Source organism: Eriocheir sinensis, chromosome 63 (genome assembly GCF_024679095.1).
Source record: "Eriocheir sinensis breed Jianghai 21 chromosome 63, ASM2467909v1, whole genome shotgun sequence".
In the NCBI taxonomy this organism is placed as follows: Eukaryota; Metazoa; Arthropoda; class Malacostraca; order Decapoda; family Varunidae; genus Eriocheir; species Eriocheir sinensis.
The window spans coordinates 5,245,783-5,303,282 of record NC_066571.1 but is presented as its reverse complement, the minus strand read 5'-3'; the positions used below and the strand labels follow the sequence as shown (position 1 = coordinate 5,303,282).

Below are 57,500 nucleotides of genomic sequence, written 5' to 3'. Positions count from 1 at the left end.
ACTACTAAAGCTCCCCCTCCTGTTCTTCCACCTCCTCCTCTTCCTCCAGCGCCTCCTCTTGCTTCTATTATAGTTATGGTTCTAATCCTCCTCCTCCTCCTCCTCCATTTCCTCCTCCTCCTCCTACTCCTCCTCCTCCCAGCGCTCCCTTCTCTTTCTAATCCTTATCCTCCTTCCAGCGTCTTCTCCTTCTCCTCCATTTCTGCCTCCTCCTCCTCCTCCTCCTCTTCTTCTTCTTCCTTCTATTTGTCTTTTAGCTTTTCTTCTTTATTCGTTAACAATTCGTCCTCACAGTTGTCTTTTTTCTTCCTCCTCCTCCTCCTCCTCCTCCTCCTCCTCCTCTTCCTCCTCTTCCTCCCCCTCCTCCTGCTCCTCTTACTCACTCATCTTCCTCCCTCACTTTTGCTCCATCTCTTCAGCTTTATTACTTGGAGAGAGAGAGAGAGAGAGAGAGAGAGAGAGAGAGAGAGAGAGAGAGAGACACACACACACACACACACACACACACACACACACACACACACACACACACACACACACACACACACACACACACACACACACACACACACACACACACACACACACACACACACACACACAGGTAGAATTGGGGTTAATTAGCGACAGGTAGATAAGAATGCTTTTGCTCCGTCCGCCAACCATCATTTCTTTTTTGTGCTTGTATTTTTAACTTGTGTTTAATCTTTTTTTTTGTGGACTGGATGAGTTTCTTTTTTCCTAATTATGGGAACGAGAAGTTTTTTTATCCTCCGTGTTTGTTGTTGATGCAGTTTTTTTCTTCATTTTATCATTATTACTTTTTATTGTTAGTTTTCAGCATTATTTTCATTTACTACAACTACTACTACTACTACTACTACTACTACTACTACTACTACTATTACTACTACTACTACTACTACTACTACTACTACTACTATTATTACTACTACTACTACTACTACTACTACTACTACTACTACTACTACTACTACTACTACTACTACTACTACTACTACTACTACTACTACTACTACTAATAATAATAATAATGATAATGATAATGATAATGATAATAATAATAATACCACCACCACAATCACCACTATTAAGCTAATGTTACTATTACTAATTTGGCTACAATTATGACCACTTCACGAGGAGGCGGTGGCTGAGTGGTTAGCGTGCGGGCGCGTAGTCCAGGAGGACCCGGGTTCGCGTCCCGACAGCCTTCACAAGCTGTGATTTTTCAGCCACCGTCGAGTGGCCTAAGACTACCCAAGTGCTCTCCTGTAGACCACCTATCAACCCGAACTCTAGATTCTCTCTCTAAAAAGAGGCCCAAAGATGAGCTCCGGGGGACAGCATGACCCAAGCAGGATGGCGCCATTATAAACACTTGCCTGCGCCACATCGGTCTGGGGCTGACCATCAGACTCCACTAAGAAAGGCTTTTGGCGTCATAGGAGGAACGTAAAAAAAAAGTTATAATAATTATAATAATAACATAAACAATAATAATAATGATAAAAATAAAGGTTATGATAATTGATATGCAAATTTGTTACATGAATGAGAGAGGGAGAGGGAGAGAAAGGAGTGTGTGCTGGCGTCCATTACCTGGATTAAATCTATTAGGAGCTGTGCCTCACCTGGGCGGCGAGGGGCGGAGGTGTTGCGTCCCGCCCACGAGGTGCATCACTTACACACACACACACACACACACACACACACACACACACACACACACACACACACACACACAACGCTGATGCTCCTTCCCACCCCCATTTTTTCCTCCTTCCTTTTATTCTTTCCTTTTCTTTTTTGGTTTCTCCTCCTTTAAACTTTTGATCTGTTTTTCATACCTACCCAGATCCTTTTCCTCCGCTATCCCATTCTACCTTCGTACTTTCATATCTCTAACACTCCCTTTCTTCCTCCCTTCTTTCTTCCCTATCTTTCTTCGTCCTCCCGCTATGCTCCCGTCCCTCCTTTCAGTCTGTCCCTCCCTCCCGCCTCTCCTTCTTCCCTTCCATCCTTTTTTCCTTTCTCTCCTTCCCGTCCCTTCCTTCCTCTCTCCCTTCCTTCCTCCTTCCCTTGCTTCCTTTTCCATCCTCCCCGTTTCTTACTCTCATCCGTCATTTCCTTTCTTCTTCATTCCTTTTCCTTCCTCCCTACCTCCCTGCTTTCCTACCTTCTTCCCTTCCTTTCTTCTTCCTTGCTTCCTTGCTCGTTCCCGCTCCTCCATGCCTTCTTTCTTTCTTGTCCCTCTCTTCCCTTCTTTCCCATCCTCATCCTTAACCTGCTGATGTTACCTCCCTTCCTCCCGTCCTTCCCTTTCTTTTTTCTACCCTTTCAGCCTTTTTCTCGTTATGTAACCGTCTGTTCTTTCTTTCATTCCATTCCTCACCCAGTTTCATCTACTTTATTCCTCTATTTTCCACTTATTCATTCCTCCTTTTTGTCTTCCTTCACTCGCTTTCTCCTTTTCCATCCTTCCCTTTCTTCTTTCTAACCTTTCAGCCCCTTTCTCCTTTCGTAACCGTCTGTTCTTTCTTTCATTCCTTTCCTCGCAAAGTTCCATCTACCTCTCTATTTCCCACCTATTAATTCCTCCTTCTTGCCTTTCTTCACTCGCTTCCTCCTTTTCCATCCTTCCATCTTCCATTCTCTTACCTTATACTTCTTTTCGTTCTTCATTCATCATTCCCTTCTCTGCTTTTTTTTTCTTCCACCTCCTGTTTGTTATTCATTGTCTCCTCTCTCCTTTCGTTCCATTTTAGATACTTGCTCCTTATTTTTTTCTCCTGCCTTGCCTTTCATTGTTTGCTTCTTGGTTCCTTCTCTCCAACAACTCCTTTCTTCTACTAATGCATCCAAATCCCTTCCTTTCTGCGTGTCTTTTCTTTCTCTTCTTTTCTCCTAGCCTTCCCTTCTTCTTCTTCTCCTTTCTTCCTAGCTCTTCCTACGTCTGTCTCTTCTTCAGTTATTGCTATTCCTACGTTTTTTTTTCCCTCCATCGTTCAATCCTTCCCTCCTTCCCATCCTTGCTCCATTTTCTGCTATCATTACATTCCTCACTCCCGTCCTTTCCTTCCTTCCTCCCAGCTCTTATGTCATTCCTTAACCACCGCCTCGCCATTACTACGAGGTATTCCCTTCATCCTTCATTCCTTCTCTCCTTTTTTTTCTCATTCTTTCTCCATTCTTTGTCCTGCTCCCTCCCTCCCTCCCTCCCTTGCTCGCTCCCTACCCTCTTCCCTCCCTCCCTCCCTCCCAGGCTAACCAATACCTGCCCTGGTGAAGCGGTGAGGGATGAAAAATGTGCGCATAACCACCACGAAGTTTAGCACGGTGGAGGTATAATAACATTGATGCATTGGTGCTGCTGTGCCGCCACTACTTTTAATGCTTTTGCTGCTGCTGCTGGTGCTACTACTACTACTACTACTACTACTTCTACTACTTCTACTACTACTACTACTACTACTACTACTACTACTACTACTACTCCATTACTACATTTACTGCTCTGTTACTATTTCTATTACTATTACTACCACTACTATTGCTCTTATTACTACTGGTCTTACTACTACTACTACTACTACTACTACTACTACTTTTACATTCACCCTCACCACCGCCACCACCACCTCAACCAAAATTACCACAATCGAGATAATCTTCTGTATTCCAAGCGATTATCGGAGAGAGAGAGAGAGAGAGAGAGAGAGATTTCTCACTCCGCCGAAATGTTGTTGGTTTCCATGACAACATGAGTAAACAAAATCTGGCTCACTTTTCTCCCTCTCCCTCTCCCTCCCTCTCCCTCTTACTCTCCTTTCTCCCTCTCTCTCTCTCTCTCTCTCTCTCTCTCTCTCTCTCTCTCTCTCTCTCTCTCTCTCTCTCTCTCTCTCTCTCTCTCTCGTCCTTCATTTCCTTCTTTTCCTAGATTTTTCATTTTTTCCCTCCCTTTTTCTTTTCTTTCTTCTCCCTCTTTTATATTTCTCCAGTCTTCCTCTCCTCAGTTTAATTATTTTGCATTCTTTATTTTCTTCCAATCTTAAATTAGGTTCGGATCCTTTAAGTCTTTTTTCTGCCTCTCCCTTTTCTTTTTCTTTCATTCCCTTAGTCTTATTTCATATCCCTGATCTTTTTCTTTATTCCTTGCCTCTCCTTTTCCTTTCTTTTCTTTCCTTAAACTCTTGCAAACTATATTTTTCTTCCTTTTATCACTCGTTATCATTTACCTCTTACTCTGCTTTTATTTTCTCAATCCCCTCATTTCCTCAGTCCTTCTCCAACTCCCATTCTTCAACTCTTATATCTCTCTTTTCCTCTCCTATCCTCCATCAATCCCTTCTTCCTTATACATTTGACCCTTGTACTCAACTTTCATCCGTATCCTCCCTCCCTCCCTCCCTTCCTTCCCCTCGCCTCCCCTTCTCATTCCCGTCCTTATTCTCGCAGTCAAATAAATCTGTATTTTTTCACGCTCTTCCAATTGGATTTCATTTTTTCCCTCCAGACTGATGCTGAGAATCGAGTTTTCAATTTTCTATTCTTTCTTGTTTTCTTTTATTCCTTTGTTTGGTTATCAGGCGTCTGGCGGTCACGGGCGAATGAATCTGTCTTAATGTTATTGTAAGGTTATTTGTTTTTGTTAGATTTGTTGTTATTAAAAGACTTGTTCCATCCGTGTGTGTGTGTGTGTGTGTGTGTGTGTGTGTGTGTGTGTGTGTGTGTGTGTGTCTGGTGGGATAGATAGCTTTGTTTAAAAAATTGAATGTAAATGAAAAAAAAGGTGGAAATATAAATATATATAAAGGAATAAATAACTCGTTTCCTTTTAACAGTTTCAATTATTTCATGTCCTATTTCATTCCTTTTTTTTTGGTTCGTTCGTTTGTTCCATGTATTTGCGAACGATTTATACGGTTTGTTTTATTGTCCTGATTAATGTGTGTTATTTATAATTTATTTGTTCTATTTGTGACGAAAGGTAATTTGAGGAAGGGGAGGGGAGTTACGGGGACGATGTGTGTGTGTGTGTGTGTGTGTGTGTGTGTGTGTGTGTGTGTTTATATGTATGTATGTGTGTGTAGTCTCCTTCCTTCCTTCTCCTTCCTTTTCTTTCTTTTCTTTCCTGTCCTTTACCCTGCCTATCATATCTACCATAGCCCACCTTCCCAGTGATGTACAATTAAGGAGGGAGGAGGGAGGGGCCAATTCGCCTAACTTACGTGAACGTTGGATTGTTAGTTTTACAATATTTAAAGATAGAGACATTTAATGCTTCCTCTTCTTCGGTGATACAATAATGACGGAAAATACAATCAGTTAATGTCTTATATCGAGTGGACAATATTTTTTAATTTTTTTTATTCGGTTAATGTTTTTTTTTGTTTTTTTTTTTATTTATTTATTTTTTATTTTTTTATTTTTTTTCGGATAAGGACATTCAGTTAGGTAGTCTTGATAATTGCTTTCTGCTACGTGTCAGTATTGCAAACGCTATTAGATTTTTCATTTACCTCATGCTTTCGTTATTTGTATCCCTTTTTTTCTGTTTATTACAATTAGATTTTTTGTTTACTTAAACGTAATGCTTTTGTTACATCACTTTTTCTTCTATTTATTACAATTTTATTTTTATTTACTTGATGTTTTTGTCATTTGCATCACTTCTTTAATAACACAACTAGATATTTCATTCACTTTTTTTCTGTTTATTACAATTAGATATATTATTTACTTTTTGGGACACATCACTTTTTCTTCTATTTATTACAATTTTATTTTTATTTACTTGATGTTTTTGTTATTTGCATCACTTCTTTAATAACACAACTAGATTTTTCATTTACAACAGTTTTTTTTATCTTAAGTAAACAACACTAATGACTTTCTGCTACACGTACTGAGCACCCGCAGAGTAAACCTATGATTGTGTTTTAAGTTTAGTTTTATTATTTACCACAGATTTTCCGGACTGTTCTATTTAATCTCACATTTAATTGCAACGACTTCCTTCCTTCTCACGTGTTTTTTTGTGTGTGTGTAATATCCACATCGGAGTGTTTGGTTTGTATAATTATGATCAAGAGGAAGCTGTTGCGTTGTATTTGTAACTGTCTTTTATCTTGCTTATCAGTATCTCTATTTCTATTCTTATATATGTTTTCAATGACCTCGTTCCTTTCATCTCCACTGGTTTGGTTTTTTCCTAATATCCGCTGAATAGTGTTTTGGCGTGATTATAATGAAGAGAAAGATGTAACGTTTTATGTGTATCTTGTTTTTATCTTGTTTATTTTTATAGCAGTGACTTTGTGTTCCTATTTTTTGACTAATTATAATTATTCACTAAAGGGAGACTGTACTGTTATGATTATTTTTTTTCTTTTTCATCTTCCTTTTTTTTTCTTTCCTTCGTTTAACGCAAGGGACATAAAAGCTCTCGTATCAACCAGCTTTTTTTTTCGTCTTGTTAAGGTTTAGTTTAATTATATGAATGATAATGACTCTCTCTCTCTCTCTCTCTCTCTCTCTCTCTCTCTCTCTCTCTCTCTCAATACAATAAAAGAGAGAGAGAGAGAGAGAGAGAGAGAGTCCTGCTCCTCCACTCTCCCATAATAAAAAAAAAAAAAAGAGGACGATGAAAGGGCGGTTGGTTCCTCCTAATTTTTACATATGTCGCCAATATGAATATTTATGTTGTTGATGCTCGTTAACTTGCTAGTTCAACTTTGGGGGCGTGTTTGTTTGTTTGTTTGTTTGTTTGTTTGTTTGTTGTCCGCGCGTGGCTGAGATTCGCTGCGTGTGTCCTCATTGTCTTGTGACGCAATGAGGAGATGGCTGGGCTGTTGTTGTTGTTGTTGTTGTTGTTGTTGTTGTTGTTGTTGTTGTTGTTGTTGTTGTTGTTCCTAATGCTACTACTGCTACTACTATTACTATTTTTTTTATAATACTTATCCAACAACTTCAACTACTATGTTTAAATATTACTACTACTACTATTACTACTACTACTTCTATATTACTATTATCACTAAAAGAATACCATCACTACCACTACTACTACTACTACTACTACTACTCCTACTACTACTACTTCTACTACCACTACTACTACTACTTCTTCCCCTCCTATTACTGGCATCATTATCTTGTTTGCCTCACACTGTTCATTAATTTACTCACGCGGATGAAGGATGGGTTTATATAAGTTGTTTTATATTCATGTTGCACTATGTTATGCAAATGGTCTTCTTGAGGAGCATAAAAATAACAGCAGCGTCTCTTTTAATTAATATTTATCTGGCGGGAAGATTTTTTAATGGTGTTCTAAAATATTCATGTTTGAGGACATATAAATTTTACAGCGGTTTAGAAATATGAGTTTTATGTGTATTTATCATGTCTATATCTGGTGGTGTTTTTTTGTGTGTAGTGTACAATCTCTATGCCTTGTGTTGTGTTAATTTAAGCGTGCTGTATAAAACACGAATATTTATCCTTAATCTAATATAGCTACATAGCCTTCAAGGGAGGAGTGAAGGGGGAAGAGGGGATTTTGATAGTTTTTTCCATGGGGGTTTAAATCTATTCCTCAATCTAATATACCGTACACAGCTTTCACGGGGGGAGGTGACGTTGTTATGCCTACTCTTCTCTCATGGGGTTTAAATCTGCTTCTCAATCTACCATACCATGCCTATCTGTTTTGAGGGAAGGGAGGGAGAACCTTCTACAGGAATATGTATACGATTCTTTTATTACCTACCTCTTCTTACCCTACTTTCATTCCTACTTCACTCTAATTTTATTTTTTATCTTCCCAAATTTCAAACCTCATACTAATTATGTGAAAAGTGATGAAAAACAGATGATTATTATTTTTTTTTTTACATGAAGAGGAAGAACAAGATGCAAAATAATAATAATAATAATAATAATAATAATAATAATAATAATAATAATAATAATAATAATAATAATAATAACCTATCCAGTATCACACGCCAAGTTGTCGCAGAGGAATAGATTTCGCATGAACGTGTGTGTGTGTGTGTGTGTGTGTGTGTGTGTGTGTGTGTGTGTGTGCGCATTTCCGCTTTTGTATCTTTTTGTTTGTTTGTGTGTTTGTCTCCGCTGACATTATTTGGCTGCGTTTTTTTTTTCCTTGCGAACAAAAATATTGCACTGACGTTTATGTTTTATTTTTTCTTCAAGACAAAAATTATTTCACTATTATATCTTTTTTTTTTTAGGTTCGTATCAGTTTTTCATAACTTGGTGGTTGCATTGACTTTTTTTTATACTTTTATTTAGGCACAAAAATATTTCACTTATTTCATTATTTTTTTTTTTAGGTTTTGTCCACATTTTGTCTCTTAAATTAGCGGCAATGGTAATGGTGGTGGTGGCGGTGGAGGTGGTGGTGGTGGAGGTGGTGGTAGAGGTGGTGGTGGTGATGGTGGTAGAAGATGTAGTATTGATGGTGATGGTGTTTTTTTTTGTGTGGTAATGGTGATGTTGGTGATGATAACTAAGCCGATGGTGATGATTATGATTGTGTTGGTGGTGGTGATGATTGTGATAATGATGGTAATGCTTAGATGGTGACTAAAGGGTGGTGATGGTGTTGGTGATAGTGGTGATGATAGTGAAGGTGATTATGGTAATATAGGCGGTGATGGAGCTGATGATAATGAGAGAGAGAGAGAGAGAGAGAGAGAGAGAGAGAGAGAGCAAACCAGCAGACTGTATAAATTAAAGTTTGCTCTAATTGGCAGGCGAACAGCACCCCCTCCCCCCTGCGTGTGTGTGTGTGTGTGTGTGTGTGTGTGTGTGTGTGTGTGTGTGTGTGTGTGTGTGTGTGTGACATGACTCCACGTCCTGGTATTTAGCTACGAACAATTACAGTGGTATGCTTCGCCCTTCCTCCTCCTCCTCCTCCTCCTCCTCCTCCTCCTCTCTCTGCTCTCGCTTTCTCGAATTATATTAAGGCAAATGTGCGATAAATTAAACTGGTGTATATGGAGGTGAGGTGCGAGAGGAGGAAGGGGGCGAGTGCGTGTGTGTGTGTGGGGTGGGGTGTGGGGTTGGGTGGGGGGCAGGGCAAGAGGTAATGAGGACACAGGGAGGGAGGGAGGTAGGAAGGACGTTCTCTGTATGTGCTCAGTGTTGCATCCCTTCCTTCCTTCCGTCCTTCCTTCCTTCATGCCTTCCTTCCTTGAGCTCGCTATCTCCATCCTGTGTTCCGCCCTCTCCTCCTCAGTTTCCCTCCACCCTTCCTTACATGTATTATTTTTTCCTTCCCTTTCCTCCCCTTACCTCCATTTCCCTTCTCTTTCCTCCCCTTACCTCCATATCCCTTCTCTTTCATCCCCTTACCTCCATTTCCCTTCCCTTTCCTCCCCTTACCTCCATTTCCCTTCCCGTTCCTTCCCTTTCATTTTTCCTCCCTCCTCCTTTCCTTCCTCCATTCCTCCCTCTCTCCTTACCTTCTTTCCTCCATATTAGCTTTGGGATAGATACTTTCCCTCCCTTCTCTTTCCTCTCTTCCTTCTTTATTTCTCCTTCTCTCCTTCAATTCTTCCTTCTTCTTCCTACCTTCTCTTTCCTCTCTTCCTTCTTTATTTCTCCTTCTCTCCTTCAATCCTTCCTTCTTCACTTCCTTTTCTTTCCTTCTTTGTTCCCTATCGAGCTTAAAAATAAATACATTCAAGAAAAGGTTGGATAAATTCATGGATAGTGACGTTAGGTGGGGTTAGGTTTACAGGAGCTGCCCGGGGATAGGCCTACCGGGCTCCTGCAGACTCCTGACGTTCTTTCCTTTCTTATTTCTCCTCTTTCCATCATTTTCTCAATATATATCATCGTATTATTCCTTCCGTATTTGTTTTCTTCTTTCCTTCCTTTCCACACCCCCTTGAATCCCTCTTTCCTTCCCTCCCTCTTTCCCTCCCCCCTCGTAAGATGTTTGATGAGATAGATAGGCAGATAAATATAGATAGATAGAAGGAGAATGCAAAAGATTATGAAGGGGAAGAAAAGAGATTAAAGAGATAGATAGGCAGATAGAGATAGATAGAGGGAGAATCCAAGAAAGAGATTATGGTAGGGGAAGAAAAAAGATTAAAGAATGGGAAGAGTGGGTAGATAATTAATAGAAGGGAAAGAATGGGAAGATAATTAAACGTGAAAATAATGTAAGATATTAAAAAAAGAGGAAAAACAAGAACAAGGGAAGATAAAGCAGATAAGATTAGGCAAAGGAAAAGAGTTACCAGGTTGAAGAAAGGTAAGAAAAAGGGCACATACTAATTAAAGGGTAAAGGTAATGACAAAATTGGTGAGAGAGGGAGGCAAATAGATAAGCTTAGATAACGATAGATAGGGATAGAGATAAAGAAGAATAGGGAAGCAAGATGAAGATTATAATGGGAGATATATATATTTAAGAAGGTGAGAAAGGGAAAGAAAACACAAATGAGAGGAGAAAAGTGATAAATGATGGAAGGAGAGAGAGAAAGAGAGTGAGATCCAGAGAGGAAAGGAAACTTGAGAGAGAAGAAGTGAGTTTGAAGAAGGGAAAGAAGAGGAAGAGAACGCAAATGAGAGGAGAGAAGAATTATAAATGATGGAAGGAGAGAGAGATAGAGAGTGAGATAGAGAGAGGAAAGGAAACTTGAGAGAGAAGAAGTGAGTTTGAAGAAGGGAAGGAAGACAAAGAGAACACCAATAAAAGGAGAAAAAAGTGATAAAATGATGGAAGGAGAGAGAAAGAGAGTGAGAAAGAGAGAGGAGAGGAAACTGGAGAGAGTAGAAGTGAGTTTGTAGAAGGGAAGGTAGAAGTGAGTTTGTAGAAGGGAAGGAAGAGAAAGAGAACGCAATTAAAAGGAGAGAAGTGATAAAATGATGGAAGGAGAGAGAAAGGGAGTGAGATAGAGAGAGGAAAGGAAACTGAAGAGAAAAGAAGTGAGTTTGTAGAAGATAAGGAAGAGAAAGATAACATAATTAAAAGGAGAGAAGGATGGTAATTGATGGAAGAAGCGAGATAGAGAGTGAGATAGAGAGAGGAAAGGAAACTTGAGAGACTAGAAGTGAGTTTGAAGAAGAGAATAAAGAGAAAGCAGGCAAAATTAAAAGGAGAAGAGTAATAAATGATAAAGAAGGGATAGGAGGAGAGAGGGAGAAAGGCAAGTAAATTGGTCAGAGAAGATCAAGGAGATTAAGGTAGATAGGTAAGAGGGATAAGGGATTAAGGAAGGGTGAGGGAGGGGCCTAATGTGGGTTAGAACGATGATATATTAAGGAAGGAAGGAAGGAAGGAAGGGAGGATGGAAAAGAGGGTGGAAAGATTAGTTAGGACAGAAAGAGAGAGGTTAACTAAGAATAAGGAAGGGGAAGAAAGGGAGGAAGGGAGGGTGGAGATTAGTTAGGGCAGACAGAGGGAGGTCAAGTAAGAATAAGGAAGGGAAAGAAAGGGAGGATAGAGAGTAAAGAAAAGGAAAAGAAGAATGGAAAGGAGATTGGATAGACGAAACAAAGATGGCTTGGGTAGGGAGTTTAATGGGGATGAAACCTTACGATTAAAAAAAATGAAAAAAAGGAATAAAAAGAAGATTGGATAGGGAAAATAACGATGGCTTAGATGGGGAATTTAATGGGGGATGAAACCTTAAGAAAAAAAAACAAGAAAAAGAGCAAGAAAAAGGGATAATAAGTGTAAGGGAAGGGGAGAGGAAGAAAAGGAGATTGAATAGGTTTGATAAAGAGAGTTTGGGGAGGGAGGTTAAGGGAGACGAATGCTTAAGGAAAGGTAAGCAAAGGAGCGAGATAAAAAAAAATAAAGAAAGGAGGGAGAGGGATAATAAGTATAGGGGAAGAAGAGAGGAAAAAAAAGTAGATTTGATAGGTTTGATAAAGAAAGTCTGGGTAAGGAGGTTAAAAGGGAAGTAAATGCTTAAGGAAAAGTAAGAAAAAGAGCGATATAAAAATAAATGAAGGAGGGAGAGGGATAACACATGTAGGGGAAGAACAGATGAAGTAAAAGAGATAAATAAAGAAAGCTTGGGTAGGGAGGTTTAGATGAAAGTTTAAGGTAAGGAAAGGTAAGCAAAAGAACGAGAGTGATAAGGCAGATAAAGAACAGGGAAAGGAAAAGGAGGGAGAGGAATAATTTGTAGGGGAAGGAGAGATGCAGGTAATAAAGTAAGGTTGGGTAAGGTTGTTAAGGGAGATGAAAATTAAGGAAAGGAAAAAAAAAGGAGGAAAATACACAGCTGAAAATAATGTCAATTCTAAAACTGAGTGAAGGAAAAGTTAGGTAAAGTTGAGTATGTTAATGTAGGGAATTTAAGGTAACTGAAAAGGTGATATCAAGGCAGAGAGAGAGAGAGAGAGCAATAATAATAACATGAAAAATGGTGGTAGACAGAAGTGATGGTGGTGGTGATGGTGGAGGTGATGAAAGTAATAGTGGTGATTGTATAAAACTAATATAAAAAAATAGAGAATCATTGTGGAGGAAAAATGGAGGTGTTGGAGTGGAAGATCATGAAAGTGGAGGTGGTGGAGTAGGTGGAGGTGATGGTGATGAAAGCAATGGTGGTGGTGGTGATGGTGGAGGAGATGGAGGAGTAGGAGGAGGAGGTGATGGTGATGATAGTAATGGTGGTGGTGGTGGTGGAGGAGGAGGAGGTGGAGGTGACGATGGTGATGAAAGTAATGGAGGTGGTGGAGGTGGAGGTGGGGGTGGAGGTGGAGGTGGAGGTGGAGTATTAATAATAGCAACTCCACTGACGTACAACATTCTCTAAGCGTATTATTAAGCAGAATAACCTTATTTCACAAAACTCTGTCACCCTCACCACCCTCACCACCACCACCACCACCACCACCAGTATTATTACCATCTAAAACAATATTAGTCTCTCTCTCTCTCTCTCTCTCTCTCTCTCTCTCTCTCTCTCTCTCTCTCTCTCTCTCTTTCTTCTTCTCTCCCTCTTCCTTCTCTTTCTCTTCCTCATCTTCTCTTTCCTTCCCCTCACCTCATTTCGTTCTCCCTCTCTGACACTAAACTCTCCCTCTCTCCCTCTTCTCTCCCTCTCTTCCTCTTCTCTCCCTCTCCTTTCCCCTCTCCCTCTTCCACTTCCTTATTATCTGTCTCCCTTCCCACACATAATTTCCTCATTTTCTCCCACTCTTTAATCTCCTCTTACTTGCGCTCCCTTCCCCTCTCCCTTCTATCTCCCTTTTCGTTCTTCTCTTCTCAGCTTTACTCTCCCTTCCCTCACCTCAGTTCTCCCTCTCATTCTGACACTGTATATCCTCTTTTTACTATTTACTCTTTTTCTCCTCTTCCTCTTCCTCCCTTCTTCTTCTTTATCCTTTTATTTTTTATTCCGGCCGTTTCCTTCCGTCCTTCCCCCTCGGCCCTTTCCTTCCGTCCTTCCCCCTCGGCCCTTTCCTTCCTTAACCCTTTTCTTTATATATCTCCCTTTCTTCCTCAACTCCCTGGTCCCTTATCCTTATCCTTATCATCCCACACTTATCCCTCCCTGTTCCTCCTCCTCCTTCCTTATCCATTTCTCTTTCTTCTCCTTCACGTCCTTCTCATTTTTGGCCCTTTTTACACACACTGAACACAACCTCCTCCTCCCGCTCCGCTTCCCCCTCCTCCTCCTCCTCCTCCTCCTCCTCCTCCGCATAGAATTAAACACTCACTCAGCCCGGAGTAGAGGAGGACGTAGGAGTTATTACACGCCGCCCCAGAAATAATAGTAAACCCTCTGAAAGCTCTCCCTATTCCTCTTCTTCCTCTTCTTCTTCTTCTTCTTCTTTTTCCTCTTCCTCTTCCTCCTATTTTCTGTTGTTTTTCCTGCTCCATCTCCTCTTGATTTTGTTCTTCCCGCTTCTTTTTTTCTTGTCGTTTTTTTCTTTTTAATTGTCGTTATCAAAATTGTTCTTACTATTATCGTTATTTTTTTTGCTTCATCTTTCGTCCTAATCTTCCTCTCTTTTTCTTTGTTTTTTTCTCTTATCCCGTTTTTTCTTCCATTTTTCTTCCTCCTCCTCCTCCTCCTCCTCCTCCTCCTCCTCACACAAGTAAACATGGCAAGGGATTCCACGCATGAAGAAAAGTCATCAAAATGGAGGAGGAGGAGGAGGAGGAAGAGGAAGAGGAAGAGGAAGAGGAAGAGGAAGAGGAAGAGGAAGAAGAGGAGGACGCCACATACACTATAACCTCAACATAACTACTGACTGCAACCTCTTGACCCGTGAAGGAGGAGGAGGAGGAGGAGGAGGAGAAGAAGGAGAAGGAGAAGGAGGAGGAGGAGGAAAATCAATAGGATGTGAAAGGGAAAGTTAAAATGAAAAAAAATAGGATGGGGGGATGGAGGTAAATATGGAAAGAAAAGGAAAAGGAAAAAATAACGAAAAGAATGGAAGAAAAAAGGAAGAGAAATGAACTGTGAAAGCGAAGGACGAATTGAAGAAGAAAGGACAAAGGAGGAGGAGGAGGAAGAGGAGGAGGAGGAGGAGAATGATGATGATGATAGTGATAAAAAAAAGAGGAGGAGGAGAAGAAGTAAGAAAAATGAGAAGACAAAGTGAAGGCGACAGAAAGAGAGGAATAGAAGCAAGACAGGAGATAAGAAGATCCAGGAGGAGGAGGAGGAAGAGGAAGAGGAAGAGGAGGAGGAGGAGGAGGAGGAGGAGGAGGAGGTGCAGAAAGCCAAGGAAAACAAAAGAATATATCACGTAAAAGGGAGACATTGACTAAAAGGAAAAGAAAAATATATCACAAAAGAAACTGAGAAATACGAAAAAGAAGGAATAGGAAAAATATGAAAACACTAACAGAAGAAAAAAACATTAAGAACAAAAAATAATAAAAACAAAGAAGTAGTGAAGAAACGTAGATAGAAATAAAGATAGAGAGAAATAGAAAATAAAGAGACTAAGGAAGAAGGGACGAAGCAGAAACAGCAGATAGGCAGAAAAGACGAGAGAGAGAGAGAGAGAGAGATGAATATTAAAAGCAGGAAAAGGAAATAAAGATAAAAAAAGCAATAATATTTCTTAACCACCAAATCCAGAGTTACAAGGAGAGAAAAAAAAGAGGAGGGGAGGGGAGGAGAAGGGAGAAGGAAGGAGGAAGGAAAAGGAGGAGGGAGAAAGAGAAAGGAAATAGGAAAGATTCTGAATTTACAAGTATTTGTTCAAGACCGGAAGGAAGAAGGAAAGAAGGAGAGGAGAGGATGAAGGAGAATAATGGAGAGAGGAAGGATATGCGAGAAAGGAGGGAGGAGAAGAGAAAGTCGAGGAAAGAGGGAATTAGCAAGGATGAAGGAGAATAGAAGGAAAATGGAGCAGGAAGGAAAGAGAACCAAATTATTAAATATGAGAAAAGATAAGCAAGAAAGGAGGAAAAAGAAGTAGGTTAGAAATTGTTGAAAGTCTCCATAATTTTCCTCTTATATTTATTTCTTCACTTCCTTTATAATAATTTTCATCTATCATCCACTTCTGTTCTAATTATCCCTTTGTCTTCTGTTTCTCTTCCTCTTACGCTTTTTCTCCTCCCAATTCAACCTCCTCCTCCTCCTCCTCCTCCTCCTCCTCCCCATTTTTATCCACCATCCTTTCTTCTCTTCCTCTGTTTCCACATCTGTAATGATCCTCCTCTTGTCTTCCATATCTCATCCTCCATTCTTTTCCCACCTTTTCCTCCTCCTCCTCCTCCTCCGCCTCCTCCTCGCACCTTTGTCTTTCAGTTTGTCTTATGCATAAACGGAGAAGCGCTTGCCTGAGTTCTTGATGAGGAAACGTACATATTTTAACTCTCTCTCTCTCTCTCTCTCTCTCTCTCTGCATGGTTTAATTTTTGAGAGAGAGAGAGAGTAATGCTCTTACGAATACCAGAATCTACTTTTTTTCGGAATCTAATACTGAAAAAAGTTACCCAGAAATTTGACTTTTGTATTACTTTCCTTTTTTTCCTTTTTTTTTTCCTTTATTCCCCTCAAGCGGCCGACCAATTCACGTCCACCTTGTCATCCTCTTTCCCATCATATATATTTTTCTTCCCTCGTCTCTCTCCCTCTCTATTTCTCTCTTTCCCTACTTCTTTTAATCCTCTCCATTCTTCCACAAGGCCTCTTGCTCATCCCTACCTCTCTCCTTTCCTCCCTCCCTCTCTCTCTGTCCCTCTCCCTCCTCCTCTCTCTTGTATTACCATTATCCCTCTCTTCTCCCATCTCCCTCCCTACCTCTTCGCCCTATTTCCATCCTCCCTTCTCTCTCTCTCTCTCTCTCTCTCTCTCTCTCTCTCTCTCTCTCTCTCTCTCTCTCTCAACACACACACACACACACACACACTACTTAATGTCTCAGTCGCGGGGTCTCATTTCCCTCGTCTTCTTCTCCCGTTATCTCCTCCCTTTCATCTCCTTCACCTCCTCCCTGTCTCTCCCTGTCTCTCTCTCCGTCTCATCACCGCTGCTTCGTCGGTAAACACGGGAAGGAAAATATTGTCCTGGTGTCACTCCTCCTTTTCCTCTTTTTTTTTTTTGTAGCTGTCTTCTTTGCATTTTTTTGTTTTGTTTTTACATTACTCCGTTCATTTTTTTCCTTCCATCAATATTCCTTTGTTTGCATTTTTCTTTCTCTCCTTATTTTTCCTTTGCTTTATTTTTTCTGTTTCCTTTTTTTTCCTTTTTTGCATTCTTTTCGTTTCTCCATTCTACCGTTTATTGTTTCGCTTCAGTCGTTATTCCTTTATTAATTCGCACTTTCCTTGCCACGCCTTGACCCAGTTCAAAACCTTACCCTCTACTCCGTGAGCCTGTTGTTTAAACAACAGTCGTTGGTGAGGAACTTTGTCAAACGCTTTACTAAAATCAAGATAGATTATATCACAATTTTCATCTCTGTCTACCGCCTCAAATACTTTATTGTAGAAGGACAAGAGATTGGTGAGGCATGACCTACCTTTCGTGAACCCATGCTGCGAGTCGTGAATTAAGCTGTGTTTCTCTGTACCTCTCGATACTTCTCCCTCCTCCCCCTTATCCTCACCTACCTTCCTTTTCCCCTTTCTCTCCTTTCTTTTTTTTCTTCGTCACTTTTTTTCGCTCGCCTTTCCGTTTCTCTCTCTTCCCTTTCTCTGTACATTACCCCCACTTTCCCCTTCCGTTTATCCCTTTGTCGCCCCTATCCTATGTTTGACTTCTTGCCTTCCTTCCCTACCCTCTTCTCCCCTCACCCTAAACTTTTCTCCCCTAATTTCCCCTTCCCTCTACACTTCCCTTCACCCCTCACCACCTCTTCCTTCCCATACCTTTCCTTATCTTCTCCCCAGTCCTTCCTCCCCCTTTCCCTTCCTCTTCCTCTCACTTCTCCCTTCCCAGTGGTCGGTGGAGCCAAGGCGGCACGCGACGAGAATATACCATCCCAGAAGAGGACAACGTTGATAACCAGCACGTTCCTGCTAAAGGATGTTCATTTACATTAAAATGACTCAACAAAAAAAGATGAAGAAGGCTAACTGCTGCGGGTGCTTCGACTGGCTCTTCGCCAGGCGGGCGCGCCGCAGCCCTCCCGAGGACCTCGACTCTTTCGTCGAGGAAGTCAAAAACGTGGGTGCCCAGGACGATGCGGGCGATCAGGGACAAGCGTCCCTGAGCCTGGTCTGCCTGCAGAACGCAGCTCAGCCGCTCGCTGTGGTGGCGGAGGAACTCCCCTCCGACACCCAGGATGCTGACGGGGTGGTGGGAAATGGAGGTAAGGAGGGCAATGGCAAGAGGCCTCAAACCCTCATCATTACAATCCACTTGGTCAAGAGAGAAAGGATCAACAAGCCACTGGACGAAACAACAGTCGCAGTAAAGGACTGGATGCCGGAGAGCCGTGGCAAGCGTGTTCAAACTCTGATCATTACTCAGCTCAGGGTCAAGAGAAAAAAGATCAAGGAGCTCCCCTCCGAGCATCAAGGCACTGCTGGGGACGCTCCTTCCAGCAGGGGCAAGGCAGTTACCGAGCCACCAAATAAGCCCCTCAAAAGCAGCCTCAAAAAGCAGGATGCACCTCAAAACACGGTCAAGAAAATTGTCAGGTTCAACTTCCAAAACCTGAACACTTTCGTCAAGGATCGTGAACAGTACTGTGGCTATGACTACTTCAAGTATGGCTTCCCTCTCTCCAGCATTCCTTCTGAGCTGCAAAAGCTAAAGGAGAGAACAGTGAAGCCACAGGAAGAGCCACCAAAGGAAGCTGTAAACAAACTGCCAGAGCTTCAGAAAACAGCAACAGAGAAAGCAACAGATTCACACAACAAAAACACTGAGCCACAACATCTCACAGGGATCCTCAAGAAAGGAAAGACGGCCAGCACCGCTCATAGATGTCTGCGCTTTGACTTCCAAAACTTGAACACTTTCGTCAAGGATCGCGAGCTGTACTGTGGCTACGACTACTTCAAGTATGGCTTCCCTCTCTCCAGCATTCGTTCTGAGCTGGAAAAGGTAAAGGAAAGAAAAACGAAGCCACAGGAAGGGCCAGTAAAGGACGCGCTAAACAAACACAACACATTACAAGAGCAAACAGTTAGAGCAGCTTGCTGTACACCGATGAATACCACTATTGAAGGGAAGTCTCCTAAAGGTATCCTTAAGGGAGAAAAGATGCCACGGTCCACCTGTCCAAAACATGTCCGCTTCAACCTTGGTAACCTTCGCGCCCCCGTCAAGGAACGTGAGCTGTACCGTGGCCACGACTACTGCAGATACGCCGCGCCGCTCGAAGCCACTCAGTCTCCCAACTTTACCTCGAGGCTTCACCACCAGCCCGTTAGATCCGCCTCTAACTCGCTGCGTGGCGCGCCTCGGCACCTCGGGAGGACGACACAGTGGAGCAACGACTCCTTCCAGCAAAACGGTGGCCGGAATGCTGCACACAACTACACCAACAGCCGCCACTCACAGCACCGCCAGCACAACTCAAGCACCTATGTCTCGCCGAGATACGAACCAAGACATTTCTACGGACAGACAAATCCAGGCACCAACTCCCGCACCAGATGTCGTGTCAAGAGAGGCGCCAAGCCGAGTGGTGGTGATTTTCTGTGAGCACCGGGCGAGCACACTCAGTCGTGATCAAACTCAAATATTCAGCGACGTACAGTTGACGTACATTGCGGGTGCATTTCTCAACACCCGCTGAACAGCAACTGTCGTTGATTGGTGATAACAGTGACTGAGGAGTGCCAAGCACCAAACACACTGAGAGGAACGGCTCGCCAGCTGACTACAGTCACCATGCAGAGGAACACATCCCACGGAACGGTGCCACTTCTACGGAACAAATTGTTCAAGAGTGTCGCATCTGTGGGGAGTGATTCGATGCATGTGTGTGGTTACATTTCTTATCTTATATTTCAAATGAAAAAAATAAAAATAAATATTCTTCATTTACCCTCCCCTGTTCTTCCCTGTCTTTTTCCTCCTCTCTCTTGTGTTACCATTATCCCACTCTTCTCCCTTCTGCCCTCCCTACCTCCTCACCCTATTTCCATCCCCTCTCTCTCTCTCTCTCTCTCTCTCTCTCTCTCTCTCTCTCTCTCTCTCTCTCTCTCTCTCTCTCTCTCTCAACACACACACACACACACACACACACACACACACACACACTACTTAATGTCTCTGTCGCGGGGTCTCATTTTCCTCCTCCTCTTATCTCTTTATCTCCTCCCTTTCATCTCCTTCACCTCCTCCCTGTCTCTCCCTGTCTCTCTCTCCGTCTCATCACCGCTGCTTCGTCGGTAAACACGGGAAGGAAAATATTGTCCTGGTGTCACTCCTCCTTTTCCTCTTTTTTTTTTGTAGCTGTCTTCTTTGCTTTTTTTTTTTTTTTTTTACATTACTCCGTTCATTTTTTTTCCTTCCATCAATATTCCTTTGTTAGTTTGCATTTTCTTTCTCTCCTTATTTTTCCTTTGCTTTATTTTTCTGTTTCTTTTTTTTCCTTTTTGCATTCTTTTCGTTTCTCCATTCTACCGTTTATTGTTTCGCTTCAGTCGTTATTCCTTTATTAATTCGCACTTTCCTTGCCACGCCTTGACCCAGTTCAAAACTTTACCCTCTACTCCGTGAGCCTGTTGTTTAAGCAACAGTCGTTGGTGAGGAACTTTCTCAAACGCTTTACTAAAATCAAAATAGATTATATCACAATTTTCATCTCTGTCTACCGCCTCAAATACTTTATTGTAGAAGGACAAGAGATTGGTGAGGCATGACCTACCTTTCGTGAACCCATGCTGCGAGTCGTGAATTAAGCTGTGTTTCTCTATACCTCTCAATACTTCTCCCTCCTACCCCTTATCCTCACCTACCTTCCTTTTTCCCTTTCTCTCCTTTCTTTCGTTTTTTTCTTTTTCCTTCGTCACTTTTTTACGCTCGCCTTTCCGTTTCTCTCTCTTCCCTTTCTCTGTACATTACCCCCACTTTCCCCTTCCGTTTATCCCTTTGTCGCCCCTATCCTATGTTTGACTTCTTGCCTTCCCTTCCCTTCCCCTCTTCTCCCCTCACCCTAAACTTTTCTCCCCTTATTTCCCCTTCCCTCTACACTTCCCTTCACCCCTCACCACCTCTCCCTTCCCATACCTTTCCTTATCTTCTCCCCAGTCCTTCCTCCCCCTTTCCCTTCCTCTTCCTCTCACTTCTCCCTTCCCAGTGGTCGGTGGAGACAAGGCGGCACGCGACGAGAATATACCATCCCAGAAGACGACAACGTTGATAACCAGCACGTTCCTGCTAAAGGATGTTCATTTACATTAAAATGACTCAACAAAAAAAGATGAAGAAGGCTAACTGCTGCGGGTGCTTCGACTGGCTCTTCGCCAGGCGGGCGCGCCGCAGCCCTCCCGAGGACCTCGACTCTTTCGTTGAGGAAGTCAAAAACGTGGGTGCCCAGGACGATGCGGGCGAACAGGGACAAGCGTCCCTGAGCCTGGTCTGCCTGCAGAACGCAGCTCAGCCGCTCGCTGTGGTGGCGGAGGAACTCCCCTCCGACACCCAGGATGCTGACGGGGTGGTGGGAAATGGAGGTAAGGAGGGCAATGGCAAGAGGCCTCAAACCCTCATCATTACAATCCACTTGGTCAAGAGAAAGGAACAACAAGCCACTGGACGAAACAACAGTCGCAGTAAAGGACTGGACGCCGGAGAGCCGTGGCAAGCGTGTTCAAACTCTGATCATTACTCAGCTCAGGGTCAAGAGAAAAAAGATCAAGGAGCTCCCCTCCGAGCATCAAGGCACTGCTGGGGACGCTCCTTCCAGCAGGGGCAAGGCAGTTACCGAGCCACCAAATAAGCCCCTCAAAAGCAGCCTCAAAAAGCAGGATGCACCTCAAAACACGGTCAAGAAAATTGTCAGGTTCAACTTCCAAAACCTGAACACTTTCGTCAAGGATCGTGAACAGTACTGTGGCTATGACTACTTCAAGTATGGCTTCCCTCTCTCCAGCATTCCTTCTGAGCTGCAAAAGCTAAAGGAGAGAACAGTGAAGCCACAGGAAGAGCCACCAAAGGAAGCTGTAAACAAACTGCCAGAGCTTCAGAAAACAGCAACAGAGAAAGCAACAGATTCACACAACAAAAACACTGAGCCACAACATCTCACAGGGATCCTCAAGAAAGGAAAGACGGCCAGCACCGCTCATAGATGTCTGCGCTTTGACTTCCAAAACTTGAACACTTTCGTCAAGGATCGCGAGCTGTACTGTGGCTACGACTACTTCAAGTATGGCTTCCCTCTCTCCAGCATTCGTTCTGAGCTGGAAAAGGTAAAGGAAAGAAAAACGAAGCCACAGGAAGGGCCAGTAAAGGACGCTCTAAACAAACACAACACATTACAAGAGCAAACAGTTAGGGCAGCTTGCTGTACACCGATGAATACCACTATTGGAGGGAAGTCTCCTAAAGGTATCCTTAAGGGAGAAAAGATGCCACGGTCCACCTGTCCAAAACATGTGCGCTTCAACCTTGGTAACCTTCGCGCCCCCGTCAAGGAACGTGAGCTGTACCGTGGCCACGACTACTGCAGATACGCCGCGCCTCTCGAAGCCACTCAGTCTCCCAACTTTACCTCGAGGCTTCACCACCAGCCCGTTAGATCCGCCTCTAACTCGCTGCGTGGCGCACCTCGGCACCTCGGGAGGACGACACAGTGGAGCAACGACTCCTTCCAGCAAAACGGTGGCCGGAATGCTGCACACAACTACACCAACAGCCGCCACTCACAGCACCGCCAGCACAACTCAAGCACCTATGTCTCGCCGAGATACGAACCAAGGCATTTCTACGGACAGACAAATCCAGGCACCAACTCCCGCACCAGATGTCGTGTCAAGAGAGGCCAAGCCGAGTGGTGGTGATTTTCTGTGAGCACAGGCGAGCACACAGTCGTGATCAAACTCAAATGTTCAGCGACGTACAGTTGACGTACATTGCGGGTGCATTTCTCAACACCCGCTGAACAGCAACTGTCGTTGATTGGTGATAACAGTGACTGAGGAGTGCCAAGAAGCACCACAAACACACTGAGAGGAACGGCTCGCCAGCTGACTACAGTCACCATGCAGAGGAACACATCCCACAGAACGGTGCCACTTCTACGGAACAAATTGTTCAAGAGTGTCGCATCTGTGGGGAGTGATTCGATGCATGTGTGTGGTTACATTTCTTATCTTATATTTCAAATGAAAAAATAAAATAAATATTCTTCATTTACCTCCCTGTTCTTCCCTGTCTTTTCCTCCTCTCTCTTGTATTACCATTATCCTCTTCTCCTTCTTCCTCCCTACCTCCTCACCCTATTTCCCCCCCTCTCTCTCTCTCTCTCTCTCTCTCTCTCTCTCGACATTAAAGCTCAATCATCAGTGACTGAAAATATAGTAAAGGTGCCCAATTTCAAAAGAGCTAACTTCGTAGAAATCCGACAAAAACTAACAGAAATACAACTATCAGATGACGGCAACGTAGAGGAAGCCTGGCTAAGCCTTAAAAATCACTTCCTCACTCAGCAGAACACATTCGTCCCCTTGTGCGAGAAGCGAATTAACACTAATAAAAGCCCACCGTGGTTTAATAGCGAAATTAAACAATCAGTCAATGAGAGAAAATTGTTTTACAGGTTAAAGAAAGAACAAAGCACGCCTGAGAACATTAGACTTTATAATGATGCCAGGCGACGAGTAGTAAAAAGACTAGTAGGTCAGGCAAAGCGTAGATACGAAGAAAATACTGCAGCCAACTGTAAAAATAACCCGAAATCTTTATTCATTTACATAAACAACAGAAAGGCGATCAAAAGTGGTATTGGACCTTTAACAAACAGCGACGGTGCACTAGTGACTGACAGCCAACACATTGCAAACCTCTTAAACAATTACTTTTCCTCGGTGTTTAATAATAACAGTCTTCCTCTCGCTACCACCAACACCAGTACTATTGTAAATCTCGAGCATGCATTGCCTAATTTTGAAATAACAACCGATAAAGTCCTTAAAGCTCTCCATTCACTTAAAACAAATAAAAGTCCTGGACCTGACAAGGTATATCCAACTCTGCTGAAAGAAACGAAGAGCGAAATACTCTCCTCCCTCACAACCGTATTCAATATGTCCTTGCGACAAGGCATCGTCCCTTCAGATTGGAAAAAGGCTAACGTGACACCGATTTTCAAGAAAGGAGACAAAAAAGTACCAGGTAATTACAGGCCCATTAGTCTAACTTCGGTTGTAGGTAAGCTACTTGAGGGCATAATTGGAGACAAATTGTGAGTTACCTTGAAAGCCACTCATTGATTGGGGACTCACAACATGGCTTCCGAAACAAAAGATCCTGCCTATCAAACCTATTAACCTTTTATAACGACCTCTTCACTGTTTATGACGTAATCAAATCACTGGACGTAGTCTATCTTGATTTCCAGAAAGCGTTTGATAAAGTCCGCATCATAAATTACTTTACAAATTAAAGCAAATAGGTATTGACGGTCAAGTAAACCAATGGATCGCGAATTGGTTGAGCAACAGACAACAAAGAGTAGTGATTGACGGATTTAACTCAGAATGGGCGCCTGTCACTAGTGGCGTCCCTCAGGGCTCGGTCCTTGGCCCAGTGCTCTTCATTATTTACATCAACGACGTGGATGTTGGACTCAATAACCGCATTAGTAAATTTGCAGACGACACAAAGATTGGTAACTCGGTTCTCACTGACGAAGACAGGCAAAGCCTCCAAGAGGATTTGCACAAAATTTCAGCTTGGTCGGATAGATGGGAGATGCCCTTTAACGTAGACAAGTGCCAGGTCCTTCAAGTTGGAACGAGGAATAGGAAGTTCGAATACGAAATGCGCGGCGTTAAACTCAAAAGCGTTCAATGCGTCAAAGACTTGGGGGTCAAAATCGCGTCAAACCTCAAATTCTCACAGCAATGCATCGATGCAGCAAATAAAGCGAACAGAATGTTGGGCTTCATTAAAAGAAACTTTGTATTCAAGAATAAAGATGTAATACTCCCGCTCTACAACAGTTTAGTCAGACCCCACTTGGAAAATGCGGTACAGTTTTGGTCCCCCCACCATGCAAAGGATATTGCTAAATTAGAAGGTGTTCAGCGTCGGGCAACGAAAATGATCCCTTCCTTGGCAACAAATCCTACGAAGAAAGGTTTTCTACCCTTAACATGTTCTCTCTTGAGAAACGTCGCCTCCGAGGAAAACTGATCGAATGTTTTAAAATACTTAATGGTTTCACGAATGTAGACAGATCAACATTGTTTATGATCGATGACAGTCTGCGCACGAGGAACAATGGCGTAAAACTCAGATGTAGACAAGTAAATTCAGACTGCACCAAATTTTTCTTCACCAACGTTGTAGTGCGAGAATGGAATAAGCTTCCACCATCAGTGGTCCAGTGTAACACGATTGACTCCTTCAAAAATAAGCTCGACCGTCACTTCCTTCAACTTAATATCAACTAGAGTAGAAGTGCAACGTTTTGGAGTCTTCTGATTAATGTAAAATCACTTAGGTTTAAGGACAGACCACCAAGTCTGGACCATGGGGTCTGTGTGGTCTGATTTTCTATGTAAATCTATGTAAATCTCTCTCTCTCTCTCTCTCTCACACACACACACACACACACACACACACACACACACACACACACACACACACACTACTTAATGTCTCTGTCGCGGGGTCTCATTTTCCTCCTCCTCTTATCTCTTTATCTCCTCCCTTTCATCTCCTTCACCTCCTCCCTGTCTCTCCCTGTCTCTCTCTCCGTCTCATCACCGCTGCTTCGTCGGTAAACACGGGGAGGAAAATATTGTCCTGGTGTCACTCCTCCTTTTCCTCTTTTTTTTTGTAGCTGTCTTCTTTTTTACATTTTTTTTTGTTTTTACATTACTCCGTTCATTTTTTTCCTTCCATCAATATTACTTTGTTAGTTTGCATTTTTCTTTCTCTCCTTATTTTTCCTTTGCTTTATTTTTTCTGTTTCCTTTTTTTTCCTTTTTGCATTCTTTTCGTTTCTCCATTCTACCGTTTATTGTTTCGCTTCAGTCATTATTCCTTTATTAATTCGCACTTTCCTTGCCACGCCTTGACCCAGTTCAAAACTTTACCCTCTACTCCGTGAGCCTGTTGTTTAAGCAACAGTCGTTGGTGAGGAACTTTGTCAAACGCTTTACTAAAATCAAGATAGATTATATCACAATTTTCATCTCTGTCTACCGCCTCAAATACTTTATTGTAGAAGGACAAGAGATTGGTGAGGCATGACCTACCTTTCGTGAACCCATGCTGCGAGTCGTGAATTAAGCTGTGTTTCTCTGTACCTCTCGATACTTCTCCCTCCTCCCCATTATCCTCACCTACCTTCCTTTTCCCCTTTCTCTCCTTTCTTTTTTTTCCTTCGTCACTTTTTTTCGCTCGCCTTTCCGTTTCTCTCTCTTCCCTTTCTCTGTACATTACCCCCACTTTCCCCTTCCGTTTATCCCTTTGTCGCCCCTATCCTATGTTTGACTTCTTGCCTTCCCTTCCCTACCCCTCTTCTCCCCTCACCCTAAACTTTTCTCCCCTAATTTCCCCTTCCCTCTACACTTCCCTTCACCCCTCACCACCTTTTCCTTCCCATACCTTTCCTTATATTCTCCCCAGTCCTTCCTCCCCCTTTCCCTTCCTCTTCCTCTCACTTCTCCCTTCCCAGTGGTCGGTGGAGCCAAGGCGGCACGCGACGAGAATATACCATCCCAGAAGAGGACAACGTTGATAACCAGCACGTTCCTGCTAAAGGATGTTCATTTACATTAAAATGACTCAACAAAAAAAGATGAAGAAGGCTAACTGCTGCGGGTGCTTCGACTGGCTCTTCGCCAGGCGGGCGCGCCGCAGCCCTCCCGAGGACCTCGACTCTTTCGTCGAGGAAGTCAAAAACGTGGGTGCCCAGGACGATGCGGGCGAACAGGGACAAGCGTCCCTGAGCCTGGTCTGCCTGCAGAACGCAGCTCAGCCGCTCGCTGTGGTGGCGGAGGAACACCCCTCCGACACCCAGGATGCTGACGGGGTGGTGGGAGATGGAGGTAAGGAGGGCAATGGCAAGAGGCCTCAAACCCTCATCATTACAATCCACTTGGTCAAGAGAGAAAGGATCAACAAGCCACTGGACGAAACAACAGTCGCAGTAAAGGACTGGACGCCGGAGAGCCGTGGCAAGCGTGTTCAAACTCTGATCATTACTCAGCTCAGGGTCAAGAGAAAAAAGATCAAAGAGCTCCCCTCCGAGCATCGAGGCACTGCTGGGGACGCTTCTTCCAGCAGGGGCAAGGCAGTTACCGAGCCACCAAATAAGCCCCTCAAAAGCAGCCTCAAAAAGCAGGATGCGTCTCAAAACACGGTCAAGAAAATTGTTAGGTTCAACTTCCAAAACCTGAACACTTTCGTCAAGGATCGTGAACAGTACTGTGGCTATGACTACTTCAAGTTTGGCTTCCCTCTCTCCAGCATTCCTTCTGAGCTGCAAAAGCTAAAGGAGAGAACAGTGAAGCCACAGGAAGAGCCACCAAAGGAAGCTGTAAACAAACTGCCAGAGCTTCAGAAAACAGCAACAGAGAAAGCAACAGATTCACACAACAAAAACACTGAGCCACAACATCTCACAGGGATCCTCAAGAAAGGAAAGACGGCCAGCACCGCTCATAGATGTCTGCGCTTTGACTTCCAAAACTTGAACACTTTCGTCAAGGATCGCGAGCTGTACTGTGGCTACGACTACTTCAAGTATGGCTTCCCTCTCTCCAGCATTCGTTCTGAGCTGGAAAAGGTAAAGGAAAGAAAAACGAAGCCACAGGAAGGGCCAGTAAAGGACGCTCTAAACAAACACAACACATTACAAGAGCAAACAGTTAGGGCAGCTTGCTGTACACCGATGAATACCACTATTGGAGGGAAGTCTCCTAAAGGTATCCTTAAGGGAGAAAAGATGCCACGGTCCACCTGTCCAAAACATGTGCGCTTCAACCTTGGTAACCTTCGCGCCCCCGTCAAGGAACGTGAGCTGTACCGTGGCCACGACTACTGCAGATACGCCGCGCCGCTCGAAGCCACTCAGTCTCCCAACTTTACCTCGAGGCTTCACCACCAGCCCGTTAGATCCGCCTCTAACTCGCTGCGTGGCGCACCTCGGCACCTCGGGAGGACGACACAGTGGAGCAACGACTCCTTCCAGCAAAACGGTGGCCGGAATGCTGCACACAACTACACCAACAGCCGCCACTCACAGCACCGCCAGCACAACTCAAGCACCTATGTCTCGCCGAGATACGAACCAAGGCATTTCTACGGACAGACAAATCCAGGCACCAACTCCCGCACCAGATGTCGTGTCAAGAGAGGCGCCAAGCCGAGTGGTGGTGATTTTCTGTGAGCACAGGGCGAGCACACACAGTCGTGATCAAACTCAAATGTTCAGCGACGTACAGTTGACGTACATTGCGGGTGCATTTCTCAACACCCGCTGAACAGCAACTGTCGTTGATTGGTGATAACAGTGACTGAGGAGTGCCAAGAAGCACCACCAACACACTGAGAGGAACGGCTCGCCAGCTGACTACAGTCACCATGCAGAGGAACACATCCCACGGAACGGTGCCACTTCTACGGAACAAATTGTTCAAGAGTGTCGCATCTGTGGGGAGTGATTCGATGCATGTGTGTGGTTACATTTCTTATCTTATATTTCAAATGAAAAAATTAAATATAAATATTCTTCTTCATTTACCCTCCCCTGTTCTTCCCTGTCTTTTTCCTCCCTTTCTTAACATTATAACATAAGAATGTAAGGAGTCAGCAAGAGACCGGTTGGCCTATACTAGGCAGCTCCTGTACACTCAACCCCACCTTACCTCACCATCCATGGCTTTATCTAACCTCTTCTTGAATGTATCTACAGTATGGTATTGGCACCCACAACATGGCTCCCAAGCCTGTTCCATTCGTCCACCACTCTATTGGTGAACCAATTCTTGCCTATGTCTTTGTTAAATCTGAATTTGTCTAACTTAAAACCATTTACACACACACACACACACACACACACACACACACACACACACACACGCACGCACGCACGCACGCAAGCACGCACGCACGCACGCACCCACCAACACCCACACCCACACACACACACACTACTTAATGTCTCAGTCGCGGGGTCTCATTTCCCTCGTCTTCTTCTCCCGTTATCTCCTCCCTTTCATCTCCTTCACCTCCTCCCTGTCTCTCCCTGTCTCTCTCTCCGTCTCATCACCGCTGCTTCGTCGGTAAACACGGGGAGGAAAATATTGTCCTGGTGTCACTCCTCCTTTTCCTCTTTTTTTTTGTAGCTGTCTTCTTTTTTACATTTTTTTTTGTTTTTACATTACTCCGTTCATTTTTTTCCTTCCATCAATATTACTTTGTTAGTTTGCATTTTTCTTTCTCTCCTTATTTTTCCTTTGCTTTATTTTTTCTGTTTCCTTTTTTTTCCTTTTTGCATTCTTTTCGTTTCTCCATTCTACCGTTTATTGTTTCGCTTCAGTCATTATTCCTTTATTAATTCGCACTTTCCTTGCCACGCCTTGACCCAGTTCAAAACTTTACCCTCTACTCCGTGAGCCTGTTGTTTAAGCAACAGTCGTTGGTGAGGAACTTTGTCAAACGCTTTACTAAAATCAAGATAGATTATATCACAATTTTCATCTCTGTCTACCGCCTCAAATACTTTATTGTAGAAGGACAAGAGATTGGTGAGGCATGACCTACCTTTCGTGAACCCATGCTGCGAGTCGTGAATTAAGCTGTGTTTCTCTGTACCTCTCGATACTTCTCCCTCCTCCCCATTATCCTCACCTACCTTCCTTTTCCCCTTTCTCTCCTTTCTTTTTTTTCCTTCGTCACTTTTTTTCGCTCGCCTTTCCGTTTCTCTCTCTTCCCTTTCTCTGTACATTACCCCCACTTTCCCCTTCCGTTTATCCCTTTCTCGCCCCTATCCTATGTTTGACTTCTTGCCTTCCCTTCCCTACCCCTCTTCTCCCCTCACCCTAAACTTTTCTCCCCTAATTTCCCCTTCCCTCTACACTTCCCTTCACCCCTCACCACCTTTTCCTTCCCATACCTTTCCTTATATTCTCCCCAGTCCTTCCTCCCCCTTTCCCTTCCTCTTCCTCTCACTTCTCCCTTCCCAGTGGTCGGTGGAGCCAAGGCGGCACGCGACGAGAATATACCATCCCAGAAGAGGACAACGTTGATAACCAGCACGTTCCTGCTAAAGGATGTTCATTTACATTAAAATGACTCAACAAAAAAAGATGAAGAAGGCTAACTGCTGCGGGTGCTTCGACTGGCTCTTCGCCAGGCGGGCGCGCCGCAGCCCTCCCGAGGACCTCGACTCTTTCGTCGAGGAAGTCAAAAACGTGGGTGCCCAGGACGATGCGGGCGAACAGGGACAAGCGTCCCTGAGCCTGGTCTGCCTGCAGAACGCAGCTCAGCCGCTCGCTGTGGTGGCGGAGGAACACCCCTCCGACACCCAGGATGCTGACGGGGTGGTGGGAGATGGAGGTAAGGAGGGCAATGGCAAGAGGCCTCAAACCCTCATCATTACAATCCACTTGGTCAAGAGAGAAAGGATCAACAAGCCACTGGACGAAACAACAGTCGCAGTAAAGGACTGGACGCCGGAGAGCCGTGGCAAGCGTGTTCAAACTCTGATCATTACTCAGCTCAGGGTCAAGAGAAAAAAGATCAAAGAGCTCCCCTCCGAGCATCGAGGCACTGCTGGGGACGCTCCTTCCAGCAGGGGCAAGGCAGTTACCGAGCCACCAAATAAGCCCCTCAAAAGCAGCCTCAAAAAGCAGGATGCGTCTCAAAACACGGTCAAGAAAATTGTTAGGTTCAACTTCCAAAACCTGAACACTTTCGTCAAGGATCGTGAACAGTACTGTGGCTATGACTACTTCAAGTTTGGCTTCCCTCTCTCCAGCATTCCTTCTGAGCTGCAAAAGCTAAAGGAGAGAACAGTGAAGCCACAGGAAGAGCCACCAAAGGAAGCTGTAAACAAACTGCCAGAGCTTCAGAAAACAGCAACAGAGAAAGCAACAGATTCACACAACAAAAACACTGAGCCACAACATCTCACAGGGATCCTCAAGAAAGGAAAGACGGCCAGCACCGCTCATAGATGTCTGCGCTTTGACTTCCAAAACTTGAACACTTTCGTCAAGGATCGCGAGCTGTACTGTGGCTACGACTACTTCAAGTATGGCTTCCCTCTCTCCAGCATTCGTTCTGAGCTGGAAAAGGTAAAGGAAAGAAAAACGAAGCCACAGGAAGGGCCAGTAAAGGACGCGCTAAACAAACACAACACATTACAAGAGCAAACAGTTAGGGCAGCTTGCTGTACACCGATGAATACCACTATTGAAGGGAAGTCTCCTAAAGGTATCCTTAAGGGAGAAAAGATGCCACGGTCCACCTGTCCAAAACATGTGCGCTTCAACCTTGGTAACCTTCGCGCCCCCGTCAAGGAACGTGAGCTGTACCGTGGCCACGACTACTGCAGATACGCCGCGCCGCTCGAAGCCACTCAGTCTCCCAACTTTACCTCGAGGCTTCACCACCAGCCCGTTAGATCCGCCTCTAACTCGCTGCGTGGCGCACCTCGGCACCTCGGGAGGACGACACAGTGGAGCAACGACTCCTTCCAGCAAAACGGTGGCCGGAATGCTGCACACAACTACACCAACAGCCGCCACTCACAGCACCGCCAGCACAACTCAAGCACCTATGTCTCGCCGAGATACGAACCAAGGCATTTCTACGGACAGACAAATCCAGGCACCAACTCCCGCACCAGATGTCGTGTCAAGAGAGGCGCCAAGCCGAGTGGTGGTGATTTTCTGTGAGCACAGGGCGAGCACACACAGTCGTGATCAAACTCAAATGTTCAGCGACGTACAGTTGACGTACATTGCGGGTGCATTTCTCAACACCCGCTGAACAGCAACTGTCGTTGATTGGTGATAACAGTGACTGAGGAGTGCCAAGAAGCACCACCAACACACTGAGAGGAACGGCTCGCCAGCTGACTACAGTCACCATGCAGAGGAACACATCCCACGGAACGGTGCCACTTCTACGGAACAAATTGTTCAAGAGTGTCGCATCTGTGGGGAGTGATTCGATGCATGTGTGTGGTTACATTTCTTATCTTATATTTCAAATGAAAAAATTAAATATAAATATTCTTCTTCATTTACCCCCCCCTGTTCTTCCCTGTCTTTTTCCTCCCTTTCTTAACATTATAATATAAGAACGTAAGGAGTCAGCAAGAGACCGGTTGGCCTATACTAGGCAGCTCCTGTACACTCAACCCCACCTTACCTCACCATCCATGGCTTTATCTAACCTCTTCTTGAATGTATCTACAGTATGGTATTGGCACCCACAACATGGCTCCCAAGCCTGTTCCATTCGTCCACCACTCTATTGGTGAACCAATTCTTGCCTATGTCTTTGTTAAATCTGAATTTGTCTAACTTAAAACCATTTACACACACACACACACACACACACACACACACACACACACACACACACACACACGCACGCACGCACGCACACACCAACACCCACACCCACACACACACACACTACTTAATGTCTCAGTCGCGGGGTCTCATTTCCCTCGTCTTCTTCTCCCGTTATCTCCTCCCTTTCATCTCCTTCACCTCCTCCCTGTCTCTCCCTGTCTCTCTCTCCGTCTCATCACCGCTGCTTCGTCGGTAAACACGGGGAGGAAAATATTGTCCTGGTGTCACTCCTCCTTTTCCTCTTTTTTTTGTTGTTGCTGTCTTCTTTTTTACATTTTTGTTTTGTTTTTACATTACTCCGTTCATTTTTTTCCTTCCATCAGTATTCCTTTGTTAGTTTGCATTTTTCTTTCTCTCCTTATTTTTCCTTTGCTTTATTTTTTCTGTTTCTTTTTTTTCCTTTTTGCATTCTTTTCGTTTCTCCATTCTACCGTTTATTGTTTCGCTTCAGTCGTTATTCCTTTATTAATTCGCACTTTCCTTGCCACGCCTTGACCCAGTTCAAAACTTTACCCTCTACTCCGTGAGCCTGTTGTTTAAGCAACAGTCGTTGGTGAGGAACTTTGTCAAACGCTTTACTAAAATCAAGATAGATTATATCACAATTTTCATCTCTGTCTACCGCCTCAAATACTTTATTGTAGAAGGACAAGAGATTGGTGAGGCCTGACCTACCTTTCGTGAACCCATGCTGCGAGTCGTGAATTAAGCTGTGTTTCTCTGTACCTCTCGATACTTCTCCCTCCTCCCCCTCATCCTCACCTACCTTCCTTTTCCCCTTTCTCTCCTTTTTTTTTTTCTTTTTTCTTCGTCACTTTTTTTCGCTCGCCTTTCCGTTTCTTTCTCTTCCCTTTCTCTGTACATTACCCCCACTTTCCCCTTCCGTTTATCCCTTTGTCGCCCCTATCCTATGTTTGACTTCTTGCCTTCCCTTCCTTACCCCTCTTCTCCCCTCACCCTAAACTTTTCTCCCCTAATTTCCCCTTCCCTCTCCACTTTCCTTCACCCCTCACCACCTCTCCCTCCCCATACCTTTCCTTATCTTCTCCCCAGTCCTTCCTCCCCCTTTCCCTTCCCCTTCCTCTCACTTCTCCCTTCCCAGTGGTCGGTGGAGCCAAGGCGGCACGCGACGAGAATATACCATCCCAGAAGAGGACAACGTTGATAACCAGCACGTTCCTGCTAAAGGATGTTCATTTACATTAAAATGACTCAACAAAAAAAGATGAAGAAGGCTAACTGCTGCGGGTGCTTCGACTGGCTCTTCGCCAGGCGGGCGCGCCGCAGCCCTCCCGAGGACCTCGACTCTTTCGTCGAAGAAATCAAAAACGCGGGTGCCCAGGACGATGCGGGCGAACAGGGACAATCGTCCCTGAGCCCGGTCTGCCTGCAGAACGCAGCTCAGCCGCTCGCTGTGGTGGCGGAGGAACTCCCCTCCGACACCCAGGATGCTGACGGGGTGGTGGGAAATGGAGGTAAGGAGGGCAATGGCAAGAGGCCTCAAACCCTCATCATTACAATCCACTTGGTCAAGAGAGAAAGGATCAACAAGCCACTGGACGAAACAACAGTCGCAGTAAAGGACTGGACGCTGGAGAACCGTGGCAAGCGTGTTCAAACTCTGATCATTACTCAGCTCAGGGTCAAGAGAAAAAAGATCAAAGAGCTCCCCTCCGAGCATCGAGGCACTGCTGGGGACGCTTCGTCCAGCAGGGGCAAGGCAGTTACCGAGCCACCAAATAAGCCCCTCAAAAGCAGCCTCAAAAAGCAGGATGCGTCTCAAAACACGGTCAAGAAAATTGTCAGGTTCAACTTCCAAAACCTGAACAGTTTCGTCAAGGATCGTGAACAGTACTGTGGCTATGACTACTTCAAGTATGGCTTCCCTCTCTCCAGCATTCCTTCTGAGCTGCAAAAGCTAAAGGAGAGAACAGTGAAGCCACAGGAAGAGCCACCAAAGGAAGCTGTAAACAAACTGCCAGAGCTTCAGAAAACAGCAACAGAGAAAGCAACAGATTCACACAACAAAAACACTGAGCCACAACATCTCACAGGGATCCTCAAGAAAGGAAAGACGGCCAGCACCGCTCATAGATGTCTGCGCTTTGACTTCCAAAACTTGAACACTTTCGTCAAGGATCGCGAGCTGTACTGTGGCTACGACTACTTCAAGTATGGCTTCCCTCTCTCCAGCATTCGTTCTGAGCTGGAAAAGGTAAAGGAAAGAAAAACGAAGCCACAGGAAGGGCCAGTAAAGGACGCGCTAAACAAACACAACACATTACAAGAGCAAACAGTTAGAGCAGCTTGCTGTACACCGATGAATACCACTATTGAAGGGAAGTCTCCTAAAGGTATCCTTAAGGGAGAAAAGATGCCACGGTCCACCTGTCCAAAACATGTGCGCTTCAACCTTGGTAACCTCCGCGCCCCCGTCAAGGAACGTGAGCTGTACCGTGGCCACGACTACTGCAGATACGCCGCGCCTCTCGAAGCCACTCAGTCTCCCAACTTTACCTCGAGGCTTCACCACCAGCCCGTTAGATCCGCCTCTAACTCGCTGCGTGGCGCGCCTCGGCACCTCGGGAGGACGACACAGTGGAGCAACGACTCCTTCCAGCAAAACGGTGGCCGGAATGCTGCACACAACTACACCAACAGCCGCCACTCACAGCACCGCCAGCACAACTCAAGCACCTATGTCTCGCCGAGATACGAACCAAGGCATTTCTACGGACAGACAAATCCAGGCACCAACTCCCGCACCAGATGTCGTGTCAAGAGAGGCGCCAAGCCGAGTGGTGGTGATTTTCTGTGAGCACCGGGCGAGCACACTCAGTCGTGATCAAACTCAAATGTTCAGCGACGTACAGTTGACGTACATTGCGGGTGCATTTCTCAACACCCGCTGAACAGCAACTGTCGTTGATTGGTGATAACAGTGACTGAGGAGTGCCAAGAAGCACCACAAACACACTGAGAGGAACGGCTCGCCAGCTGACTACAGTCACCATGCAGAGGAACACATCCCACGGAACGGTGTCACTTCTACGGAACAAATTGTTCAAGAGTGTCGCATCTGTGGGGAGTGATTCGATGCATGTGTGTGGTTACATTTCTTATCTTATATTTCAAATGAAAAAAATAAAAATAAATATTCTTCTTCATTTACCCTCCCCTGTTCTTCCCTGTCTTTTTCCTCCCTTTCATAACATTATAACATAAGAACGTAAGGAGTCAGCAAGAGACCGGTTGGCCTATACTAGGCAGCTCCTGTACACTCAACCCCACCTTACCTCACCATCCATGGCTTTATCTAACCTCTTCTTGAATGTATCTACAGTATGGTATTGGCACCCACAACATGGCTCCCAAGCCTGTTCCATTCGTCCACCACTCTATTGGTGAACCAATTCTTGCCTATTTGTTAAATCTGAATTTGTCTAACTTAAAACCATTTACACACACACACACACACACACACACACACACACACACACACACACACACACACACACACACACACACACACACACACGCACGCACACACGCACACACACACACACACCCCACACACACACACACACACTTAATGTCTCTGTCATGGGTCTCATTTCCCTCGTCTTCTTATCTCTTTATCTCCTCCCTTTCATCTCCTTCACCTCCTCCCTGTCTCTCCCTGTCTCTCTCTCCGTCTCATCACCGCTGCTTCGTCGGTAAACACGGGGAGGAAAATATTGTCCTGGCTTCACTCCTCCTTTTCCTCTTTTTTTTTCTTTAGTAGTCTTCTTTGTATTTTTTTTTTAGTTTTTACATTATTCCGTTCATTTTTTTTTCTTCCTTCCATCATTATTCCTTTGTTAATTTGCATTTTTCTTTCTCTCCTTAATTTTTTTCTTTGCTTTTTTTCTGTTTTCTTTTTTTCCTTTTGCATTCTTTGTGTTCCTCCATTCTGCCGTTTACTGTTTCGTTTCAATCATTATTCCTTTATTAATTCGCATTTTCTTTCCTCCCATTATTTTCCCCCTACTTTCTTTCTTTTTTTTCCTCTCCTTTCTTCCCGTCTTGCATTACTCTACCATTCATTGCGTTTCATTATTCATTTTCATTTTTTTTTATCTTTACTTATTTCCTTATTTACTTCCATCCTCCTTTTTTACGTAACTTTTATCTTCCTTTTTTTATTTTCCTTTTTTTTTTTGCGCATGATTAGTACTTTTTTAGTTTCATGATTTTTTTTCTTTTCATTCATTCATTCTTTTTACCTTTTTTTTCGTTTTCTTTCCTTCCGTCCGTTCTTCCTTATTCCTTTCATTCCTATACGTTTGAAATTGGAGAGAGAGAGAGATCCCCTAGTGACAGAGTACCAGGTTAATAACAATGAAATGAGGTGACACACACACACACACACACACACACACACACACACACACACACACACACACACACACACACATACACAGGTAATATTAATAATGGCTGAGGTGAGTTGAGTTAGCTTTGTCTTGAGTAAGTAATGCCGCGCTCCCGCATGCTCTTATTAGCTGTATGTGTGTGTGTGTGTGTGTGTGTGTGTGTGTGTGAGGATGATAATGTTGGACTAATAATGCTAACAGCTACAGGAAGAATAAACTGTGATAATGATAATAGTAATCCTAATAATAAGAAGAGGAAGAAGAAGAAGAAGAAGAAGAAGAAGAAGAAGAAGAAGAAGAAGGAGACGAAGAAGAAGAAGGAAACGAAGAAGGAGACGAAGAAGGAGACGAAGACGAAGAAGAAAACGAAGTAGAAGTAGAAGTAGAAGAAGAAGTAGATGAAGAAGAAGATAGAGGAAATGTAAACAGGACGAGGAGGAAAAAAAGAGAACGTTGGACAGATTGTTAATGATGATGATGATGATGATGACATTGAAATTACGTTAATCCGAAAAACATCCGCTCGACATCTATTCCTATCAGTTTTATCTTTATTTTTAGACCATCGGAAGGAAGCCCAGAACGTGTACTTATCTAACACTTACGGACTAATTTCCTGCCTTCATTGATTCGAACTAACTCTCCTTCTTCGAACTAAGACTTTTCCGACCAGTGACATTCGGATGAACGGACTCGGCCTCTTTGTGGCACTTGGAAATTCGATGCGTAAGACGAAATTTTATCCGTTATTATTACGAAGGTTTTGATAGGAAGGAAGGGAAGGAGTGGAGGTGATTGTGGTGGTGATGGGGGTGGTTAGTAAGTGAGGGTTGGTGATGGTGATGGTCGAGGTAGTGGCTTTGATGGGTGTTAGTGATGATGGTGGTGGTAGTGGTGGTGGTGGTGGTGGTTGTAAATAATAATGATAGGAATAGTGAAAAGCGAACTAAGAATAACAAGTAAAAGAGGAAAATGACACGTAGGATGAAAGAGGAGTGCATGGATAAAGAAGAGCAGAAGGAAAAGGAAAAAGAGGAGGAAGAGGAAAAGAGGGAGGAGGAGAAGGAGATGGAGGAGGAGGAGGAGGAGGTCAGCATTAATATAGTTGAACCGTAAGGGTGACACAAAATCTATAAATATAACCGTTATAAACACACACACACACACACACACACACACACACACACACACACACAAAGGAGCTGCCTCGTACAGGCCTACCGGCCTCTTGCAGACTCCTGCGTTCTTATGTTCTTATGTTCTTACTTAATGTCTCTGTCGCGGGGTCTCATTTTCCTCCTCCTCTTATCTCTTTATCTCCTCCCTTTCATCTCCTTCACCTCCTCCCTGTGTCTCCCTGTCTCTCTCTCCGTCTCATCACCGCTGCTTCGACGGTAAGCACGGGAAGGAAAATATTGTCCTGGTGTCATTCCTCCTTTTCCTCTTTTTTTTTTGTAGCTGTCTTCTTTGCATTTTTTGTTTTGTTTTTACATTACTCCGTTCATTTTTTTCCTTCCATCAATATTCCTTTGTTAGTTTGCATTTTTCTTTCTCTCCTTATTTTTCCTTTGCTTTATTTTTTCTGTTTCTTTTTTTTTCTTTTTGCATTCTTTTCGTTTCTCCATTCTACCGTTTATTGTTTCGCTTCAGTCGTTATTCCTTTATTAATTCGCACTTTCCTTGCCACGCCTTGACCCAGTTCAAAACCTTACCCTTTACTCCGTGAGCCTGTTGTTTAAGCAACAGTCGTTGGTGAGGAACTTTGTCAAACGCTTTACTAAAATCAAGATAGATTATATCACAATTTTCATCTCTGTCTACCGCCTCAAATACTTTATTGTAGAAGGACAAGAGATTGGTGAGGCATGACCTACCTTTCGTGAACCCATGCTGCGAGTCGTGAATTAAGCTGTGTTTCTCTGTACCTCTCGATACTTCTCCCTCCTCCCCCTTATCCTCACCTACCTTCCTTTTCCCCTTTCTCTCCTTTCTTTCTTTTTTTTCTTTTTCCTTCGTCACTTTTTTTCGCTCGCCTTTCCGTTTCTCTCTCTTCCCTTTCTCTGTACATTACCCCCACTTTCCCCTTCCGTTTATCCCTTTGTCGCCCCTATCCTATGTTTGACTTCTTGCCTTCCCTTCCCTACCCCTCTTCTCCCCTCACCCTAAACTTTTCTCCCCTAATTTCCCCTTCCCTCTCCACTTCCCTTCACCCCTCACCACCTCTCCCTTCCCATACCTTTCCTTATCTTCTCCCCAGTCCTTCCTCCCCCTTTCCCTTCCCATTCCTCTCACTTCTCCCTTCCTAGTGGTCGGTGGAGCCAAGGCGGCACGCGACGAGAATATACCATCCCAGAAGAGGACAACGTTGATAACCAGCACGTTCCTGCTAAAGGATGTTCATTTACATTAAAATGACTCAACAAAAAAAGATGAAGAAGGCTAACTGCTGCGGGTGCTTCGACTGGCTCTTCGCCAGGCGGGCGCGCCGCAGCCCTCCCGAGGACCTCGACTCTTTCGTCGAGGAAGTCAAAAACGTGGGTGCCCAGGACGATGCAGGCGAACAGGGACAATCGTCCCTGAGCCTGGTCTGCCTGCAGAAAGCATCTCAGCCGCTCGCTGTGGTGGCGGAGGAACTCCCCTCCGACACCCAGGATGCTGACGGGGTGGTGGGAAATGGAGGAAAGGAGGGCAATGGCAAGAGGCCTCAAACCCTCATCATTACAATCCACTTGGTCAAGAGAGAAAGGATCAACAAGCCACTGGACGAAACAACAGTCGCAGTAAAGGACTGGACGCCGGAGAGCCGTGGCAAGCGTGTTCAAACTCTGATCATTACTCAGCTCAGGGTCAAGAGAAAAAAGATCAAGGAGCTCCCCTCCGAGCATCGAGGCACTGCTGGGGACGCTTCTTCCAGCAGGGGCAAGGCAGTTACCGAGCCACCAAATAAGCCCCTCAAAAGCAGCCTCAAAAAGCAGGATGCGTCTCAAAACACGGTCAAGAAAATTGTCAGGTTCAACTTTCAAAACCTGAACACTTTCGTCAAAGATCGTGAACAGTACTGTGGCTATGACTACTTCAAGTATGGCTTCCCTCTCTCCAGCATTCCTTCTGAGCTGCAAAAGCTAAAGGAGAGAACAGTGAAGCAACAGGAAGAGCCACCAAAGGAAGCTGTAAACAAACTGCCAGAGCTTCAGAAAACAGCAACAGAGAAAGCAACAGATTCACACAACAAAAACACTGAGCCACAACATCTCACAGGGATCCTCAAGAAAGGAAAGACGGCCAGCACCGCTCATAGATGTCTGCGCTTTGACTTCCAAAACTTGAACACTTTCGTCAAGGATCGCGAGCTGTACTGTGGCTACGACTACTTCAAGTATGGCTTCCCTCTCTCCAGCATTCGTTCTGAGCTGGAAAAGATAAAGGAAAGAAAAACGAAGCCACAGGAAGGGACAGTAAAGGACGCGCTAAACAAACACAACACATTACAAGAGCAAACAGTTAGGGCAGCTTGCTGTACACCGATGAATACCACTATTGGAGGGAAGTCTCCTAAAGGTATCCTTAAGGGAGAAAAGATGCCACGGTCCACCTGTCCAAAACATGTGCGCTTCAACCTTGGTAACCTCCGCGCCCCCGTCAAGGAACGTGAGCTGTACCGTGGCCACGACTACTGCAGATACGCCGCGCCGCTCGAAGCCACTCAGTCTCCCAACTTTACCTCGAGGCTTCACCACCAGCCCGTTAGATCCGCCTCTAACTCGCTGTGTGGCGCACCTCGGCACCTCCGGAGGACGACACAGTGGAGCAACGACTCCTTCCAGCAAAACGGTGGCCGGAATGCTGCACACAACTACACCAACAGCCGCCACTCACAGCACCGCCAGCACAACTCAAGCACCTATGTCTCGCCGAGATACGAACCAAGGCATTTCTACGGACAGACAAATCCAGGCACCAACTCCCGCACCAGATGTCGTGTCAAGAGAGGCGCCAAGCCGAGTGGTGGTGATTTTCTGTGAGCACAGGGCGAGCACACACAGTCGTGATCAAACTCAAATGTTCAGCGACGTACAGTTGACGTACATTGCGGGTGCATTTCTCAACACCCGCTGAACAGCAACTGTCGTTGATTGGTGATAACAGTGACTGAGGAGTGCCAAGAAGCACCACAAACACACTGAGAGGAACGGCTCGCCAGCTGACTACAGTCACCATGCAGAGGAACACATCCCACGGAACGGTGCCACTTCTACGGAACAAATTGTTCAAGAGTGTCGCATCTGTGGGGAGTGATTCGATGCATGTGTGTGGTTACATTTCTTATCTTATATTTCAAATGAAAAAAATAAAAATAAATATTCTTCATTTACCCTCCCCTGTTCTTCCCTGTCTTTTTCCTCCTCTCTCTTGTATTACCATTATCCCACTCTTCTCCCTTCTTCCCTCCCTACCTCCTCACCCTATTTCCCCCCCCCCTCTCTCTCTCTCTCTCTCTCTCTCTCTCTCTCTCTCTCTCTCTCTCTCTCAACACACACACACACACACACACACACACACACACACACACTACTTAATGTCTCTGTCGCGGGGTCTCATTTTCCTCCTCCTCTTATCTCTTTATCTCCTCCCTTTCATCTCCTTCACCTCCTCCCTGTCTCTCCCTGTCTCTCTCTCCGTCTCATCACCGCTGCTTCGTCGGTAAACACGGGGAGGAAAATATTGTCCTGGTGTCACTCCTCCTTTTCCTCTTTTTTTTTTGTAGTAGTCCTCTTTTTTACATTTTTTTTTTGTTTTTACATTACTCCGTTCATTTTTTTCCTTCCATCAGTATTCCTTTGTTAGTTTGCATTTTCTTTCTCTCCTTATTTTTCCTTTACTTTATTTTTTTCTGTTTCTTTTTTTTCCTTTTTGCATTCTTTTCGTTTCTCCATTCTACCGTTTATTGTTTCGCTTCAGTCATTATTCCTTTATTAATTCGCACTTTCCTTGCCACGCCTTGACCCAGTTCAAAACTTTACCCTCTACTCCGTGAGCCTGTTGTTTAAGCAACAGTCGTTGGTGAGGAACTTTGTCAAACGCTTTACTAAAATCAAAATAGATTATATCACAATTTTCATCTCTGTCTACCGCCTCAAATACTTTATTGTAGAAGGACAAGAGATTGGTGAGGCATGACCTACCTTTCGTGAACCCATGCTGCGAGTCGTGAATTAAGCTGTGTTTCTCTGTACCTCTCGATACTTCTCCCTCCTCCCCATTATCCTCACCTACCTTCCTTTTCCCCTTTCTCTCCTTTCTTTCGTTTTTTTCTTTTTCCTTCGTCACTTTTTTACGCTCGCCTTTCCGTTTCTCTCTCTTCCCTTTCTCTGTACATTACCCCCACTTTCCCCTTCCGTTTATCCCTTTCTCGCCCCTATCCTATGTTTGACTTCTTGCCTTCCCTTCCCTACCCCTCTTCTCCCCTCACCATAAACTTTTCTCCCTTAATTTCCCCTTCCCTCTACACTTCCCTTCACCCCTCACCACCTCTCCCTTCCCATACCTTTCCTTATCTTCTCCCCAGTCCTTCCTCCCCCTTTCCCTTCCCCTTCCTCTCACTTCTCCCTTCCCAGTGGTCGGTGGAGCCAAGGGGGCACGCGACGAGAATATACCATCCCAGAAGAGGACAACGTTGATAACCAGCACGTTCCTGCTAAAGGATGTTCATTTACATTAAAATGACTCAACAAAAAAAGATGAAGAAGGCTAACTGCTGCGGGTGCTTCGACTGGCTCTTCGCCAGGCGGGCGCGCCGCAGCCCTCCCGAGGACCTCGACTCTTTCGTCGAAGAAATCAAAAACGTGGGTGCCCAGGACGATGCGGGCGAACAGGGACAAGCGTCCCTGAGCCCGGTCTGCCTGCAGAACGCAGCTCAGCCGCTCGCTGTGGTGGCGGAGGAACTCCCCTCCGACACCCAGGATGCTGACGGGGTGGTGGGAAATGGAGGAAAGGAGGGCAATGGCAAGAGGCCTCAAACCCTCATCATTACAATCCACTTGGTCAAGAGAGAAAGGATCAACAAGCCACTGGACGAAACAACAGTCGCAGTAAAGGACTGGACGCCTGAGAGCCGTGGCAAGCGTGTTCAAACTCTGATCATTACTCAGCTCAGGGTCAAGAGAAAAAAGATCAAGGAGCTCCCCTCCGAGCATCGAGGCACTGCTGGGGACGCTCCTTCCAGCAGGGGCAAGGCAGTTACCGAGCCACCAAATAAGCCCCTCAAAAGCAGCCTCAAAAAGCAGGATGCACCTCAAAACACGGTCAAGAAAATTGTCAGGTTCAACTTCCAAAACCTGAACACTTTCGTCAAAGATCGTGAACAGTACGGTGGCTATGACTACTTCAAGTATGGCTTCCCTCTCTCCAGCATTCCTTCTGAGCTGCAAAAGCTAAAGGAGAGAACAGTGAAGCCACAGGAAGAGCCACCAAAGGAAGCTGTAAACAAACTGCCAGAGCTTCAGAAAACAGCAACAGAGAAAGCAACAGATTCACACAACAAAAACACTGAGCCACAACATCTCACAGGGATCCTCAAGAAAGGGAAGACGGCCAGCACCGCTCATAGATGTCTGCGCTTTGACTTCCAAAACTTGAACACTTTCGTCAAGGATCGCGAGCTGTACTGTGGCTACGACTACTTCAAGTATGGCTTCCCTCTCTCCAGCATTCGTTCTGAGCTGGAAAAGGTAAAGGAAAGAAAAACGAAGCCACAGGAAGGGCCAGTAAAGGACGCGCTAAACAAACACAACACATTACAAGAGCAAACAGTTAGGGCAGCTTGCTGTACACCGATGAATACCACTATTGGAGGGAAGTCTCCTAAAGGTATCCTTAAGGGAGAAAAGATGCCACGGTCCACCTGTCCAAAACATGTGCGCTTCAACCTTGGTAACCTCCGCGCCCCCGTCAAGGAACGTGAGCTGTACCGTGGCCACGACTACTGCAGATACGCCGCGCCGCTCGAAGCCACTCAGTCTCCCAACTTTACCTCGAGGCTTCACCACCAGCCCGTTAGATCCGCCTTTAACTCGCTGTGTGGCGCACCTCGGCACCTCGGGAGGACGACACAGTGGAGCAACGACTCCTTCCAGCAAAACGGTGGCCGGAATGCTGCACACAACTACACCAACAGCCGCCACTCACAGCACCGCCAGCACAACTCAAGCACCTATGTCTCGCCGAGATACGAACCAAGGCATTTCTACGGACAGACAAATCCAGGCACCAACTCCCGCACCAGATGTCGTGTCAAGAGAGGCGCCAAGCCGAGTGGTGGTGATTTTCTGTGAGCACAGGGCGAGCACACACAGTCGTGATCAAACTCAAATGTTCAGCGACGTACAGTTGACGTACATTGCGGGTGCATTTCTCAACACCCGCTGAACAGCAACTGTCGTTGATTGGTGATAACAGTGACTGAGGAGTGCCAAGAAGCACCACAAACACACTGAGAGGAACGGCTCGCCAGCTGACTACAGTCACCGTGCAGAGGAACACATCCCACGGAACGGTGCCACTTCTACGGAACAAATTGTTCAAGAGTGTCGCATCTGTGGGGAGTGATTCGATGCATGTGTGTGGATACATTTCTTATCTTATATTTCAAATGAAAAAAATGAAAATAAATATTCTTCTTCATTTACCCTCCCCTGTTCTTCCCTATCTTTTTCCTCCCTTTCTTAACATTATAACATAAGAACGTAAGGAGTCAGCAAGAGACCGGCTGGCCTATACTAGGCAGCTCCTGTACACTCAACCCCACCTTACCTCACCATCCATGGCTTTATCTAACCTCTTCTTGAATGTATCTACAGTATGGTATTGGCACCCACAACATGGCTCCCAAGCCTGTTCCATTCGTCCACCACTCTATTGGTGAACCAATTCTTGCCTATGTCTTTGTTAAATCTGAATTTGTCTAACTTAAAACCATTTATACACACACACACACACACACACACACACACACACACACACACACACACACACACACGCACGCACGCACGCACGCACGCACCCACACCCACCCACCCACACCCACACACACTACTTAATGTCTCTGTCGCGGGGTCTCATTTCCCTCGTCTTCTTTTCCCGTTATCTCCTCCCTTTCATCTCCTTCACCTCCTCCCCGTCTCTCCCTCTCTCTCTCTCTCCGTCTCATCACCGCTGCTTCGTCGGTAAACACGAGGAGGAAAATATTGTCCTGGTGTCACTCCTCCTTTTCCTCTTTTTTTTTTTTGTAGCTGTCTTCTTTGCATTTATTTTTTTTTTTTAGTTTTTACATTACTCCGTTCATTTTTTTCCTTCCATCAATATTCCTTTGTTTGCATTTTTCTTTCTCCTTATTTTTTCTTTGCTTTATTTTTCTGTTTCCTTTTTTTTCCTTTTTGCATTCTTTTCGTTTCTCCATTCTACCGTTTATTGTTTCGCTTCAGTCGTTATTCCTTTATTAATTCGCACTTTCCTTGCCACGCCTTGACCCAGTTCAAAACTTTACCCTCTACTCCGTGAGCCTGTTGTTTAAACAACAGTCGTTGGTGAGGAACTTTGTCAAACGCTTTACTAAAATCAAGATAGATTATATCACAATTTTCATCTCTGTCTACCGCCTCAAATACTTTATTGTAGAAGGACAAGAGATTGGTGAGGCATGACCTACCTTTCGTGAACCCATGCTGCGAGTCGTGAATTAAGCTGTGTTTCTCTGTACCTCTCGATACTTCTCCCTCCTCCCCATTATCCTCACCTACCTTCCTTTTCCCCTTTCTCTCTTTTCTTTTTTTCCTTCGTCACTTTTTTTCGCTCGCCTTTCCGTTTCTCTCTCTTCCCTTTCTCTGTACATTACCCCCACTTTCCCCTTCCGTTTATCCCTTTGTCGCCCCTATCCTATGTTTGACTTCTTGCCTTCCTTCCTTCCCTCTCCCCTCACCCTAAACTTTTCTCCCCTAATTTCCCCTTCCCTCTACACTTCCCTTCACCCCTCACCACCTCTTCCTTCCCATACCTTTCCTTATCTTCTCCCCAGTCCTTCCTCCCCCTTTCCCTTCCCATTCCTCTCACTTCTCCCTTCCCAGTGGTCGGTGGAGCCAAGGCGGCACGCGACGAGAATATACCATCCCAGAAGAGGACAACGTTGATAACCAGCACGTTCCTGCTAAAGGATGTTCATTTACATTAAAATGACTCAACAAAAAAAGATGAAGAAGGCTAACTGCTGCGGGTGCTTCGACTGGCTCTTCGCCAGGCGGGCGCGCCGCAGCCCTCCCGAGGACCTCGACTCTTTCGTCGAGGAAGTCAAAAACGTGGGTGCCCAGGACGATGCGGGCGAACAGGGACAAGCGTCCCTGAGCCCGGTCTGCCTGCAGAACGCAGCTCAGCCGCTCGCTGTGGTGGCGGAGGAACTCCCCTCCGACACCCAGGATGCTGACGGGGTGGTGGGAAATGGAGGTAAGGAGGGCAATGGCAAGAGGCCTCAAACCCTCATCATTACAATCCACTTGGTCAAGAGAGAAAGGATCAACAAGCCACTGGACGAAACAACAGTCGCAGTAAAGGACTGGACGCTGGAGAACCGTGGCAAGCGTGTTCAAACTCTGATCATTACTCAGCTCAGGGTCAAGAGAAAAAAGATCAAAGAGCTCCCCTCCGAGCATCAAGGCACTGCTGGGGACGCTCCTTCCAGCAGGGGCAAGGCAGTTACCGAGCCACCAAATAAGCCCCTCAAAAGCAGCCTAAAAAAGGAGGATGCGTCTCAAAACACGGTCAAGAAAATTGTAAGGTTCAACTTCCAAAACCTGAACAGTTTCGTCAAGGATCGTGAACAGTACTGTGGCTATGACTACTTCAAGTATGGCTTCCCTCTCTCCAGCATTCCTTCTGAGCTGCAAAAGCTAAAGGAGAGAACAGTGAAGCCACAGGAAGAGCCACCAAAGGAAGCTGTAAACAAACTGCCAGAGCTTCAGAAAACAGCAACAGAGAAAGCAACAGATTCACACAACAAAAACACTGAGCCACAACATCTCACAGGGATCCTCAAGAAAGGAAAGACGGCCAGCACCGCTCATAGATGTCTGCGCTTTGACTTCCAAAACTTGAACACTTTCGTCAAGGATCGCGAGCTGTACTGTGGCTACGACTACTTCAAGTATGGCTTCCCTCTCTCCAGCATTCGTTCTGAGCTGGAAAAGGTAAAGGAAAGAAAAACGAAGCCACAGGAAGGGCCAGTAAAGGACGCGCTAAACAAACACAACACATTACAAGAGCAAACAGTTAGAGCAGCTTGCTGTACACCGATGAATACCACTATTGGAGGGAAGTCTCCTAAAGGTATCCTTAAGGGAGAAAAGATGCCACGGTCCACCTGTCCAAAACATGTGCGCATCAACCTTGGTAACCTTCGCGCCCCTGTTAAGGAACGTGAGCTGTACCGTGGCCACGACTACTGCAGATACGCCGCGCCGCTCGAAGCCACTCAGTCTCCCAACTTTACCTCGAGGCTTCACCACCAGCCCGTTAGATCCGCCTCTAACTCGCTGTGTGGCGCGCCTCGGCACCTCCGGAGGACGACACAGTGGAGCAACGACTCCTTCCAGCAAAACGGTGGCCGGAATGCTGCACACAACTACACCAACAGCCGCCACTCACAGCACCGCCAGCACAACTCAAGCACCTATGTCTCGCCGAGATACGAACCAAGGCATTTCTACGGACAGACAAATCCAGGCACCCACTCCCGCACCAGATGTCGTGTCAAGAGAGGCGCCAAGCCGAGTGGTGGTGATTTTCTGTGAGCACCGGGCGAGCACACACAGTCGTGATCAAACTCAAATGTTCAGCGACGTACAGTTGACGTACATTGCGGGTGCATTTCTCAACACCCGCTGAACAGCAACTGTCGTTGATTGGTGATAACAGTGACTGAGGAGTGCCAAGAAGCACCACAAACACACTGAGAGGAACGGCTCGCCAGCTGACTACAGTCACCATGCAGAGGAACACATCCCACGGAACGGTGCCACTTCTACGGAACAAATTGTTCAAGAGTGTCGCATCTGTGGGGAGTGATTCGATGCATGTGTGTGGCTACATTTCTTATCTTATATTTCAAATGAAAAAAAATAAAATAGATATTCTTCTTCATTTACCCTCCCCTGTTCTTCCCTGTCTTTTTCCTCCCTTTCTTAACATTATAACATAAGAACGTAAGGAGTCAGCAAGAGACCGGTTGGCCTATACTAGGCAGCTCCTGTACACTCAACCCCACCTTACCTCACCATCCATGGCCTTATCTAACCTCTTCTTGAATGTATCTACAGTATGGTATTGGCACCCACAACATGGCCCCCAAGCCTGTTCCATTCGTCCACCACACTGTTGGTGAACCAATTCTTGCCTATGTCTTTGTTAAATCTGAATTTGTCTAACTTAAAACCATTTACACACACACACACACACACACACACACACACACACACACACACACACACACACACACACACACGCACACACACACACTACTTAATGTCTCTGTCGCGGGGTCTCATTTCCCTCGTCTTCTTATCTCTTTATCTCCTCCCTTTCATCTCCTTCACCTCCTCCCTGTCTCTCCCTGTCTCTCCCTCCGTCTCATCACCGCTGCTTCTTCGGGAAACACGGGGAGGAAAATATTGTCCTGGCGTCACTCCTCCTTTTCCTCTTTTTTTTTCTTTAGTAGTCTTCTTTGTATTTTTTTTTAGTTTTTATATTATTCCGTTCATTTTTTTTTCTTCCTTCCATCATTATTCCTTTGTTAATTTGCATTTTTCTTTCTCTCCTTATTTCTTCTTTGCTTTATTTTTTGTTTTCTTTTTTTCCTTTTGCATTCTTTGAGTTACTCTATTCTGCCGTTTACTGTTTCGTTTCAATCATTATTCCTTTATTAATTCGCATTTTCGTTCCTCCCATTATTTTCCCCCTACTTTCTTTTTTTTCCTCTCCTTTCTTCCCGTCTTGCATTACTCTACTATTCATTGCGTTTCATTATTCATTTTCATTTTTTTAATCTTTACTTATTTCCTTATTTACTTCCATCCTCCTTTTTTACATAACTTTTATCTTCCTTTTTTTTTTTTGCGCATGATTAGTACTTTTTTTAGTTTCATGATTTTTTTTTTCATTCATTCATTCTTTTTACCTTTTTTTTCGTTTTCTTTCCTTTCGTCCGTTGTTCCTTATTCCTTTCATTCCTATGCGTTTGAAATTGGAGAGAGAGAGAGAGAGAGAGAGAGAGAGAGAGAGAGAGAGAGAGAGAGAGAGAGAGAGAGAGATCCCAAATAGACAGAGTAAAAGGTTAATAACACACAAATGAGGTGACACACACACACACACACACACACACACACACACACACATACACAGGTAATATTAATAATGGCTGAGGTGAGTTGAGTTAGCTTTGTCTTGAGTAAGTAATGCCGCGCTCCCGCATGCTCTTATTAGCTGTATGTGTGTGTGTGTGTGTGTGTGTGTGTGTGTGTGTGTGTGTGAGGATGATAATGTTGGACTAATAATGCTAACAGCTACAGGAAGAATAAACTGTGATAATGATAATAGTAATCCCATTAATAAGAAGAGGAAGAAGAGGAAGAAGAAGAAGAAGAAGAAGAAGAAGAAGACGAAGAAGAAGACGAAGAAGAAGACGAAGAAGGAGACGAAGACGAAGACGAAGAAGACGAAGAAGAAAACGAAGTAGAAGTAGAAGTAGAAGAAGAAGTAGATGAAGAAGATAGAGGAAATGAAAAACTGGACGAGGAGGAAAAAAAGAGAACGTTGGACAGATTGTTAATGATGATGATAATGATGATGACATTGAAATTACGTTAATCCGAAAAACATCCGCTTGACATCTATTCCTATCATGGTTCTTTATTTTTAGACTATCGGAAGGAAGCCCAGAACGTGTACTTATCTAACACTAACGGACTAATTTCCTGCCTTCATTTATTCGAACTAACTTTCCTTCTTCGAACTAAGACTTTTCCGACCAGTGACATTCGGATGAACGGACTCGGCCTCTTTGTGGTACTTGGAAATTCGATGCGTAAGACGAAATTTTATCCGTTATTATTACGAAGGTTTTGACAGGAAGGAAGGGAAGGAGTGGAGGTGATTGTGGTGGTGATGGGGGTGGTTAGTAAGTGAGGGTTGGTGATGGTGATGATCGAGGTAGTGGCTTTGATGGGTGTTAGTGATAATGATGGTGGTGTTGGTGGTGATGGTGGTAGTGGTTGTAAATAATAATGATAGGAATAGTGAAAAGCGAACTAAGAATAACAAGTAAAAGAGGAGAATGACACGTAGGATGAAAGAGGAGTGCATAGATAAAGAAGAGCAGAAGGAAAAGGAAAAAGAGGAGGAAGAGGAATAGAGGGAGGAGGAGGAATAGAGGGAGGAGGAGGAGGAGATGGAGGAGGAGGAATAGGAGGAGGAGGTCAGCATTAATATTGTTGAACTGTAAGGGTGACACAAAATCTATAAATATAACCGTTATAAACACACACACACACACACACACACACACACACTACTTAATGTCTCTGTCGCGGGGTCTCATTTCCCTCGTCTTCTTATCTCTTTATCTCCTCCCTTTCATCTCCTTCACCTCCTCCCTGTCTCTCCCTGTCTCTCTCTCCGTCTCATCACCGCTGCTTCGTCGGTAAACACGGGAAGGAAAATATTGTCCTGGTGTCACTCCTTCTTTTCCTCTTTTTTTTTTGTAGCTGTCTTCTTTTTTACATTTTTTTTTTAGTTTTTACATTACTCCGTTCATTTTTTTCCTTCCATCAATATTCCTTTGTTAGTTTGCATTTTTTTTCTCTCCTTATTTTTCCTTTGCTTTATTTTTTCTGTTTCTTTTTTTTCCTTTTTGCATTCTTTTCGTTTCTCCATTCTACCGTTTATTGTTTCGCTTCAATCATTATTCCTTTATTAATTCGCACTTTCCTTGCCACGCCTTGACCCAGTTCAAAAATTTACCCTCTACTCCGTGAGCCTGTTGTTTAAACAACAGTCGTTGGTGAGGAACTTTGTCAAACGCTTTACTAAAATCAAGATAGATTATATCACAATTTTCATCTCTGTCTACCGCCTCAAATACTTTATTGTAGAAGTACAAGAGATTGGTGAGGCATGACCTACCTTTCGTGAACCCATGCTGCGAGTCGTGAATTAAGCTGTGTTTCTCTGTACCTCTCGATACTTCTCCCTCCTCCCCCTTATCCTCACCTACCTTCCTTTTCCCCTTTCTCTCCTTTCTTTCTTTCGTTTTTTTTTTCCTTCGTCACTTTTTTTCGCTCGCCTTTCCGTTTCTCTCTCTTCCCTTTCTCTGTACATTACCCCCACTTTCCCCTTCCGTTTATCCCTTTGTCGCCCCTATCCTATGTCTGACTTCTTGCCTTCCCTTCCCTACCCCTCTTCTCCCCTCACCCTAAACTTTTCTCCCCTAATTTCCCCTTCCCTCTACACTTCCCTTCACCCCTCACCACCTCTTCCTTCCCATACCTTTCCTTATCTTCTCCCCAGTCCTTCCTCCCCCTTTCCCTTCCCCTTCCTCTCACTTCTCCCTTCCCAGTGGTCGGTGGAGCCAAGGCGGCACGCGACGAGAATATACCATCCCAGAAGAGGACAACGTTGATAACCAGCATGTTCCTGCTAAAGGATGTTCATTTACATTAAAATGACTCAACAAAAAAAGATGAAGAAGGCTAACTGCTGCGGGTGCTTCGACTGGCTCTTCGCCAGGCGGGCGCGCCGCAGCCCTCCCGAGGACCTCGACTCTTTCGTCGAAGAAATCAAAAACGTGGGTGCCCAGGACGATGCGGGCGAACAGGGACAAGCGTCCCTGAGCCTGGTCTGCCTGCAGAACGCAGCTCAGCCGCTCGCTGTGGTGGCGGAGGAACTCCCCTCCGACACCCAGGATGCTGACGGGGTGGTGGGAAATGGAGGTAAGGAGGGCAATGGCAAGAGGCCTCAAACCCTCATCATTACAATCCACTTGGTCAAGAGAGAAAGGATCAACAAGCCACTGGACGAAACAACAGTCGCAGTAAAGGACTGGACGCCGGAGAGCCGTGGCAAGCGTGTTCAAACTCTGATCATTACTCAGCTCAGGGTCAAGAGAAAAAAGATCAAGGAGCTCCCCTCCGAGCATCGAGGCACTGCTGGGGACGCTCCTTCCAGCAGGGACAAGGCAGTTACCGAGCCACCAAATAAGCCCCTCAAAAGCAGCCTCAAAAAGCAGGATGCCTCTCAAAACACGGTCAAGAAAATTGTCAGGTTCAACTTCCAAAACCTGAACACTTTCGTCAAGGATCGTGAACAGTACTGTGGCTATGACTACTTCAAGTATGGCTTCCCTCTCTCCAGCATTCCTTCTGAGCTGCAAAAGCTAAAGGAGAGAACAGTGAAGCCACAGGAAGAGCCACCAAAGGAAGCTGTAAACAAACTGCCAGAGCTTCAGAAAACAGCAACAGAGAAAGCAACAGATTCACACAACAAAAACACTGAGCCACAACATCTCACAGGGATCCTCAAGAAAGGAAAGACGGCCAGCACCGCTCATAGATGTCTGCGCTTTGACTTCCAAAACTTGAACACTTTCGTCAAGGATCGCGAGCTGTACTGTGGCTACGACTACTTCAAGTATGGCTTCCCTCTCTCCAGCATTCGTTCTGAGCTGGAAAAGGTAAAGAAAAGAAAAACGAAGCCACAGGAAGGGCCAGTAAAGGACGCGCTAAACAAACACAACACATTACAAGAGCAAACAGTTAGGGCAGCTTGCTGTACACCGATGAATACCACTATTGGAGGGAAGTCTCCTAAAGGTATCCTTAAGGGAGAAAAGATGCCACGGTCCACCTGTCCAAAACATGTGCGCTTCAACCTTGGTAACCTCCGCGCCCCCGTCAAGGAACGTGAGCTGTACCGTGGCCACGACTACTGCAGATACGCCGCGCCGCTCGAAGCCACTCAGTCTCCCAACTTTACCTCGAGGCTTCACCACCAGCCCGTTAGATCCGCCTCTAACTCGCTGCGTGGCGCGCCTCGGCACCTCGGGAGGACGACACAGTGGAGCAACGACTCCTTCCAGCAAAACGGTGGCCGGAATGCTGCACACAACTACACCAACAGCCGCCACTCACAGCACCGCCAGCACAACTCAAGCACCTATGTCTCGCCGAGATACGAACCAAGGCATTTCTACGGACAGACAAATCCAGGCACCAACTCCCGCACCAGATGTCGTGTCAAGAGAGGCGCCAAGCCGAGTGGTGGTGATTTTCTGTGAGCACAGGGCGAGCACACACAGTCGTGATCAAACTCAAATGTTCAGCGACGTACAGTTGACGTACATTGCGGGTGCATTTCTCAACACCCGCTGAACAGCAACTGTCGTTGATTGGTGATAACAGTGACTGAGGAGTGCCAAGAAGCACCACAAACACACTGAGAGGAACGGCTCGCCAGCTGACTACAGTCACCATGCAGAGGAACACATCCCACGGAACGGTGCCACTTCTACGGAACAAATTGTTCAAGAGTGTCGCATCTGTGGGGAGTGATTCGATGCATGTGTGTGGTTACATTTCTTATCTTATATTTCAAATGAAAAAAATTAAAATAAATATTCTTCTTCATTTACCCTCCCCTGTTCTTCCCTGTCTTTTTCCTCCCTTTCTTAACATTATAACATAAGAACGTAAGGAGTCAGCAAGAGACCGGTTGGCCTATACTAGGCAGCTCCTGTACACTCAACCCCACCTTACCTCACCATCCATGGCTTTATCTAACCTCTTCTTGAATGTATCTACAGTATGGTATTGGCACCCACAACATGGCTCCCAAGCCTGTTCCATTCGTCCACCACTCTATTGGTGAACCAATTCTTGCCTATGTCTTTGTTAAATCTGAATTTGTCTAACTTAAAACCATTTACACACACACACACACACACACACACACACACACACACACACACACACACACACACACACACACACACACACACACACACGCACCCCCACCCCCACACACACACACTACTTAATGTCTCTGTCGCGGGGTCTCATTTCCCTCGTCTTCTTATCTCGTTATCTCCTCCCTTTCATCTCCTTCACCTCCTCCCTGTCTCTCCCTCCGTCTCATCACCGCTGCTTCGTCGGGAAACACGGGGAGGAAAATATTGTCCTGGCGTCACTCCTCCTTTTCCTCTTTTTTTTTCTTTAGTAGTCTTCTTTGTATTTTTTTTTTAGTTTTTACATTATTCCGTTCATTTTTTTTTTCTTTCTTTCATCATTATTCCTTTGTTAATTTGCATTTTTCTTTCTCTCCTTATTTTTTCTTTGCTTTATTTTTTGTTTTCTGTTTTTCCTTTTGCATTCTTTGAGTTCCTCTATTCTGCCGTTTACTGTTTCGTTTCAATCATTATTCCTTTATTGATTCGCATTTTTCTTCCTCCCGCTATTTTCCCCCTACTTTCTTTTTTTTTTTCCTTTCCTTACTTCCCGTCTTGCATAACTCTACTATTCATTGCGTTTCATTATTCATTTTCATTTTTTTGTTATCTTATTTCCTTATTTACTTCCATCCTCCTTTTTTACATAACTTTTATCTTCCTTTTTTTTTTTTTTGCGCATGATTAGTACTTTTTTTAGTTTCATGATTTTTTTTTTCATTCATTCATTCTTTTTACCTTTTTTTTCGTTTACTTTCCTTTCGTCCGTTGTTCCTTATTCCTTTCATTCATATACGTTTGAAATTGGAGAGAGAGAGAGAGAGAGAGAGAGAGACAGATCCCCTAGTGACAGAGTACCAGGTTAATAACAATGAAATGAGGTGACACACACACACACACACACACACACACACACACACACACACAGGTAATATTAATAATGGCTGAGGTGAGTTGAGTTAGCTTTGTCTTGAGTAAGTAATGCCGCGCTCCCGCATGCTCTTATTAGCTGTATGTGTGTGTGTGTGTGTGTGTGTGTGTGTGTGTGTGTGTGTGTGTGTGTGTGTGTGAGGATGATAATGTTGGACTAATAATGCTAACAGCTACAGGAAGAATAAACTGTGATAATGATAATAGTAATCCCATTAATAAGAAGAGGAAGAAGAGGAAGAAGAAGAAGAAGAAGAAGAAGAAGAAGAAGAAGAAGAAGGAGACGAAGAAGAAGAAGGAGACGAAGAAGAAGAAGGAAACGAAGAAGGAGACGAAGAAGGAGACGAAGACGAAGAAGAAAACGAAGTAGAAGTAGAAGTAGAAGAAGAAGTAGATGAAGAAGATAAAGGAAATGAAAAACTGGACGAGGAGGAAAAAAAGAGAACGTTGGACAGATTGTTAATGATGATGATGATGATGATGACATATAAATTACGTTAATCCGAAAAACATCCGCTTGACATCTATTCCTATCATGGTTCTTTGTTTTTAGACTATCGGAAGGAAGCCCAGAACGTGTACTTATCTAACACTTCCGGACTAATTTCCTGCCTTCATTTATTCGAACTAACTTTCCTTCTTCGAACTAAGACTTTTCCGACCAGTGACATTCGGATGAACGGACTCGGCCTCTTTGTGGCACTTGGAAATTCGATGCGTAAGACGAAATTTTATCCGTTATTATTACGAAGGTTTTGATAGGAAGGAAGGGAAGGAGTGGAGGTGATTGTGGTGGTGATGGGGGTGGTTAGTAAGTGAGGGTTGGTGATGGTGATGGTCGAGGTAGTGGCTTTGATAGGTGATAATGATGATGATGGTGGTGGTGGTGGTAGTGGTTGTAAATAATAATGATAGGAATAGTGAAAAGCGAACTAAGAATAACAAGTAAAAGAGGAGAATGACACGTAGGATGAAAGAGGAGTGCATAGATAAAGAAGAGCAGAAGGAAAAGGAAAAAGAGGAGGAAGAGGAATAGAGGGAGGAGGAGATGGAAGAGGAGGAGGAGGAGGAGGAGGTCAGCATTAATATAGTTGAACCGTAAGGGTGACACAAAATCTATAAATATAACCGTTATAAACACACACACACACACACACACACACACACACACACACACACACACACACACACACACACACACACACACACACACTTCCTTCCACCCCCCTCATTCCCACCGTCTCCACTTACCATTCTACAACCTCTCATTCACCCATTTCTTTTTCTTTTCCTCTCTCTCTCTTTCCTCCGTGTTCTCCTATCTGCTCTTTCGTTCTCCTATCTGCTCTTTCGTTCTCCTATACCTCCTTTCACCTTTCTTTTCCTTTCTCTGTAACCCCTTTTTCTTTCACTCATTTTTTTTTCTTCCATTTCCCTCTTTCTACCCTTTCTACCCTTTTCTTTACCATTTTCCCTTCTCTTTTTATGTTACTATACTCCCCTTCCCTCCTCTATCTTCCCATCTTCCCTTCCCCCCTTGCTTCTTTTCCATATTCCCGCCCTCTGCTGCTCTCCCATCCCCCCTCACCCTCTTTCCCCCCTTCCCCGGCAGTGGCTAAGTTATATTCGGACCAAATGGATACCTGAATATTGCACCTCCTAATCTGCCAGTGTCAATCAAGGTAATGACTCCCACCTGGCCCTTAATTAGCTAACAGGTGAGGTGAGGCGAGGTACTTGGGGAGCCGGGCGAGGGACGTCTTTCAGGGCGGAGAGAGAGAGAGAGAGAGAGAGAGAGAGAGAGAGAGAGGATTCTTTTTTTGGAACTTGCTTGGCTCGACTTAACACACACACACACACACACACACACACACACACACACACACACACACACACCGTTGTCATGCATATCACTCAGGTGTGCCGCGTACGTGCAAGGTAATTAGAGGTAAGTGGAGCTGGCGGCAGTGATTAAGGGGACTAGGTGGAAGCAACGAGGTAAGATCCAGAGCCTGTGCAGACCCCAAAAGGACAATAACAGAGCCATATAGTGAGAGCCATAAAGAATAACATGTTCTGTCTCCTACTCTCTCGTTCTCCTATACCCCTTCCCACTCTTCTTTCCCCTCTCTGTAACCCCGTCCTCCCATCTCCTCCCTTCTTTCACTGCCTTTTCTTTCCTTCTTCCCTTTCTCTCTTTGTAACCATTTTCTATCATTTTCTTTACCATATTCCCTTCTCCTCTAACTTTGCCATACTCCCCTTTCCTCCTCTTTCTTTCCTTCTTCCCTTTCTCTCTTTGTGGCCATTTTCTATCATTTTCTTTACCATACTCCCTTCTCTTCCTACTTTACCATACTCGCCTTTCCTCTTCTTTCTTCCCATCTTCCCTTCCCCCCTTTCTTAAATATATCGGCCCTTCTCCTCTAACTTTACCATACCCCCCTTTCCTCCTCTTTTCTTCCCATTTTCCCTTCCCCCCCTTCTTAAATGTATCGGACTCACACTCCGACTATTTGCCAAGACCACAGAGAAAATTAGCCAGATTTGCATATGTTCTCCCGTTCATGGCGCAGAAGTCATGTAAAACTATCACTAGGATCACAAAACAGTCCATGAAAATCTGTAAAACTAACACTAGGATCTGAAAATCTGTAAATCAATAGGATCATGAAAATCTGTAAAACTATCACTAGGATCACAAAACGGTCCCTGAAAATCTGTAAAACTATCTATAGGATCTGAAAATCTGTAAATCAATAGGATCATGAAAATCTGTAAAACTATCAATAGGATCACAAAACAGTCCATGAAAATCCCAACAACTTCTACGAGAGGCTTTTCAAACAGGAGAACCGAGGTGCCGATACCTTTAAAAATACGTGTTACAGACCAAAAC

General features: G+C 44.8%; 1 protein-coding gene across 1 annotated transcript; it reads left to right on the top strand.

The window, feature by feature from the left end:
- The first annotated feature begins 20,841 nt into the window (after nt 1-20,841).
- Nucleotides 20,842-35,289, top strand: LOC126986898 (uncharacterized). The gene is made up of 2 exons (XM_050843393.1): nt 20,842-21,127; nt 33,697-35,289. Exons 1-2 carry the CDS (start codon nt 20,842-20,844, stop codon nt 35,037-35,039), a joined length of 1,629 nt encoding a protein of 542 aa, XP_050699350.1. The 3' UTR covers nt 35,040-35,289.
- The last annotated feature ends 22,211 nt before the right edge of the window (nt 35,290-57,500 follow it).

Bases quoted from the DNA above. Each gene is read 5' to 3' on its own strand.
- LOC126986898 (XM_050843393.1), top strand. From the start codon at position 20,842: ATGTTCATTTACATTAAAATGACTCAACAAAAAAAGATGAAGAAGGCT. The intron at 21,128-33,696 runs GTAAGGAGGGCA...TGGGAAATGGAG, and splicing joins CGGGGTGGTGGGAAATGGAG to GTAAGGAGGGCAATGGCAAG.